We start from the raw sequence: 72,089 nt of genomic DNA on the forward strand, positions 1-72,089 counted from the left end.
GTATAATATATAAATTACATGTATAATATGTAACGTATGCAATTTCTTTGTAGCATCAAACATAAAAAGCACATTTCATGGTGCCATTTTAATTGGCACTTTTCGCTTCATGAACGAACATGCTATTTATTTTTAAGCATACACTTAATCCCACTTGTGAAAAGGTTTTTTTGAATTTTTTTTTTTTATCATTTCTGAGCAGACTGCTGACTATATTTAGACCAGATCATTTACTAGCTGTACTTCTAGAACTTCTAAGAACTGTTTGCTCTGACTTTATGTGAAGGACGTTCTTCAGCTTGACTTTGTCTTGATGAGGTCTGTGCTTTAGTATGATGAAGTCGTCGGTGCTGACTTTGTTAAGATGTTACAAAAAAAAAAAAAAAAGAGTCTGTGTACTGAAGCAGCAAACCATATGAGATTATTATTATTATTTTTTTCTTTGCATCCCTCATCGTTTTTTATTTTATTTTTTTTCCTGTCTTTTTTGACGATGATTTTGACGCTGGAGTGGACGTAGAACAAGGGCAAGAGGAGATTAGCGGGCATGCTAACCTATGTATGTGTGAATGGAAAACAAGCTAAGCTATTTTTGGTTGTTGAGCGTACATGGTCTAGATGAACACCAGCAAGCTTTTTACATACTGTGAAAAAGGTTTACTTGATCCATCTATGACTGAGAACAGCAGTTTCAGTAGCAAGCTATGATTGTGAGCAAGAGTGGCAGGTGTCTGGGGGTTGGAACACACACACACACACACACACACATAAACACAAGTTCCCTACTGGCTGTTGTTAGGCTGGTAAGAGCTCAGGTAATGGTGTGGTATTGCTGATGTAATTTGCTGTAACAGATGCCAAACAGAGTTGCTGGTGTGAGCCGTCGCATTGACGCTGTTATTGTTATGACTGTAGCCATTTTGACTCTCAGGTGTGTTTTAAAGCTGGCAACAGCTGATGAGAGGAGGCAAGATGAATCAAAGCACACAAATATTTGTGTGTGTGTGTTTGTGTGAACTCAACCCAGACCTGTCCAAACATATAGACTCTTGTGCAAACAAGCTTCCGCACACAAGACATGATGAGGACATCCCGACACAATACATTAAACTCACTCTGCACTTTCAACCCTAAATAAAACCACATCTCCACCTTCTCAAATGTCCATCCTGTCTTTTAATGGACAAAAAAAAAAAAAAGAACTACAACCTACACCCTCTGCTCTATAAAACCTGATTAGTCAAGTTTACGTAAATAACTCATGAAAATGGCTTGCAGTGACCCATTTAGAATGACATTTTATTTGCGTAGGTTGGGCTTATTTACTGAAGTAAATTACGTCAGGCGTGGCAGGTGATGGCACTGTCCGCAAAACAAGTTCTTGGATGAACTTCAGTGATGGACACGAGGTAGTAGGAAGATGCTTTCTCATTTGCTGTTTCCCACTCACTACAGCTTGCTTTCATCAAACTGTGAGATGTTCTCACCCAGCCTGCATGTAACTAGACTAAAACTTCTGTTCATTTTGCACAGAATGACTCCATAGTCTTGGGAGGTTGAAGACTTGTGTTGTAAGTGTAATGACAAACATGGTGGGAAAAGCGTAGGCCAATTATCATCCAGTCCTGAGTCAGATGTTCCAACTTAATGTCACACTTACAGAATCACAGAGTGGTGATCTATCACGTCTTAGCATACGCACATAAGCTCCCTCTGTCAAGAAGTATGGCAGTAATGCTAATTTTGATTGTCTTAATCACTGTATCACCAATGAATTATTAGAAAATAAATAGAATGTATTTTTTAAATTATTATTAGTTTAAATAAAACAAAGATTATTGTAATACATTTTACAGGAAAATAGTATTTCAGTCTTTCTACTTCAAAATGTAATGTTTCATTCATTGTTACAAAATAAATCCTATGGTAATTTTTATTTTACTTTTCAATCATCAATATTTGGGCTTTAAATTGACTAACTGACTAGTGAACATGATACACAATTACATGATGCTGATTAATTAACCAAATGTTAATTGTGTGTGTTTGTGTTTGTGTGTGTGTGTGTGTGTGTGTGTGTGTGTGTGTGTGTTTCATGGTTGCTGAAGGTAATGATCGAAAAGTAGTTTGACCAATAACATGCAGGCATTGTACATAATAAACCAATCACGGTGTGTGTGAGAAGGTGGGATCTACGCTCAAAGCGAGGCAATTAAGCGTACATATTAGGTGTGTTTGACTTAAAAGCAGAGTGACTCAGCATTTTGAAAGCATAAGGAACCGTCTGTATGGTACTTTGATGTCATACACCGATCTGTCTGCACATGCAAACAAAGCCAAAGCCTTGATATTTTAGGCGATATAGAAATCCTGGCCAGGACACGTCCGGGAAAAATAGCACATATGGTCACCCTAATATAGTATATATGTGTGTGTGTGTGTGTGCACTGGGCACTCACACACACAAAGTGTATATAACAATAGATTCTATTTACTGTATGTAAAAATAACAATTGGCCTATTTATTAATTTTTATTTTTTGCAATAAATGTAAATAGTAGTTAGATGCTGTTTATACATGGTGCAAAAAGTGGCAGATACTTGCACTGCAGTATTGTAGCACATTATAAAACCATATGCAATAATAACATATTGAGTGTTAATTATCATTTTGTTCAAATTAATAAATGGATGCCACCTTATTGGGACAATAAAACCCTCCTACCCCAACCCCACCCGATAAACACTATAATATTAACATTACCTGTGTTTCCACTTTTTGCACATTTCCAGTATTTTTATTGAAAATGCCTTTCCGATCTAATAAGTGATGGGAAAAGGGAAAACAAGCTCGGAAGAAGCGGACTTGAACTCTGAACGATCGCATCAGAAGTTAACACTGTGCGCCTTACTATATATTGTATCACGACTCATGTAAGTCATTTGGAAGACTATGTAATTTTTGTTATATTCCCATATTGTTGAACATAAGCTAATCACTTTCCTACAGTTCATTTGAGCATAATTAATAATTTATCCAAAAAATAAATAAATAAAAAAAACCCTGCTCCAACAGATTTTTATGAGTCATCGGAGAATGTGGATGCAAAATATGAAAGTTGTCCAGCACAATGTCCAGCAGATGTGCTGATTTCCTAGAGGAACATCCCAGAGGTACTGTGGAGTTCTTTTGGCCTGGCATATCCTTGCTGCTCTAGAGAGGGTTTCCTGGAAGTTACTAGGAGATTTGCTCAGGCTGCTGGTTTAGGCGGTGTTGTCTTAATGATGTCCTTAGGGAAAGCTTCTACCTGATACCCACCCAATGCCATGTGACCTCCTGTTTATAATGCAAGATACTGCCAGCTGATCCCTCTCTACACACACACACACACTCACACGCTGACGCAACAAATCGCAAGCGTTTACTTCAGTCGCACAAACATGATTATGCACCAATCTGGTCACTCGGTAATGTATGCACACATAAACATACGTGCATTAATACATCTATAATGATGCTGAATGCTGATCAAGTGTAAAAAGATTTTGAATTGCCGTTTTAAATTTTATCTCGTTATGCTAGGCTTCATTAAATATTTGAAGGATTAATATTAATATCATTTAGATTTAATTTATGTTAAATCTAAATGTTCCATCTATAGGTCTTTCTCAATTAACAAATTAGCTAATCTGCAAAATTGATGACGCCCCCGAGTGGTGTCAACCAGTGACGCATGACTTTGAGCCAATGAGCTGAACCTGCAGCACACACAGCAGAATCATCCAATCGATTTGCTCATCACAAATGAGGAACAAATCCACTAGGATAATCTACAATGACCAGATTTCTGAAATTGAAACTGGGGGCATTACTTGCTCTTTAGGGAACAGATGTTTTAGGTGTTGTGTTGGGATGTCCTTATCCCTATGTAAAAGTATCTTCATAATGGTAAATGAAATCAATAATTACATGCATAATGTAAAATATATATATATATTGCATATATTATTGCATATTTTTTCAAGGCCATAATGATGTCTTCTCAATCATTTTGACATTGAGCACTGTTAGACCTCTGAGGCAGACCAGTCTAAAAATTTTACTTTTATATTTTTTTTCATCCTAAGAACAAACAGAGAAGTGAATCAAGAATATATACAGTAAGTGATGAGATGATGTGATGTTTGTTTAAAGAAGCCTATGCTATAGAGAGCATGTTTCATATAATTGCAAGAGCAGCCCCAGTTGGGCAAAGGCCAACAAAAATGTGGACTATCACCAGAAAACAGGTCTGGTCACTCTAATGTCCTTGTATGTGGTTAATGGCTGCCAGGCATATCATCAGTTTGCATAGCTGATATACATGTGGCACTAAATTTTATTTTATTTTATAATTTCCATGAATCCCCCCCCCCCACCCAGAACTAGAAATGTGGCATTTTAAAACTTGGATGAGTTATATGTGGTCAATCTAAATTTGGCCAGATTTACCCACACACACCAACACACATCACGTTTAGCCCGTAGTTCGCTTTCTAAGTTGATGTCTGTTACATCATGGTGTTAAAAGAGTGGGCAGAGACAGGCTTTAAGGGTGATTACAGCAAGTATGAGATTGAACCTGTTGACTAATTAGAGCTATGAAAGGTTACAGACAGAGAAAAAAAAAGGCAGGCAATTAAAACTCCCCATCAGGCGACCGCAACTCTTTCTGCTCAACTTCACTCTCAGCTACTCCTTAATCCTCCATTTGGCACAGCCACCCGTTTGCAGAGATGCAGAGATCTTTCTCAAATCAGAATAAACTGTAAGTATAATCTGCAGCAAACATCCAAGTACCGCAATTTGCTCAAAGACGCAAAGGGCCTTGCGTTCAGGAAACTTCTAAACCCTCTGACTGCAATGACCTGCAGAAATGTCAGCTTTGCAGTTATGAAGATCAGAGACTGTTGCCAAAGTTTCCTGCTTCTCAAATGTTTCTCCTAAGAGAGAGAGAGAGAGAGAGAGAGAGAGAAAAGATCTCTGAAATATCTCAAGCTGTGCTCATATTTAGAATATGCATTCAATATGAACTCATCACTCATACTATATGTCAATAATAGTGTCTATTTTTTCTAAGCAATTTAAGGAGAAACATCTGTGATAAAGTAGATATATCGAGGAAAAATACCACCTACATCTTCAAAGCTTTTAAAGTGCAATCTTTGCACAAAAGTGTTCGTTCTTCTAGGTGTATCTGTGTGGGGACGAGGTAAACTGGAAGCCACACCTGCGAGGAGCTCTGTGTGTTGTGTCGTTAGCTCTGTAATTAGCAGCTTGTCTGTGTGTGAACGCTGCGTGAGATTGTGGTCCTGTGTCTATTTTCTGAGTGATTGAGTTACTGGCATTTGAAAGTAAATGCATTTCACCTTGAATGACAAATGCATGTAAGTTAGTGGCTCTAAATTACAGATTTGTCCTGTTACACCTCGATACTGAAAAATACAGTTTGGAAATGTTGCAATTTTTGATTCTATATTGTTTAAAAAGAAAATAGTTCTTAAAATGAAAGTAAAGTGGCAAATTATACAAACATTTTTAAAAGCATTTCCAAATAATGACACTTAAAATAGAGCCCAATGCTGCATTGCACAATGTTCTTTTTGACCAAGATTATTTAAAATGAGCCAAAACAAACATTAAAATAAGTTAAACAACTAAAAATAATTTACAAAAATGTTATATTTTAATCCACCACCTCAACAACTCTATTTATCTTTGAAGAACCAGGGTTCGCACTGCATATATACACTTTTCTGGTTATGTTAAGCTCTAAGATATTTCATTATATATCCTTATTATTATTCCTTTTCCAGTACATCATGAACAAAAATAAATAAATAAATAAAAAATCAGAGGACTTTGAATATTGTGAACAATGGAGGGCCTTGAAGTGAAAAAGTTTGAGAATCACTAGCCTATATTATAAAAAATATTTTTAGATTTTTATTTTATTTTTTTATGTGATTAATGTCGTAACATCCAAATGAACTGGTTTTATTGGTCAAAATATATATTTTTAATTAATATTTAACAATATTATTATATTATTATTCATTTTATATATTATTATTTCAAATTAGGTAACAACATGAAAATAAATAAATTCTTGAGGTATTTTTTTCATTTCTTTTTTAAATCTTTGTATTCTGTATTAATTTATACATGTATATAGAAATAACAATGTAAAGCCTAACACACAAGCCTAAACTACTTAAAGAGATACTCCACCCCAAAATGAAAATTTTGTCATTAATCACTTACCCCCATGCCGTTCCAAACCTGTAAAAGCTTTGTTCGTCCTCGGAACACAATTTAAGATATTTTGGATGAAAACCGGGAGGTTTGTGACTGTCCCATTGACTGCCAAGTAAATTACACTGTCAAGGCCCAGAAAAGTATAAAAAACATCGCCAAAATAGTCCATCTGCCATCAGCGGTTCAATCTGAATTTTATGAAGCGACGAGAATATATTTTGTACGCAAAGAAAATAAAAATAACGACTTTTATTCAACAATTCATCTCCTCTCTGTCTCTCTGCGTCAGCTTTGCGCCATTTTGGAGATCATCCGATGGACGCAAAGTAAAATTCAGATTGAACCGCTGATGGCAGATGGACTATTTTGGTGATGTTTTTTTTTATACTTTTCTGTGCCTTGACAGTGTAATTTATTTGGCAGTCAATGGGACAGTCACAAGCCTCCTGGTCTTCATCCAAAATATCTTAAATTGTGTTCCGAAGAAGAATGAAGCTTTTACGGGTTTGGAACGACATGGGGGTAAGTGATTAATGACAAAATTTTCATTTTGGGGTGGAGTATCCCTTTAAGGACTACTTTCTGGTGTGTGTGTGTGTGTGTGTACCTGGTATTCATCACGTTATGGGGACCAAATTACCCCACAAGTATAGTAATATCAGTCAGTTTTGACCTTGTGGGGACATTTGTTTTGGACCCCATGAGGAAACAAGCTTATAAATCACACAGAATGGAGTGTATTGAAAATCTGAAATAGCAGAAAGTTTCCTGTAAGGGGTAGGGTTAGGTGTAGGGTTGGTGTAGGGCAATAGCACATACAGTTTGTACAGTATAAAAATCATTACGCCTATGGAGAGTCGCCACAAAAAATGGAAACCAGTGTGTGTGTGTGTGTGTGTGTTTTGCGTTTTTGGAGTTCATGAGCACCGTGTACTCTCATTGAATGTGGGGTGTAGCAGATTGACTTGAGTGCCAAATGTAGTTTAACTTAGATAACTTGGGTTTAAAGCTAACAGTTCTTATTTTATTTTTTTTTTTGTTTAATTCAAATCAACAATTCTTGAAATAGCTCACTGTTCAAAATATCAGTTTATAAATCAGCCCATATGCAATTATTCAAAGTCCATTCATACAAACATTACACAAATCAGTTAATTCTGCAGTTCAGAAAATAAAAATAAATGAATAAAATAATACTGACTCATGAAAATCCAGCTGACAAACCCATCAAAATAGACACAAAAACAGCAATAACTATTTTTCTTGTTCAGTCAGTCAGTCAGTCAAATCATCTGCTCTCCCTTCTTGTTTGGACCATCAGCCATTTTTTTTTTTTTTTTCCTGTAACCATCCAGCAGAGATGGAAACTCAAGTCTGCGACTTGGACTCGAGTCACACTTAAGTCACATAAATAAAGACTCCAGACTTGACTTGGACTCGTGACTCGTGATACTCGTAAAAAAACGCAAGTCATTTGGTACGGGAGTTTATATGAATGTATCTCTGAGGGGAATTGGCTGTCTTTAGAAAAAGTTTAGATGGTATTTTCTTCTCATCTTGCCTCTGTATAATGCATATTAAAGTAGTGTTCAGCGCTGCAGCACTGCTTTGTTTACAGCGGTAACCAAGGAAACGATGTTTAATTGCTGTTCAAGCGCCACCTGCTGGCAGAGAGTGAATTTGGATGATTGAATATTCAGTCTTTCAGATGAGACGTTAAACCGAGGTCCTGACTCTCTGTGGTCATTAAAAATCCCATGACACTCATCGTAAAGAGTAGGGGTGTAACCCCGGTGTCCTGGCCAAATTCCCGCCACTGGCCCTTGTCAGTCATGGCCTCCTAATAATCCCCATCCACTTGATTGGCTCTATGACTCTCTCTCCTCTCCACCTGTAGCTGGTGTGTGGTGAGCGCACTGGCGCCGTTGTCCTGTGGCTGCCGTCGCATCATCCAAGAGGATTCTGCACACTGGTGGTGGTTGAGGAGAGACCCCCCACATGATTGTAAAGCGCTTTGGGTGTATAGCAATAAACAATAAAAGCGCTATATAAATGCTTCATTCATTCCTTCATTCATTCATTTGCTTTCTATTTCAGCCCGTCTACTGTTTTGTTTCGTGTAGATGTTTTATGTAGAATAGTTTCACAAAACTAAAGTCAGACCATTTTGTTTTTGCTTAAAATTTCGAAATTATACAATCCAATTTAGATTAAAAACTGCTCATGCTGCATGTATGCAGCCTCTTTGTTTGGATTGTGTTTGTTTAAAATACAGTGGTTGCTTATTGAAAAAGAGCACAGACAAAGCCTTAGTTTGTTTATATGAGATTTCTTTTATTTGTGTTATATATTTGATTGATTGGGGTTTGTTTTAAAATTTCAATTTAGTTTTGTTGTTCGACACGTTTCAATTTTACCAAGAAATGTGCAGCATTTTGTCTGACAATAAACTGACACCTTTTCATTTCTATTTTTTCTTAAATTGTGTTAAAGTTTTTTGTGAGAAAATCATATTGTGAAATCAGTATTTCAATACGGATTTAGCCTCAATTACTAGCTGAAAGAACTGTTGCTAATAAATAGAACACAGACTTGGACTCCACATTAAAGACTTGAGACTTGACTTAGACTCAGCCTCAAAGACTTGAGACTTGACTTGGACTCCACATTAAAGACTTGAGACTTGACTTGGACCTCAGAGACTTGTAAACATGTCTGCCATCCAGGCAGCACATTTCCAAAGAATGTCTGTATATCCCAAGGTAGAACATCTTTTGGTAGCAGATCTTAATATCCCAGCATACTTTATGCTAAATGACAATCTAACTCAAAGAATTGTTATAATTGTTAAAAGCTTATTTGTACTGCATTAAAAGCACCGTATTACATGGAGTAGAGTATTATGAGGGAGAGATTGACTGAGCGAGTGTGATTACCTGCATCTGATACAGTATTCATGCTTCAGCTCAATCACATATTCTCAATAAATCATTACTTTAAATGTCCGCTGAGGAAAGCGTTATCTTTGTCGTAAGTTACTATCCTTTCATCTGTTAAGGGCGATTTCCGATAACAGCGCTGCTCAGTGCATTTGTTGACTGTGTCTTACAAGCTGTCGTTGAAAGTAAAAATAACTTCCTTGTTTACAACAGCATTTCAGTCTCTTTCAATATAAAAGTCTTTACTGCTGACTCATAAAAACAGTCTCTTGTCACCATCTAATGATGGAACAGTGTAACTAAAATCACCGTCATGAACACACACACACACACACACACACACACACACATACACACACACACACCGTTTCTCAATACTAAACACTATTATAAAATACTAGGCTACTATTATTTATATATATTTATATAAACAAAAACAACAGCCATCATAAAAGTTGCAAGGAAATTCAGTCAAAAGTACAAAGACATCGCTCTGATATAAGCATTGAAGTTACAAATACAACGTGATGAGATTTTGCCCTCAGCCGAAACTATTTGCTCTGGAACAAATAATAGATTAATGAGACCAAAAACTGACTATTAGATTTACCCAAAACAAATTAGATCTCATGTTTAACCATTATGGAGACATTAGAGCCAGCGGAAAATTCCAGAAGATCTGGCCGAAGTGAGGCGTTCTCTCCACAGGTTTAGAGTGCTGAAGGACTGCTGATGCCCTGATGCTCACATCTCCAAAAACGCTGAAGTAAATTTTCAAATAGACGTTATCTTTATTAACAAACCACATATTTTAAGTCCAAACAAGTACATTCTCGTCTAATAAACTCTTAAAACTACATTCTGTGAAAAAAAAAAAAAAAAAACTATTATTTTTTAAATTATAGTGGATTTGGGCGTCTGCCATGGCACTTGCTGTGAGAAATATTGAAACTTCGGCAAGCGAAGTGATACAAACAGTGAAACGGCTATTGGAGTTCTGTTGGTTTCTGATATCACACTCTTATCAGCCAATCAGATTCGAGGACCAGAAAGAACTGTTGTATATTCTTTTTTTCATTCATATAGAGGCATCCTTGATATTAATGCATAGGTGAGCTACTGGGGGTCTCAAGACTGCTATCTAGACATACCCTGAGGCTGTACGTTTTTGGAGTCATGAGGGCAAATAAATACCCAGTTATCTGAGCGATCTGCTATGGGTGAACCCCTAAATTACATCAGGGCTGGTCCAGAGCCGGGTGGAAGGTTCTAGAAAGCTTTAGTTATTCTACACCGGCTGAAGGTGCCAGGGCCCGACCACTTTGCTCACACAGGTAATGATGCGTGTTGTTTGCCCATGACTCCTGCCTGCCTCCTGCGATAAGAAAGAAGAAATGCCAAAGAACCCAGCACACCTGAAAGAAGGAAAAAAAACAGAGAGGAGAGAGGGAAGAGAGACACAAGATGAAGGAGAGAGCAAGAAAGTCGAGGATGGATGGACACGCTCGTTTCCGTTCAGCCCAGGACATGTCAGCGCACCCTCACACGGAGAAACAGCAAAGGCAGAGAAGGAAAGATTTATTAGGTAAGAATGACTTCGAAACAAAATGATGCGTGACTTAATAGAAAAAGCCTTAAAAATGGGATATGAAAGGGATAATTCACCCATAAATGAAATAGTGTTGTCATTTACTTGCCCTCATGTAATTCCAAAAGCATTCATCTTTTTTTTTTTTTGTTAATGCAATTTTAGATCTTTGTGCCATTGAGGTGAATTTGTGAACCGGATCAGACTGCTTTGTGAATGAATCATTCAAACCTGTTTAGTGAAGCAGAACAACAAAAAATAACCAATTCAGAAGAACAATTTGTTCGCAAATCGGGTAATTCTGCTACTCTCATGAACTCCTATGAAGAGGTCAAACAGAGCTAGAGTGGTTGAAAATGTTATTTTCTGTTCCTCACACAAAGCTGTTTTATGGCTAGTAATATAGCATTCAAACTCATATGGACTCATTTAGGAAGCTTATAAAGCTACAGTCACCGTTCATGTGTTTAAAGCGATTTTCATTTTTGGGTGAACTATCCCTTTAAGAAACACATTTAGAGTAAAGAAAGAGAGGAAAAGGGGGAAATGGATGAGGGAGAAACAGACAGGTACATAGAGTGTAGTAAGGTAGATTAATGAATGAGCCTTTTCCCTCTGCAGTTCCGGCTCTAGACTGCCAGCAACCTTCCATCCGGGGGGCCATGTCTCTCTCGGCATGCCCACAAGAGAGGCGTCTGTGTGGGATGCAGCGCTGCCAGACCCCCTGATCAGCCTCTTCATCATCCACTTCAACCCCTGCACAGCTCTGGCAGGAAAGCTCTGAAAGAAGAGATGGGGAGGGGCAGAGAAAACAGAAAAAGAAAAAGAATTACTTGAAGTCAAAATAGTGCTCACTCATGAACTTTCTGCTTGATGATCACTTTTCCATTACAGGGCGGCACAAGGTTATACATCAAAAGTGTGAATGTTTATTCATCTGATAAATGACTCTGAAAACAGCCTCTGCTTAGTCTCCGCTTTATCCGCTGAGAACTAATGTCAACATCTTTATTCTTTGCGACTGTGGTGCAGTTAGTGTTTGATAGATTGTTATAATCTGTGATCTATGGATGGTCCTTCAAATGAAGCATCGCTCCATGAACAACAGGTTTCTCACGTCTGAGGTGTGCTGCTAGAAATAACAGTGCAGCTGGTGTAATAAAAGAGTGCTAGGTGGGCAGTGTATAAATATGCTAAATACACATCCCTATTTTATAATAAATTGCTATTGTATATCTTTTTGACTTGCCATTATATACATATATATATATATACACTGCATGTGTGTGTGTGTGTGTGTGTGTGTATCAAAATTGTTCCATGTATATAAAATCATTCTCTAATGTTCCAATGTCTTTTTCATGCAAATATTCATTCTAGGTGTGCACAAGACTTTAATCAAAAACGCAGATACACATGTACACTGATAAAATAAGATAATTCACACTGGCAGAGACCGTGTGCTTGGATATCCACCATCAACTTGTCAGGACTGATACAACGTTCGGCTTATTAAAGATTAACAGGGAGCAGCACTGGAATGCCAAGCTTTGTTGATTCACCTTGAACATAATGAGTTCATGTGAAATTGCAGCCGCAAAAACCACTTTCCTTTCATAACCACAACTTAATTTTTGAACGAACTCATATTCATGAAGGAGATGAATGCTGATTATGAGCATGAAGCCTGTTGCGTTGACCTTAGTAGAAAAATAAAAACATGGACTCGAAAACACTGTGTGTGACAATACCAAGCAGTAGGAGTGTCAAGGCTTGTGGGTTTTCAGAGAGCCCATATTTCAAACAACAATGCATGCCAATCACTAACAAAAATGAGTACTACTTTATTATAACACCTCTTCATGTAGTCACAGCCACTCAAATCTGTGAATGCCATTGAAAAGACTAAAAATAATGTCGCTGATTGAGTTCACCATGTCAAGCTGGTGAAACCCATAGCGAGTATATATATTTTATATAGAATTATACAATACAAATTTTTTCCATTTTGCGATTTCTCAAACATCAGCTGCTGAAATATGTCATATGCTTGACAGATGTAATTATAAATATGTTTCACCCAAATTGTCCTGTTTAGGTAACAGCTTACATGAGCAACTCAGTGTTGTCTGAATGGGACAATATCATGAATAACACATGTAACCATAGTGACAGCGACAATTAAGCAATATCACAATAGTGTTGTTTTTCAGAATTATAAGAAAATCACAGCTTTGCTGATTTTCAGACCAACAGCACGATTGTGAGAGTGGTACAGATTTTATGTAACAATTTAGTAAACAAGAATTTCAATTAAATTTCAGTTTCATTCACAGATGTTTTGTGTATTTTTGCTTAGCCAACACAAATAGCTTCTGCCAAAGCAGAATCAACTGTTGCTCATATCTGAGCAACACAACAGTGGTGTTACATTTCTGAATGACTCACTCATAGGCAGTCACTTTACTTTTGTTTCTGACTTAATCGGTGTAGTTGAACAAATTAGGTCAGTGGATGATTCACCTTTTTTTTTTTTTTTTAATTATTTTTTTTTTACTGTACAAATCATTGAATAATAATATAAATATGAGTAGTAAGAATTAAATTTGTAATCTCGGAGGAAGTAGTAGGTCATCCAAGTACTTTTCGCATAATGTTTACTCTGAATTCGGAAAACTCTATTCATGTATTGTTTTTCACATAGGCTACTATAGTATCAAGGTAAGCATATTCAGTTGCAAATTATATAATTAAGCACTCATTAATCACTTGTCGCTATTAACTGGTCTAATGATGTGACTTGCACAAAGTCACACTAAAGAGTCATTTGCTTATAGAATACAGTCAAGTCACAGTCATTTAAAAACCAAGAATGAATGTATCCTTATTTAGCATTGTAAACCTGACTGACAGCTGCTGCTGTGTGAGCATACAGTATATGTATTGTGTTTGACTAGTTTCTATGTTTATCTAATGAGTGAGGGAATATGAGACTAAGCTCAAGCTTAACTGAAAATGGTTAAAATTAAAAATGAAGGTGGAGGGATGACAAATGAATCATCACAGGAGTGAGGTAAGCACTTGTATGTGTTTGTGTTGACACTGATAGGGCTAGATGTATAAGTACTTCAGAACTCCATTTTGTTTACTGTTAGCAAAGAGTTTCAAAGTTTTTAGCTTTTTTGACATCTTCCTTGAATTTGTGAGGAACTCTGAGTTCTCCGCACTGTCAGTATTCGGTGTGAATGATGACTCATTTGTGCAGACGGTCACTTCACATGTAGGCAGCAATCACTGCCTGATGACCGCAGAATTATGAAACACTGCGAAACCACCAAAAACTCACTTGATTAAAATACAGGCATCGGCATCCATCTGTGGGGGTTTTAAAATCACACTCTGACGTACACCACCAAAACACTCTACTTTGATCTGCAAATAACAACTTGTAGAAAATTGTTTTGGTTTATTATAATAAGTCCCTGGGGAAAAAAACAAAACAATGAATGCATGCCAGAATTACAGGGCAAACCTGAATTATGACTGTAAGAGATTCCATAGTGGCTAAATGTGGACCTCCTGAGGCAATGGCGAATAATAAGTAGCGGTGACATTGATGGATGGCCACTCCACAAGGATAGACACACCAATTGTTCTTGTGATAATGGTTTCTCCTGAAGTGGATTAATCAGACCATCAGACTCTTTTTATGTGAGTGCATACATGTCTCCATAAAAGATGTGGAATGAATATTAGACTCCAATCTAACACTCAAGACTTGGCAGACTCTTAATAGAAAGAGTGGTTAAGGAGGTGTTACAAATGTTGTTGCCACTAAAACAATCACACAAATGTTTTTAAATATGTTTGCAGCCCGGTCTACTGAATATAAGAGTGCAGTCAATGCACTTAATTTATCCTTAATTTGTACCACAAAGTAAAGCCACTACTATTTCATGTTAAACTAATGGGAATTTAATTATGGATTCAGGATGAGCCTTTTCAGAAAGCATTTCAATAGTTCAGCCAATCAAGGCCTCTTTAACAGTTTAAATTAACTTTTTGTTCAGGATGACCTGCTTTGACAAAACTCAGCTCACTATAGATTATGATGTCTGTCAAGTTGTGTTTGTGGTCATTCAGACCAAAGCAAGTGCTCAAGGACAAACGGCCGTTCTTCATTCTATCAATCTGACCTACACTGAAACGCAAATACCAAACTGTCCTAATTTCCCTAGTGGCATATCGTCAGAATTTTTGATAGAGATATCAAATAAGATTACTGGATCAGTTCTTGCTCCTTGGTGTGTGATCACAAAATATGAGAGCTTTAGTGGGAGCATCAACCAGATTAACTGCGAAAGCTGTGGGAGTGATGTCCAATGGGGTTTTCGGCCCCAAACCAGAATCTCTGTTTCATCTGACTTCAGAGCAGAAGTATTACCTCTGTGTCTGGGAGACATGCTTTCAGCCACAACAGACTAAGTTCTTCATCTGTTCTCACTGATATGTGGATTGATGTCCCCCGAGCGACATAAAAAGCACACACGCAAATCTCCTAGTCAAGATTCCACATTGATACCTCATAAAAAATTAAGGGCCCCAAAATTAAACCCCGCACTACGCCACTGAGAATCCTCATCTAGCGCGAGTGGAGGCGTCACTCTAATTGTTCAAGCTGATATCTATCTGATGGGTGGTCGCTACCACGGGGCAGGCGTGGAGGCTTTACACACGGGCTCGTGCGCAAACACAAACACACGCAGGGACTCCAGAGCGTGCCAGTGTGTTTCCAATCTCCCTCTTATCTCTGTTTGTTTTCATTTAGATCAGTATCTCAGCCACTGTGGCAGCCACTGTTATCTCCCGGGGGCTACACTGTTCTCTCCTCCTGTTCCACCATTTGGTTCTGTTCAGCTCCATCATATCCTGCTCTACAAAAGAGTCGGTTCATGTATTCGTCATGATGGGGATGTGCCTTCTGTCAGCTTGATAAGTGGAATGGTGGTCTGTTAAAATCCGATGCCAGAGTTAGACTTTGAAGAGTCAATACAAATGTTGCGGATGAAGAAGTCAGTGCTAAAATTAGAGCTCCAAAGACACAAAGCAATCAGAGTGTTTACACTCAGATGTGTTGGTTTGCCTTCCAGTCGCTTTACTGAATAGTCTCTGTTGCTGTACTAAAAAGCTTTGGCTTGCCTTTACACTTATGCTACATTGAGATTGAGGCTGCAATTAATAATAAAAAGAACTCAAGAAGCTGTTTCTTTCACAGGAGACACAGAAAGATCTTTTTGTATTGTAAGGAGATAATCATACACTGAATCACTCATTATTTATCACAGCCAAAATTCAGAAAATATTGAGATCTACATGTCAGGCAGAATATTGTCAAGGAGTCCAGTTACAAAAGCTTATATTCTCTTGCAGTGGTTTTGTATATGGGTTTAAAGCACCTACTGTAGTTCAAGAACCTCTTGAAATAGTCTGAAAGGCTGAAATATGCTTTTAGTGTTTTTCATAAGTTCATAAACGTGTTTTAAAAGTTGTACATGTGTCATTATATTGTATGATATTATATTATATAGTTTTTTATTACAATATTTGTTAGCAAAAACAATAGATCTGTAAATTACCTTTTACATTGTTGCTGTTTCATTATTTGTTTTATATTTTATACTTTTTTATTTTTATTTATTTATTTTTGTAACGGCAATTGGCTGTTTTACTGGCAGGCCCTGTTGTGACAACTTACCCCATATAGTGTGACAATCTGTTTTTTTTTTTTTTACTTTTTCTTGGGCAGTTATTTTTATTTATTTATTTTTGTTTGTTTGTTTGTCAAGATTTAAAGATATGTGCATGTACAGACATTGACTTTCATAAATAAACCCTGAGAAATATTGACAACTAGCCCCAGTAACAGTAACCCCTATATCAGAATAATAAAATAGTCTTTATGCAATATCGACAGTTACTTGCATGGTTATGACTTCATTCATTCATCACATAAGCTAAATTTAACAAAGAATTTACTTAGATATCAGAAATTAGGGCTAGTATGATGAGAAATAGCCAGTAAAGGTTCTTCAAATAGCCCCCCACCTTTTTTTTTTTTTTTTTTTTTGCTATCTCTTCCTCTGTAATTAATAAAGTTCACAGAAACATCATTTTTAGTTTCTGCGTAATTAAATTATGAGTCACTGTCCTACAGGTCATAGATCATTATTAAACATAATAAGGTTCCCTGACATTATGAATGACAGAAAAGTTGTACTAATTCTGTGATTTCTACAGCCCTATACTTGTACTCACCTTATCAGATACAGCCAAATAAAAAACATGACACAGTTTCACCCTCCTGGACTCTGGCAGAAATATTGCTACCCCTTTTAGCCAGAGGACAGGGACCAGGCTGAAGATGAATGGATGCTCCCTTTGAGATTATGCGGTGAAAGGGATGTGCAGGGATGTCAATAGAGACTGTCTTTAACAACTTTTAACGTGTTACACAAATCAGTATAGCTAATGACCAGGACACAGACGGCAGAGCTTGGGACCTTCCGTGGCCGATAAAATTGATTTACCTGCTAACACAGAGATCAGTGCTGCCTGAGAAAAAAAAATAGCCCAGAAGCCCTGAACAAATAATAGCACTTTCATCTGAGAAGGGAAGCTATGTCTATAAGTATAATAAGAATAATGGCCTCAAATCATTATGTCAATACTGCCTGACCCAAGAGCTTGTGGTCGCCGGGGTTCACATGCTTGCATCTGTTTGCTCCATTTATGTTGTATATTTTTTCTTTTCTTTTTACTTCACTAAATTCCAAAGCACAGTGTCTAATGTTTTACTTGTTATAACGTTATTATAAAATAATCGACTATTATTTCAGGCTAAGGAGATTGAGACCCACTATGAAACGTGAATCGATAACGAATCATTATTTTGAGCCAATTCCTTTTGATTAACCTGTTGAATCGGTTCTCAAACTGTGCTGAACTGTTTTTGTTGTTGTTGTTGTTTAATAGCGAATCGGAGTGATCCAATTGCAGCTGTTTTCGAACCAGCAACTCACTGATTCAATGATCCAATCAGAGTGAGTCTCCACTTTCTGAAATTAGTGAATTGTTTGGAATCAAAAATGAGCCACGAACAAGAAGACATTGCAGGCAGCGTTTTGGCATGAAGTTACCTCACGAAACTGATTTCGGTTTAATGATCTACAACAAAATAGAATGAGTTTTGGTGATAACTAAACAAATATTGAATTACTATAATACTGATTAACATCAAAAATAATAAAAATAACATCAAAAGTGAACAGCAAAAAGTTAGTCAGAAATATAAATTTACACACAAACACACTGCACCATCTTTCTTTTTTTGGCTCAACCATCGCATAATAGAATGCACAGGATTGTGGGATATCAAAGGCAGTGAAGGATGCATCTATGCTGCCTTCAAAATTCGATTAGAAGAAGGTATCTCCTGGAAACAGGAAGTGAAGCAGAATTTGGATTCGGACATGCTTGACGTCTTCCCACTTTGGAGTGCTACCTTCGAAGGCAGCATTTTAGAGCTTTCGGACGCAGCCTCATTCTCAACCAAAATGCAACGTCTGTCCGACGGCATGTCCAGTGTCAACCTGATGTTATATTGACATACTGTGCCTGCTGGTAATGCTGAAAACTAGCTAATGGTTTATAATAATTTAGAATGTCAGCATGAGCTCAAATTTATAGCAATATCCCAAATCTGTGTCTAGGACTTTAGTCCCCTCTCTCCTAAAATATATATTTTGTGCAATAGGTGCATATGAAATTGCAAGCCATAATTTAATAAATAAATGCATAAACTATGGTCTATTGATCTGTAGTTTTAATTATGTGAGTACATTAAATAGTTTTTTTTTTTTTTTTTTACTTTTAGTCAAGTAAAATTATTATAATTTTTTTTTAAATTAAGGTAAACACCACTAGTAACATCACCACAGCATGAACAAATGGCTGTAGACTCCCTTGCTGTACTTCCTGGAAAGTTTGCTTGAGGTAATGTTACACCACGACATGCACCAGGAGCAGATGGTTAAACACATTTGTGTATGTGTGTGTTCTCTCTGTCCCACAAATGGCCCGAATGTGACCCAGAAATGACTTGCGCTTGTCAAGAGCAGAGGGTATGTGAATGGTATCTTCTGTATGAGACTTTGTGACCACATTTCACAGTGGGGAGGGACAACATTTCAAAAGCTGACAAACAAATAGACCCACCAACATTTGGATGGCATCTGCTGATTTTACATGCTCTTGACAGCAGTTGAAAGAACATTTTCTCTCCAAGATTTCTCTAAAGTTCTAAACTCAAACATTTCCTCAATGTTAGTGCTGTGCTGGGGTCAGTTGTCACCACCTGTAAAAAGAAATCTAACCACTTTAATCCTTGACTACCGACCCCAGCCCAGCTTTCCTTTTTTAAATGACACACCCCTTCTTTTGTTAGCATTCTGAATGTGTTTGAGATCAGGCTACACTGGCATGAATAGAGCTGGCACTTAGTAAATTACCGGGTTTACCTTCATCATTCTCCTGCGGTATTTACTCTGTTTATCTGTGATTTTTAAATGCTTCTAGCTGAGAAGGTCATGCAATTTTATGGCATAGGCCAGAATGTTTAGAAAGAGTGCTGCTGTAAAGAAGGAAGGAGCTGAGGTTTTCTTTTCACTTACTTTTCTCTTTCTTCTAGAGTTCTTGGCAAGTTGAGCTCCCAACTGGTGCAGCATATGGTGGCTGGGGTCCTAAGGAGCGAGGTGTGGCTGTCTGTGCATGTGCCAGAGCCTAATTACTCACTCATTAGTACCCAGGTGGCACCTACAGTCCACTCACACACACACACACACACACACACACACACACACACACATACAGGTTATAGCCACTACTCCTTCATTTCAGCAGTTACCTACTCAGGACAAGCAAATAAAACAGTTTACAGAAGTTTAATTGTAATAACCATATATCTGCCACTTATAACTAGATAAGACTCTTGTTTGTATGTTTGAACAGATATTAAATGCTTGATGATTTTTTTTTTTTTTGAGCACTCATAGACATTTACAGTTCACGTTTGTCACTGTGGGATACAATAACCATCTGAATAGGTAGGACGTGATTGTTTTCTTTAATCTGCAGACAACACATTTGTACTATTATAAAGGTTACAAGATGAAAGGCTGCCTGGAATGATTGTGAGAGAGAAGAAAAGAGAGGTGTTTGCATCATAAACACTCCTTTCACGAATGCTCTCTACAGTTGTGAAAGGGTGTCATCACCCCATATGGGAAAAAAGATACACAATACACAATCTGAGCTCTCAGTGAGAGGAAAGGAGTGAGAAAAGAAAAATGGCTCTTTCCACCAACTTCAAAAACATTTAGGAAGGTTACACTGACCTCTCAGTGTATGAGAGAAAAAAAAAAGAAAAAAAACCTTGTTTGGGTCCTTCTCTGTGTGAGCATATGTGTTTTTGAAAGATAGGATGCCAGATTTCTTACTTTCTTTCTTTCGTGGTAAGTGTGATTCTAACAACAACAATAATAAATTATTTATTAAATTACATTTTCGTAATAATGATGATTATGATGATAATTATTATTATTATCAACTGTTAATATATTATAGTGATCCTAAGTCAACGTACATAGGAGAATGAAAGAAAGAAGAAAGAAAGAAAGAAAGACAAAGAAACAAAAATATAGATATGTATTAAGCATAAGTGAAAGAAAGAAATTATGAATATACTTTTTCTTTCTTTCACAAAAACTGTTGCTTTTTTATTGCCACAGCATCAAAAAAGCAATTTATATTTTATTTTCCATTTTCCTTTTCTTTCTTTCACATAAACCATAGCTTATTATTTTATTTTTATTTTAAATTTTTTGCCAAAGCATCAAAAACGCAACTAAGATTTTAATTTCCTTTTTTTTCTTCTTTCTTTTACAAACACTATTGCTTTTTTTTTTTTTTTTCTGCCACAGCATCAAAAAAGGAACTTATATTTTAATTTCCATTTTCTATTTCTTTCTTTCACAAAGACATTGCGATGTCCGATGGCCTACATTAAGAACAACATACACAAACACATACTTCCACCTGGGCCCAAATGACCGGCCTAAGATCTACACGCTTTGATTTGTGTGTAAGTAAAGTGTGCAGACAGTACAGTAAGGAAATAGGTCAAAGGCACTAAAGACAGATTAACGTTCATTCATGAACTAAATAGGCTTACTGTCAAGTGGACTGACAGCTCTTCACTCAGATGCTCAGTGAGAGTAAAAAAAATAAATAAATCACTCAGGTTCACTCAAAGGTTAGAACCTGCTGTTTAATCGAGTCACAATTTCACTGATATTCTAAACTATAAGCCATTGTCCGTAGTTAGACAAAAGGTGTTAAAATTCACACCGTACGATGGCACAATTGTCATTTCAAAGCTTTTCTGGAGCCTTTTTGTCATGAAGTCTCAGCTGGGCTGTGTCACTAACAGGTCTGATAGTGAGACTACAGCAGTTGAGAGGTCTAAATGTCAGAAAAGCTGTGTACACAGAGCTCAGCTCACGGGGGCTCTCTGCCCCTCTTTTTCTTCCCCTTTCTTGCTCGGTCCCCCCCTCCCGTCACACTCCCGGCTCCGTCGTTCTTTTGTCATCTTATCTGCTGTCCGACTCTCTTCCCGCTCCCGCGTAACAGACAGCACACCTGGGATTTGTGGCCTCCCTGCTCTCACATTCCTGTCCTGCTCCGCTTATCGCTTTTTCGGCGCCTTGTCGCTTCAGACGCTTAGGCAGGGGCCCCCGAGGCCCCTCAGAGAACTGCCAGGGGTCCGATGAGCCTCCACCACGTCTCACTGTCACCTCAGACATCAGACATCTGGCATTGCCATACACACACACACACACACACACATGCACGCACAGCAGAGATCTTCAAAACATTCCCTACAGAGAAGCATTTTGAAGTGAGAACAGACACGGAACACCTTGACAAACCAGCACCGAAGACGCTCTTATTTTTCTTTCTCTCTCTCTTTGGAGAAGAACAAAAGTTGCCCTCATAGATGTCATCAGTCAGAAAGAACAAATGGAGCGCTGACCTGTCAGCGGAGATGAGGTGTGTGCAGGAGGAAGGAAAAGAGGGGTGAGATGAAGGGAGGAAAGGCGTGAGGGAGGTGAGAGAAAAAGAGTCTGACAGGGGCTGGGGCTGTTAGCATATTTATGAGGACAGATTTTCTGTTCAACTTCAATCTATCTGTCAGCGGTGGCCTCTGCTTAAAGCGTCACCCGACACCCACCTTCACATCATCATTTGAGGCCCACCTTCTTACATTTTACATGCGAAACAAATAGGATCCTGTTAGAAGAAGCTATTTGTATTCAGTAAAGCTGAAAAAAGTTAAACGAAGATCTTTGAGTGACTTTAAAAGTTACTCCAAAGCACGTCTCCGGGAAATGTATGACTTGTTTGGGGAATTGTAAGTCATTTATTTTATTTCTTTAATTATTCTTATTATAGCCCAGTGATTTCTGTATTTAGGTCCCTCCATCAGCTTTCCCGTTCAGATATTAAAGCCTGCGGTTTGTGAAAGAGATTAATGTGAGTGGAGGTCAAACATAATGGAGTCAATTTTAAGGAAAATGAGATATGATCACATTGCTTTTGTCCTTTGTTTCGTGCTGCATTAAGTTTAGTTCTGTGCGACTGCCTTTAAATTGAACTTCGCTGGAATATATTTATATATATATATATATATTTATATATATGTATATATTACATTTTGTTCTCTTTGCAGATGAGAAGCGATGTCTTTGTCCACGTTTCCCTTTATTTTGTGCAAAAATGTATTTGAACTGTCATTGTTAATAAAATCTAAATAGCATTTGTTTTAAACAAATAAATTGCACTAAATGCTCAATTGAGTGGTTGCATCCATGTGTGCAAAAATAGACTTTCAGATGTCCTTAGCTACAAAACAAAACCAGACAGCTGTGCCTGGTTTTCCATTACATATTTCATTAGAAAAGAATGTTTTGTGTAGTATCTGATTTTTAAGGAATGTTACTTAATTGGTAAACTGTCTATTCGTATTAGTTCAGCTAAAGCTGGCTTAAAATAAAACACAGGAGTCTAAGACGTAAGTATACATTTTTCAGTTTATTTGTCACCTCCTGGTATTAAGGTGTTTGTGTTCATATGCTTAAGTGTGTAAATATCAGTATCAGTTTGTGTGTGTGTGTGTGTGTGTGTGTGTGTGTGCGGGTATTTGATTTGCACTGTGTGCCCCTTTCGTATTTGGCCTCGAATTTCCAAACGGATCTATTTGGCTACAGTAATACACAACTGCCATGTATTCAAATCTAGAATATTATTACCCTTTTTATTTATAGACATGAATCTCAATATCCAAAAGTGAAAAAATGGATGAAAAGTTTGGAGATAAGGCTTTCTGTCATGTTAAGAACCCCTGTAAAGTGGATTAGCGATGCTAACGGCTCCCTTGAGGAGCCTTACACACTACACTGGAAAAAAACGGCGCAAATGAAGACCGCACTTTCAGAAAAAGTATATATAGATAGATTTATAGATATAGATTTATATTTATTTTGAAGTTTAAAAGAGTACAGTTAAGACTTCTCACACGTGATATAACCTACGTATTGTCTGAGAGAGTAAGATTTAGGCCACAGCTGTCCTGCTCACAACGTTAAACACTTAACCCTGACGGAAAAAAAATAAAAATAAATCCCTCCGTGGAATCCGTTGCTTTTTTTTTTTTTTCTTTTGACAAAGAGTTGGAATAGATTTAGGGAAAACACCTTATCACACACACACACAGCCGCACACAGAATATAAAAACAGTCATGTCTAAAAGAACAATATTGCATTTGTAATGCACAAATTAATTTCCTGTACAATTGGCTTTTCAGTGGTGTGTGTGTACATAAACAACTAAAGGGCTCAGTGAATATATCTCCATTTTTGTAGTTTTCATTGGTGGTTCTCGTCATAGTTCTCATTGTCTTTTTTGTCTTGTTTGTTTTTTTTTTGTTTTTTTTTTAACGATGTACAGTAGTGCTGTAAACAGGCACACACAGAAGCCAAGAGGAATAGCTGTCCTCTTGTTTCTCTCCTTGTCTTCCTATCCTCCGTGTATTTTAACGGTTTAGTTTTGTCCTCTGTCTCAGTCCTGCTGAGAAGCGCATTATGTCCAGCCACTCGGCGTTACATCTAGCTCTGCAAGTCCGACTCTTTCATCAAGTTTGTTGAGGTCCTAGAGGCTCCGGAAGCCTTCGGGAGCGCACGATCATCTGACGCCTCTGGAAATAGAGTCTGAAAACTTGATGCTCTTTGCTTTTCCTTCAGTTTTACTGATTGTGCAAAATCACGCCGTCTCTGGTATGTCCACTCGGAAAGAGCTAGCATATCCTTTTCCGCGCTAAAAAGGGAAAAAAGAAAGGAACTTATTAAATGTGTATTTTTTTAGGTGGCAAACTATATAAAGCGTTGTGCTAAGCTATTAAAGGACCCTTGGTTGGTCCGTACAGAAGCGGAGCTTTGATGTGGAACTATAGGCCTACAATCATAAACTATTACCTCAAAGTTAAATGCACCACCCACACAGCCTCGGAGCGCTCTTTCTGAGACAGATGTCTGAAGGTTTCAACAGAGCAGTCGATAATATCTCAATCAATCCCACTACCACCTTCATCCCCTCTAACACAACAAACAGTAGTAGGCAGTCTAAACCTTATAAACTCTGGCCTTTTGAGAGCGTCTGTTTCAAGCTTCTGAGCTGATGTTTGGCATGACTAGTCAAACGCTGCCTCAATAAGTCTACTGCCTGTGTACAAAACAATAGGGAGTTTCAGCCTTTCTTTTATCTTTGTGTGTTTTACAAGTTCATTTTAGGCTTCAGTCTCTGTCAATCTCTGGTGGGTTTTTGCCTGTGGTCAGATATCTGAGAATGTTTTAATGTTTGATCTAACATGGTATCGCATTAAAATCCCACAACTAGACACAAGGGCTTTCGTAATTGCCTGCATTTATAAACTACTGAACTAATTCATAGAGCAATTTCATGTTTCAAAGCATGTGCAATGTTTGAAGTAATGAAATTATTAGGGTTGTGGAACATTCTGAATTCAACTGAGAATGCTTTTTTCAATTCCTGATTTTGAATTTGAATGTATGGAGGTAGAATTAAAGTTAAACCAATTTCAAACAATTTAATACAATTGCAATTAAAAAAAAAAAAAAAGTTGTTCTAGACAAATTTTAAATGTTGGCTTGAAGATTTATTTATTTATAGATATATTGATAATTCCAATTTCAATCAATCCGATCCACACTCATCTATTAAAAGCGGGTCAATTCTTAAATTCAGATTTTTTCACAACCCTGATAACGTTTGAATGTGAGTAAATATATGAAGAAAAAGCTAATCGTACACTCTTAAAAATAAAGGTTCTTCAATGCTTCAATAAAAAAACAATTTTGTTCTATTTGGTTAATTGAAGATGAAAATAGTTCTTGATGCTACATTAGAAGTTCTTAAGATCAGCATATTGTTTCCTCCATTTAAAACACCAGTAGATGAAGAACTAGAGGATAAAAAAATCCTTGAGGAAGTTAAAAGGATACTCTTGTGTTCTCTCCTATACGTTTTGCTTCTGTCAGAGCATTTATTTTTAAGAGTGTATAACCAGGAACCAGCAGATGAAGGATGGACAGATGTTGATGGGTGAAGGAAAGCAGAAGTGTGAGGTCTTAGAATTTTTAGAGGAGAATTCAGCAGCACTTCACGCTAGAGGCCTTGAATTTGGAAAGTTTTTTGGGTCAGATCAAGAGAGAGGAAAGAGCTCTCTCTTTTGAGATACTCACACAGACAGGCGGCTTTGTAAGGCATGCGAGAGTTACACAGAAGTGCATCGAACTCTTTCCTCTCTAGCGTGGAAGCATTGAGGTGGTGTTGATGGTGTTGATGTTGGTGTTGGTGCATCTGGTTGGGGTGGTGTGGCGTCTCTTTGCCAAAGGTTGAGAATGACTGATCGCCCGCCAACGTCTCGCCCTCAAATACCTCAGAGTCGGGCACAGAGTCCATGCCCGGCACGTGCAGGTTGCTGCGGTAATCGGCGCCCTGTCGTGCCTCGGTGGGCACGAAACTTGGCATCCAACAACGATCTGAGTGGCCGAGGGCTTTGCACTCCTCTGTGCAGTTGGAGAAGAGGTCTGCTCCTATGAGAGAGAACAGAGAGATGGGTTAGCTTGTGTTTAATTGTCCATGTGGGAGGATGAGAGCGAGAATCTGCTCCCAATTGCACTGGAAGCATGTAAGTGCATTAAAACAAGACAAACAAACATAAATAAATACAATAAACCATGTATATGCAGTTTATGTACGATCTCAACGTCTCCTCTCGTAGATAAAAAACCGCCACATTCTGCATTAATTCAGCCAATCGGTATGAGTTATCCAGCATCTTTTTTTTAGACTTAATCAAGCATTATAAATATGTAAATCCAAATGAAATGTAATACATGTCATTCACTTTGAAAACATTAGAAGCTCTATGCATGAAATGTCTTTGGCACTTGACGTGCTAATCATGAAAATATTGCGTCGTGATCTTTTTTTCCTTTTTAGTGACTTTTAAATTACAAATTACCCTGATCAAAGCATGTGCGGAGAACATACACACAGTGAGTGGATGGAGTCAATGCTGTAATCTCTTCTTGAGGTCTTTCTTTCCCCTCTCTCTTTCTTTTTGACATCAAAGGTAAACTCTCTCAGACACCAAGCTTGCAGATAAACCCGATCCTCTGTTCTCTTTCCACCTCTTCTGCCCAGCTACAAGATGAAGGGATATATTATAAAGGTCATAACCCCTTTTACATTTTTGTTTCTTTCTCGCTGTCTCAATTAAAGGAACAAAAAGAATAAGAGACACAATAAGATATTAAAAAAACATGCTTCAATGAGCTTCAAACGAATAAAAAGAAAAATATTTTTTGGGGAAAAAAAAAATATATATATATATGAAATATTTCAATATCTAAACAGTTTAAATTACTATAAATAAATATGTCATTCCCCAGGCATTATTTGAAACAGGCTTTAAGAACCTAGCTCCACCCTTAATGTTGTATCCCTACAGTATCTTTCTCATAGTTTTAGCTCAAGCCTCAAAAAAAAAAAAAAAAAAAAAAAAACACTCTTTTGTCTCTTTCTCATTGTCTCAATTAAAGAACCTACAAAATAAGGAAAACACAAGACACTACATAACACACTTCACTCAAAGCACACACCACAAGATTCATGAACAGTTTTTATTCTAAAGCTAACACTATACTAAACTCTGAACTGAAAACACAACCTCCAACTTCAATGCATCCTTGACCAGCATTAACAACATTATGAGCACTTTATTTTATTTGTGTGCAAAATGGCATTTGTTTGTAATATGCATTTTTAACTATTCTTTTTACTTTATACATTGGCAAGTAGTGTATAGTAATAATGCAGAGGATATTTGAAGTGTAGAATGTGAGTGCGGGTGAATGGATGGAAGCATTTATTTATGTATTTTTCATATATTGAGTCTTGTTGCATGTTAGTACAGTGATAATAAAGAATCTAATCTAATCTAACAATTTTTCAATTTTCCAGGTCTTAGGAGCCAAGCTTCAGCGCCAATATTGGGCCTACCACATCAGGTTTAGCACGAGCCTCTTTGAAAATGTATTTTGATTAGCGGAACGTAATTCAAGCAGCCTGCTGCTAATATCCAATGACTAACAACCTCACAAATCACAAAGCCGAGAAGCTAGCGCTACAAGAGCGTTACAGCTAAAGCCAGCGTGAGGGAAAAGATCCTGTTAGTTTGCGCGTGACAGTTGCACGACGCCTTTTACCCCCGCCGGCACCCCAGCACCCCAGCAGGTGTAAGCCGTGCCGTTTTGACTACGTGCATCTGAGAAGAGAGAGGTGAGCATTTTTAAATCCCCTTTCGGCTCCTGTGTCTAAAAACCCCATGTCTAAAACAGTCAGTAATTACAGCTGGAGGATTAATGAAGTGCCATTTTCAAAGCAGCGCTAAGCAGAGATGTTGAAGGTATGGAGCGGAGTCAGTGGTGTGGGGGGGATGTTCTTTGCTAATCCTCAGACTAGCCCTTCAGACAGAAGACAGGTCAGCATACACAGACTTTGGGTTTCTGCTTTAAAAGAGGATTAGAATCCTTCTGAGCTACATGCAAACAACCTACTTAGGCCTGGGCTTAGTAAGACTCTCCTAATTACAGACCCAAGTATAACATCGACAAGTAGTTCAGACATTAAACAAATCAGAAAGATATCTATGGCAATATTCAAAGGTCTCGTTTTTATAAGAGACTCTGAACAAAGGTTCTTTGTGTATGTTTCTGACATACAAAGAAGGTGAGAGAGAGAGCAAGAAAAAGAGAGTTTGATATTTAGAGAGTGTGAGATAAGACACTTCCTCATTGTGAGACATCTTGATATTTCCTGACATTTTCTGAAATTAATTGCTCTCTGTACTCATCCAGTGTCCTTTTTTTTTTCAGTGGAAAAACTGGAAAAGTAATTATATTGTTGACTTGTGGTTCGATATTGCAAGAAAGAGTCAAACCTGATGAAAATGTGATTCTCTGGTCGAAAAAAATACATGCTATTTTTATACCTTGTATTAATTTCAGTTTCAGGTAATCCGATGCTGAATACAAATTTAAATGGGGTCCAAAATGTTTTGATATTGGTCCACTTTAACCACATTGGATTGTAAGAAAAACGGTTACAAGGGTTTTAATCTTTGCCAGTTAAATAATCTCTACTCTACTGGAAACTGTTGTATTTCTATTCGTCAGGATTCTTTGATATTGTGCTTTATCAAACTGCAATAACACCTTGGCAGTTACATGCTGACATAATGAGTGATGTTATGTTGTCAAAAACAGAGACCCTCATCTCAAAATCTGACCATAAGTGCTCAAAGAATCCACATTTGAGATGCAAGTAATAGATGAAAAAGGCAAAGACCAGATCACCCAGAGGCGGATCGCAATACGATGACTAAACAGGGTTTCTATGCAACAAAAGGCCAGAGGAACACCACAAGCAATTTCACCACAAACTAAAACATTCAGAAAATGTAATTTTGCGCAAGTTGTTTGAAACTCTACATCACCTTTTCATGATGCTCTACACTGTGCATGACAAAGCGAGAGAAAGTGAGAGAGAGAGAAGAAGAATTATAGATTAAAGAAGATATAGCAATGGACTGTAAATGAAATGATCCATTGAAACATCTCCTTCTCTCTATATCTGCTCTGCTGCTTTCTGAGCAGAAGCCCTGCAAAGCATTAGATCTGATAATAACCTTCATTTGCTAATTGGTATGCATCAGGCTGAAAATAAATTACTGATCAGTGAGCTGTTTCTGAATTCTGAACATGACCTGCAACCCAAATGAGGGATTCTGTTGCAACGTGGCAGATCCTCGGGATAAAATAAATGAAACTGGAATGAAATGATTCAGGTGTGTCATTTCATCAGAGAAGCTCTGAAGTTCTCCGCTATGTATTACAGATGCATTTTTATGCATTAGAGATGAATTAAGCGATGCTTATCTTGGCCTGTTTTTGATCTAGCAGAGATGACTAGATTGGGATGCGTCTATATTGTGACACTGCAAGTGTTTGGGTGACTAAAAAGCCCATAAAACAGCAGCTGGTTAAGAACCAAAATGTCTGAAAAAAATACAAAATAAATCATTTAAAAAATAAAGGATGAAGCCAGTTTCTAGTGAATTCTCATTAAAATGAACAATGCACGATTCAGAACGCTCTCCTAGCCTGCATACCAAGCGACGCTTTCAATTATCTTAATTAAAGAAGATAGCATGCAGCAAAACAATTAATTTTAGTGGGGACAACATGCTCACAAATGGGGGAAAAAAAAAACATTTTTTGTATATTATAGAGCTGTATCTGAAAGGCAAGTGTTCTTTGATGGCCTGTGACAACAAAGGCAGATGGGCTAGCTGACCTTGTATGAAAAAAAAATCTTGATTTTAATCTAATGTTTAACTGAGCAAAAATAGGCTAAATGAGAACTGAAGCAGTTCAGCCACAGCATATGGTGCTCTGGAATAACAGCAGAGGACATATGCTCAAGCAAAGATAAATTAATGATAATAAGATGCAACTTTTTGGTTGTATTCATTTGTGTCCAACTATGTCATAATTACATTATACAGTCAACTTCACAATGCACTTCAAGCGAAGTGTCATTTAGCAACAAAGTACCGTTTCCATCGCTGCATAGAGCCGAATCTCATTTCCAAAGCGCCACATGTGGTCTTATGAAGGTGTGGACAAGCAGTGTCCTCCGTCAGTGGAATGCAGGCTGAGGGATTAGGGTAGAGGGGGAATTTGGGGAGGGGGTTGCACGCAGTCAATGAATCACTTGTTTGTTTGCCGCTCAACCTATTTGGTCCCATTCCCACAGAGTCGATGACAGACCGCCTGGACTGATCTAAATTCCATCATGTCTTTGGAGACGTGGGTGAAAGGGAGATAGTACCACTGAAGTAAATCCCTATTATGAGGAAGTATTCATAAACAATTGGATTATATTCTCCACTAAGGCTGTAGTTCCCAAAACGTGCTCACGCATCCATACCCAGAGGCTCACTGGCCTAAAATATGTATGACAGATCCGAAAAGCCATGACATGCCTTGATCAAGGGTTTTGTTCTGATTGTGTAAGGATGAAATATTTCAAATCTGCCATCTTTCATTCAGAATGTCTATCTCGACGGTTTACAAAACTATTCAAACCCACTCTCTCTCTACAAGCTCAGACTGACTAGCAGCTCTTCTGTTAATAAATAACAATACAAGAGAAAAATAGAAATTGACTTGTATAAACTTACCAGAGGAATGTCCGCGATGCATGGCATCATGGTCACTATCTCCCTGCTCACTGTCTCCATGGCCGCTGTCTTTTGAGCTCACAATGTCTGCCTCCTGGAACGCAGAGCTGAGGGAGAGGAGAGGGTTTGAGTCAACCGCTATGCCACATGACTCTTATATAACCACCAATTTACTGCCTTGAAATGGTCTCATATGCTCAGGTTGGTTTAATTTAGACTTAAGTTCATAGACTTAAAAAATAAAGGCCTCTCAAAGTTTTATGGAGGAAATAAGTTTAAGGTCAGTTAGGTTAAGTGCTTACCTGTTAACACGCCTTGGTCGGTCTACCAAATAACTGAGCTCTGCTCTCTGGTGTTTTGTCTGCAAGAGAGGTATCGATTTGTAACAGGCCCAACAACAATGTATAATAGTAATTAAATAATAGTAATTAAAAAAATAATAATAATAAATAACAGGTCAGAATTCAGGTTTTGCTCACTGGGGGCATTGCAGGAACTTTATGGGCAGGCAAAATCATTAGGCTCTGCTGCTATTCAGCAGAATTCAACTATAGACGGATCTTTGTTCTTGTGAGGCTCTGCAACACCGTGACTGGCATATCTAATGACCTATAACCCAGGGAGCTTTTCACAAACATGCAAATCTATCACTTCGGTGACTCACTATGTTTATGCCCTAATGTGGGTAATTCCACAGTATAGGCCATATAGACGATAATAATAATAATAATAATAATAATAAGTAGAATAGATTATTGTTGCTTATGTAGGTCTGTGAGCTACCAGTTATCAATCTGTTTGTTTTCAGAGCTCACTATTCTTGAGATTAAGATGATAAAGAGATAATTAAAATGTAAAATAGCAAACTATTTCAAAATCATGACTAATCCACATAATGACGAATTCTTGAAGTCTATAGAGATTCAGTAGCTATAGCTTAATAAAAGAGGTAGATTTGCTTTCTGAGTGCCACTAATCAAAATCAAACAACAAAATAAAACGGAATCTTTAAAATTATTTTAAACAATTTTTTTGGCAAGTAATTATATTCTTTGAGTAAGTGATCCTACCTCACTGGAGAGCAGGCTGCCGTTAGATATAATGTCCGGCTGCTGTTGGTCCGTATAGCCGGTCACTATGGCTCCGCACGGGTTGTGCTCGGTGTCGTTGTTGCGCGACGGGCTGCAGGCCTTCAGGAACAGGAGGTCCGTTTTGGCCGATTCCGGAGTCAGACAGACCTGGTAGCAGTAGTTCTGACTTTGATGAAGCGAGCCAAAACTCCCTGACTCCTCCACGGGCACCTGCGCGGCACTCGCCACGCTCACGTTGGCTGTGTTGGTGCTCTGGACCAGCATGATGTCTGACTTGCTCAGCTTCTTCTTTTTCCGGGCGGCCCGGGCCTGACGTCCGCAGCAGCCGCCTGACCCGCACGAACCGCAGCCCACTAGGCAGCAGCAGTCGCTCGCCAGGCAGGTGCTGTAGATGTTCAGCTTTTTGTCCTTCTGACAGCGCACGGCCAGCACAATCATAGCCAGGAGGAAGATGAAAGAAACGGAACCGAGAGCAATGATGAGAATGAGCGTCAAGTCCAGAGACGCGTCTTTGGCCTTGGCCGTGCCGCGCTCTCCACTGTGGCCCTCCACGAGACTGTCCACGAGAGTTACCTGCACCGCCGCGCTGCACGACATAGGAGGCTGCCCGTGATCCCTTACCTCAATCAGCAGCTCATACAGCTGTTGCGGGTCTCGTTTGACTGACACCCGGCGGGCCGTGCGCAATTCCCCGGTGCGCCAGTCCATTCGGAACATCCCATTCTCGTTGCCTCTCTGTATACTATAGGACAAGCGCGCGTTCTCCCCATCATCTGCATCCATGGCGACAATGCGAGTAACTAGGTAGCCTGGCTCGGCAGAGCGCGGCAAAGGCTCCCGCGCAGTGCCATTTTTTCCAAGAGGCGCAATCACAGACGGCGCGTTATCGTTTTGGTCCACTATAATGACGTTTACCGTGGCGTTGGACCACAGCTCGGGGCTGCCTGAGTCTCTGGCTTGAACCATGAAGCTGAAGTCTTTTAGTTGCTCATAATCAAAGGATCTGAGGGCGTACAGATACCCATTCTCCGAGTTGATGGACACATAGGTGACCACAGACATACCCTGGATTTCACACTCCACTATGGAGAAAGTTATATAAGCATTCTGTCCGACATCAGGATCGACTGCACTGACAGCGTAGATGTAAGCACCGGGGACGTTGTTTTCAGTCACATACACATCATAAATGGGCTGCGTAAACGTTGGCGCGTTGTCGTTCTCGTCAGACACGTGCACTTTGATTGATTTGCTGGTAGCCAGAGATGGAATCCCTTTATCTCTCGCAACAACGGTGACTGTGTATGCCTCTACGGTCTCTCGGTTGAGAGGACCGTCAGTCACAATAGTGTAATAATTTCTGAAAGAGGTTTTGAGTTTAAAAGGAACATCTCCGAGAATCTCCACATGCGTCTGGCCGTTGTCTTCGGAGTCTTTATCGGTGACGCTGAGCAGCGCGATGACGGTGCCAGTGGCTGCGTTCTCGCTCACTGACTCCGTGACGGTGCTGAAGATGATCTCCGGTGCGTTGTCGTTTACGTCCGTTACTTTGACCAAAACTTTGCAGTGCGCGGGCACGGCATTAGGTCCCATGTCTTTCGCTTGCACGTAAATCTGGTATAGGCTGCTCTCCTCAAAGTCCACCTCACCTCTGACCTCTATACGGCCCGTTCGGGCGTCGATATCGAACAGTTCCTTGACCCTGCTTGAGATGTGGTTGCTGAACGAGTAAATTACCTCTCCGTTCGGGCCCTCGTCTGAGTCGGTCGCGTTCAGCTGGATGACGAGCGTGCCCACGGGCGCGTTCTCGGCCAGGTTGACCGAGTACACCGGCTGATCAAACACGGGGACGTTGTCGTTGGAATCGAGCACTCTGACCACAAGCAGAGCTGTACCTGTCCGAGGAGGCTGGCCGCCGTCCACGGCCGTGAGAACGTAACGGTGCATCGCTTGCTGTTCCCGATCAAGTGGCTTTTCCAAAACCAGCTCTGCGAATTTGTTGCCGTCGGTCTGTGTTTGCACGTCTAGGTAGAAATAGTTGTTGTTGGTAATGTCGTAAGTGCGCAATGCGTTACTACCGACATCCGGATCAAAGGCGCTCTCCAACGGGAAGCGCGTACCCGGGGTCGCGCTCTCGGATATTTCCACGGTGATGTCTGTCTCCGGAAAGCTCGGCGGGTTGTCGTTGATGTCCACCACCTCGATCTCCACGCGAAAGAGCTCGAGTGGGTTCTCCAGGAACACCTCCAGGTGAAGCAAACAGCTGGCGCTCTGCTTACAGATGCGCTCCCGGTCGATTTTCTCGTTCACGAAAAGCACCCCGTTCTCCAAGTTTACTTCCAGGTATGGCGTCCGCGAGCTGGGCACCACCTGAAAGCGGCGGGATGAAAGTTTCGTTAGGTCCAGTCCCAAATCCTCTGCGATATTCCCCACAAATGTGCCATGCTCCGATTCCTCGGGCACAGAGTAACGTATCTGCGAAACTACCCCATCCGCGAGACACAGCAGGAGCAAAAACACAAACATCTCCACTCCGGAAAGGACACTTGGAATATTTTATCTCCGCGGAGTACGCAGCAAAACCATCACCCTCTTCTCCAAGGCAAGGCGCACAGGCGTGCGTAAGGCTTTGGTCGTAGGGCAATATTTTTCCTTAAACGGGGCTGTCAGCCAAAAACCATGCTGTCTGCGTGCTGGTTTACACAGGACCGATTTCCCAAGGCGATTCCCTCCACGAGCAAGCTTTAGAGTCGCAGCGGATTTCTGGCACAAGTGAACATTACAACATTAGACTGATACTAAGAGATATCAGTTGGCGTGTGACAAAACACAGTATCATAATCCACAGAGTTAATTCAACAAATGAATTTTATATTAGAGCTACAGTCTCTGATATCTGAATGGTCCCGGTATATCTGGTGCGCTCCTGCGGGGTCCGCTGGCACAGTACTGAAGCATCAACGCTTAGCTGTTCGGTTTTCCCGCAGCACCCTCCCCTCGCCAACCAATGGGAGCACCCGGCACCAGCAGAGCTCACACTTTATTGGCTTTGTGCTAGGTCAATCAAGCTCCTGGTAGCAGATAGACACGCCCCTGGTCAGAGCTGCGGGATTTCTGGTCATAATGATTGAATGGCTGATGAGCTCGTATGAGAATGAGTCAGAGAGAAGAACGATCAAGTTGTGGAAAAAAAAAAAAAAAACTTTTTATATCAACATGGGATCATGCATAACGTTTAAAGGCATACTTCTAAATTGTGTATTTTATATATTGGATATGTTTATAGGTAGGCTACATAATTCCATTAATTATTATTTGTATAATGTACAACAAGTGTATATTTAGTGAATTTTGTATAATTTACCTGAACATCACTTTGTTGTTGAATTGTGTATATAGAGATGTGCCAATAAAAGGCATTTAATTTAATATGAAATGTAGTTTAAAAAAAACAAAAAAAAGTGAAAAAGTGGGAAACCAGTAGATTTTCATTTCACAACAAGTGCTTTACTACAGCATATTTTATTTATTTCATTTTAGACAAGGTATTATTTCTTCACTGTAAATATTTTAAAATTATTTTTGTATAATTTATATTGGTATATAATGAATTTAATATATCGACTGCACACATAAACTAGACAGACCCTTTACTACCGTCTTTATCTTGCAACGTATTGTCTTTGGAGCTTTCTCCGGTTTGGTTCCCAAGCGCGAGCCACATGCGCCTCCTAGCTGCCAAAACGAATCTGTTGCGCTGCTGTCAGTCACGCGCCTGGGATTCCTCATGGCAACTGCACAGAAATCTGTGGAAATGTCCAGCACTTGCATACCATCCCTCTAATTAAATAAGATACAGTTGATCACAACTAATATGTTGGATTAAATAATTAACCTGTTTAGACCCAGTGTCCATTCTAATAGACATCACTTGTTTTCATTTGGTGCCAATATGACTGTTCAATCAGGATGGGAGTTATATTATTGTTTCCTGACGAAAATACGAAATTAAACAAATGTAATGTCCTTTGTAAGGGACAGTGGGTCACATAAAGCTAGACTAGTATGACTTACAAGCTGTTAAATGTTGTCCAAGTAATTGCTCCTAAAACAAATCCTGAAATATCAGCAAGAATGAATCAGAATATCTTTATTTTCAGATGTCTGACAGAACTTATTAAATGGCTGTCACCACAACAGAATTGTGGTTATTGCACGGAATTCAACTGATTGTTTAAAAACATGTAAAAATTGTGGTTGGTGAAACATCAAAACCATATGTAGTCTATATAATTATATGGCTAGATTTTGTTCATAGGCTAACAAACAAAATGTTGTCATGGCAGATTTTGACTGATTATCATCTATGGCTTAATTTCGAGTAGAAATAAAGCACGATCATATTTTTGTTTTAATGGAATATAATCCGTTTCTAAATAGTTTAGAGCCCAGTTCCTTGTCTAAAATCATTTCTGCCTGCTTTAGCGCGTTAAATCCGAGCGGTTACCTCTATACTGATGAAAACGACAGTCTATCAAACCGTTGGTGTAAACCGGCTCCCCGGCTCCCAGCAACCAAATGTCACGGTTTTCATCTGAGCGGAATAACACCGGATCCACGGTGGCAAACACAGGAAACAGTCGGAGCGCCCCCTTGCGCATCGCAGCGGCACTACATCCGTACAGTACAAAAGCCACGAGGAACTGAAGGCTGAGTTTTGTGTCCCCTCAAGAAAGCACATTTGAAGGAGTGTCTGAAACAGTGCTGTGCCAGAAAGAATCTTAACACCACTGGAGTGTAAACATGAATCGCTTCCAAAAAGAGATTTTCTAAATCAAGTTCTGGCGAGCCACTGGCGCACTCACTCGACTTTATGCTTTAATTCCCAAGAGGGTGCCGTAGGGATTGAATAGATTTGAGTTTCCATGAATATTTCAAGATTTATGGACAAACAGTGATTTGAATATGAGAATCAGATTATCTCCCCTCCTGTATTATAATGTGAGCATACCTCAACAGCATGAGGAGAGCTGCCATTATGATTGGCACCCAAGCGCTCTCTTTCTCGCTTTCTCTTTTTGTCACTCCTGCAAAGCTGATTTAGGCAAAGGTGATGTTTTGAGATTCAGAGTAAGTAATTTATTCCATTACCTGTGTGAAAATGCTCAATTAAAGATTTGTAGAGAAAATATAAACATGCGGTGGTTCTTTCACTGCAGGATAAACCAAGCACAAACTCGTTTTTTGGCAAAGTAATTCATGCAACTGTGTTAATACTGCTTGTTTACTCACAATCATCATCTGTTCAAAAAAAGTTGTGAAGTATACTGTAGATTTTTTATTTATTTATTTTTTTGCACGTCAAGTTACTATCGATTTGACGGCGCTGAAGCCATTGAATGAGAACTTGAACTGAATTTAGCTAAATGATGAAACATTGTTTTTTATAAAGCTGCTTTATAACTGAATCACATATGTATTTTAACTAACACATTTTGCAACATAGACTCTGTTATCCAGGTAAACAGAATCAACACCAAACTGACTTGAGTGGAATAATATGCTTATGTCTTTTTAGAGCAACTTAACAGTAGATTTAAAAATTTGTCTCATATCTGAAGTGTCCATAATTGATTCTGTTATTTTCCTGTGTATTACTGTGAAGCTGCTTAGAAATAATCTGGACTGTAAAAATAAAGAAGACTTAAGGTTTGTTAGCTTAGCTTATTTTAAATAACTCCCTTCTGCTCACCAAGCCTGCATTTATTTTGTCCAAAGTACAGCAAAAACAGCAGAATTTGGAAATATGTTTACTGTTTAAAATAACTGTTCTACTTGAATATATTTTAAAATTGAATTTATTCCTGTGAATGTTTAGCATCATCACTCCAGTCACATGATCATTTTAATATTCTGATTTGCTGCTCAAAAAAAATTTATTATTATTATGTTGAAAACAGCTGAGTAGATTTTTTTTTTAGATATTTTGTAACATTATGAATCATCCCTTTATCATTGTATTTATATTCTTTCTATTGAATCCTGAAAAAAGTACTCAATTGTTTTAAATATTGATAACAACAATAATAATAAACGTTTCTTGAACGTGGAAGGAACGTGACACTAAAGACTAGTGGAGTAATGATGCTGAAAATTTGATCAGGAATAAATTACATTTTAAAATATATTCACATGGAAAGCAGTTATTTTAAATAGTAAAAATATTTCACAATATTACTGCTTTTTCTGTATTTTGGATCAAATACATCTTGGTGAGCAGAAGAGAATTCTTTAAAAAACAAAACCAAAAAAAAAACATTACAAATCTTACTGCTCAAAAACTTTTTAATGGTAGTGTGTAACAACATTCCAGTTAACAAATCAGATTTAGAAGTCAGGAATTAGGAACTTTTTTTGTAACATTAAACTCAATTCTTTCTATTTCTAGTGGAAGAAAATTGTTTTCATAAGAGTGTTGATCCAGGAGCCAGTTCGATTTTGTGCTTGTGTGATTTTATACAATTGTATTGCTTATTTTGATCAGCTAACATGTTTTTTGGGTTGAGTTTTTACAGTTCAGGATGCCATATTTAGATCTGCCATGGTAAGTCTGGAAAACAACGGGTATCAGATTCTCTCATTAGGTGCGTGATGGACAAGGAACAGTGACAGAGCCTTTAAACCAAATCATCTTCTGAGTTCTAACTAAGTTTCACCATGTCAGAATCTCAAATCTGGAGCATCAGAGGAAAATAGCCTCAGTTCTCCAATCCTGCTTCCTTTCCCCCCCACAGAAAACAGACAGAAAACAAACGAAAATTGAGTTTTGGGAGATAACAAAAGATGTCTGTTCTCACATCTTAATATCTGATGGCCATATGTGGCGTCAGTCTGTCGATCAGCCCCGCGTGTGGTTATGTGTGCGTCTGGACGTCTGGCTGCTTTCAGAGCAACTCTCTGGTGTGTGTCTGTGGCCCGGAAGACCTTTTCATCTGCAGCCTACACATGGATATGTGTGCAGGACTGACACTGCAGTGACAGGATGAGATGGGACAGAGAGTGCTGGTTGACAGGAGGATTGTTTTCACTCCAAAAGCCTTATTAAAAATGTAGCTGTCCCTCAGAGACTGGGTGAGGGCGAGTGTTTGTCTGAATCTGTGCTCGTGGTCAGTCATGAGTAAAATGTAATGTGGTATTTGAGTTGTGTTAGAGGGTTTTGTGAAGTCTTCCCCTTTGCGACTTGAGTTTCACGTGAAACCTCCAACCCAGCTATCTGCATGTCAGCGTATATGACCCAAATAAGTCAGAGTTTGACATGCTTTCACAAAGGATTCTGTAATAATTCAATAGCAACGAAGGTCAACAAAAAAGCTCAATTTAGTTTTATCTATAAGTGTCATTTCCCAAGTTCAGAGAGTTTAGTTGAGGCTGTTTTTTGAAGAGATATCTGACTTATGCTCAACAATGCTGCATATATTTGATCAAAATGCAGTAAAACAGTAATATTGTGAAATATTATTACAATTTAAAACTATTTTAATATATTTTAAAACATAATTTATTATTGTGATGGTAAAACTTAACTTTTAGCAGCCATTACTTTAGTCTTCAGCATCACATGCTCTTTCAGAAAGTATTGTAATATGATGATTTGGTGTTCAATTTTTTTTTTTTTTTATATATATATACTGTAATTATTAATGTTGAAAACAGTTGTGCTGCTTAATATTTTTGTGAACATCCCCCTGATTTTTGGGTAAATGAAATAAACAACATTTCATCTAAATATAAATATTTTGTAGTATTAAAAAATAATAATTTTGCTGTATAATAATAATAATAGTTAATTGTCAGATAAAGTTTAAAATATTAAAGCCACAATTATGAGAAATATAGTTACAACTGTGAGATATAGAAGCATACGTAAATTACATATTTTTAGCTTCCATACCAAAATAAATGCAGATAATCATCCAGTTTTATCTTGAGGTCACTGTATTCACTGTGCTTTATGGGAAAGTTTATGAGAAATATACTTCCAGTTCAATAAATTCCCTAGGACACAAATGGTATTTGGAAATAGCTTTAGACTTTAAATATTCAATGAAAGAATCTTCTCATAAAGTCTATAAATGTGTGAAGAGATCTTTGAAGGTGGCTCATTTAACCCAACCTCTCCTTATTGCTTTGATCACACACTCACAACCACACACTATTTTCCAACTATCGATTCTAGTACGCCATAGTAATCAATATGAAACATATCAGAACCGTAAGGATGATAACAGACCTACATTCACCCCATCTAGGTCTCCTCTTTGACATGCAAATTACATTCAGTGCCAAAATGCAACACCCACACATGTGTGCAAACACACACACACAAGCAGGTTGTGATGAGAAACATGATCCGCGCAGGATCAAAAGGGATGCGTACAGCAGGATGAATAAATGGAAATGTGCACTGATTTCATGTAGGTCAAGAAGTCTTTACACAAACACACACACAAGCACACTCACAATCCATTAAGATGCTCGGAGCAAAACACTTCAGCAATACACAGCTGATACTGGTATGATTACCTGTAATACAGTTTTGCCCTTTCCGTCACACACAGGTAGCATCAACATAAATACATCAACATGCTTCCAGTTAGCATTCAATGTGTGTTTCTTCGCAAGATTACTTGAATTAAAGTTGCCAAACTTTAAGTATTTTGTGAGGAATCAGTTTTTATGAAATCTTGATGCAGCAGCTGTCAGATTGCTGTAACTGACTGATCAGTCTTTCTTTTCATGTATTCATAGTTAATAGAGTGTTTAGACACGGTAAGAGAGAGAGGAAATGAGAAGCGGATATGGATTGCCAATGTCAGCAGAGGAAAATAAGGGAGATATTCTTAAAACCCTAATATTTCCATGTGCCATTTAAGCCTTAAAGGAATATTTCACCCAAAATGAAAAATATCTTCTGAATATTTAAACATGTATGACTTTCTTTCTTCTGTGGAAGACAAAAAGAAGATATTTTGAGTAAAATTTGCAAAAACATTTCTTAAAATATGTACAAGTAAGTTCCAGGATTGGAAAGATATGGTTAATAAATGATGACGGAATTTTTCATTTTTGAATGATCTCTATTGCTTTAAGAAGTGGTGGGCCGTTATGGGAAGCAGGGACTTCTCTGTTGGCCCTGTAACAAATAAAATTGTGTGAAAAATGTTTTTATTGATTATTTGGGTATCATTTTCATTTGTGTAATGTCCACAAAATTGCCTATGATTAGTTTAGTTGCGGTTGAACTGGAATATCCTACATAAAAAAACTCTGAAGCCAGCACTACAGATAGTGCTTCCCTTTTGTTGAAAGTCACATCTGATTTGTTACGAGCATTAGTGACAGAATCATCAGCCAATCAAATTTTGACGTTCAATGACAGCCCGCCCTCTGGGTCTAGCTACTTGCCCAGTGCTACCCCAGACCACCCCTTCAGGGATTTCCAAGGAACGAAAGTGAAATTCAATGAAAAGAAAACGACAGCCGCAGTCATGGGCGCCTACAGCAGATTTTGTTGCCGATCTACTGTTTGCAGACAAAAGAGAATAACTGAGAAAGGAAGACCAACACCCAAACGTTAACCGAATTCGCTAACAAAGGCCAGCAAAGTTTTTATGTGCCAATTTCAAAGATTGCAACTATGAGTGGCTAACAGCTAGCATCGAGCACAAGTTATTTTGTTGACCTTTTTAATTTTAATACGAGTAAAGGGACATGGAATGACATACCCATGGACTTTATTTACAAGTGACAGGTGAGTGCTTTATTATTTGATGAGTATGTATCATGCACATTGTTATGGAGGTGTACGTGGTGCGTTGATAATACTGTGGTGTGTGTGTGTGTGTGTGTGTGTGTGTGTGTGTGGATGTCCAGCATTTGTACAGTTTTTCTGCTTTGGGCGCGTCATCATTAGAGTGACGTGAATGTGCATGGCGGATTACTTTTACTGATCCATGTAGGGAAATTTACTCTGCATCTAACCCACCCTAATCTAGCCTACTGTTGAAATTGTTGATCAGCCGTCATTGTTATTGAGCCTGTGTGCGGCATAATATGCGCATTATGCATATGGCTGCGTTAGCTGTAACAGAGATGTGTAAGATGTGTACATGTAGTTTACAGTTGCTTACTAAAGGCCCTGACTGAAACCGCGCGGTAAACCACTGGTTGTATCACTGGCCATATAGTAAACAAAAACAAAATGCATATATGTAAAAATATAAGACTATAAGAAATAAGTACTGAAAATCATTTGAAATGCAATCATTTTGACTCTAACTTGTTGGCGCACATCTGTTGTAGAAATAAATAATTTTTAATGTCATGCCAAAATGTCACATACCATTATATATCACAGATAACAATTTAGCTTCCACCTAGGCACATTATTTCACTAGATAATCATGACTATATGAGCAGTATCACATGAGTAGAAGTGCGATATGGCTGTATAGTTTAACAGCTTAGCCCCTCTGTTACTAATTCCAAAACGTCACTTTAGAAATAGTAACGAAGGAGTTGCCTCATTGAAAACGTATTGTATTACTGTAGTAAAAGCTTGTATTGTGTAGAGTATTATGAGAGAGATATGGACTGAGCGACTGTGATTTCCTGCATCTGATACAGCATCTCCTATAGTCCAGGTGATATGTTCACTTTTTCATAAAAACATGAAACTTGGTACAATTGTACAGGTTAGGGCCCTGAACATTTTCAGAAATGGAGCCATGGCAAAAACACCTCATGACGACCATTTTACTTTCCGCAATAACCAAATTATATATTTTGTGTCATATCTCCTGAACCAAACATGATAACACAGAAAAGGTGATGTCTACCCCTGTGTTTTGATGGTCAAGGATTACAATGATACCATATACAAAAACATAAACTGTTCAGGTGAAGAGTTAATGGTGAAATCAACAATGTGAAAAGGAAATCTGAGTATCACAGCATTTACAAAAGTCTACATTATGGCTATCAGTTTTTTTTCTTTCTTTGATAATTAACTAATATTTTATTCAATAGTACAATAAAAGACTGTTTTAATTAATTAATTATTAATTTGTTACATTTATATAGCGCTTTACATGGAAGTGGGAATCTCCTCAACCACCACCAATGTGCAGCATCCACCTGGATAATGTGACAGCAGCCATATTGCGCCAGAACGCCCACCACACACCAGCTTAACTAATATTTTATTTAATAGTGCAATAAAAGATTGTTTTCAAGAATACAATAATTTATTTCAGATATATATATATATATATATATATATATATATATCTGAAATAAATTATTGATATACAGGTGCATCTCAATAAATTATAATGTCGTGAAAAAGTTAATTTATTTCAGTAATTCAACTCAAATTGTGAAACTTGTGTATTAAATAAATTCAGTGCATACAGACTGAAGTAGTCTTTGGTTCTTTTAATTGTGATGATTTTGGCTCACATTTAACAAAAACCCTATCAAGTGATTGGGGAATCAAGTGATTACTCCAGCGCCGCATGCGCACACACAGTAAAGCATTCTACTTTAACAATGCAGCCTGTTCATTATCATTATAACAAACAATCAGTCAAACATATGGAAAAAAAACACACTGCTCAGTTTAAATATGTAATAAAATCTATGTTGTTAAGCGTTATCACCGTACTGCTGTGAAGTTATGCAAAATGTTTTGTTTTACGTGGATATTGGAACGCGAGTGAAGTAGGCCTAGGCTACATAAAAGGTAAATAATATTTTGGTATTCAAATACATCATGAATACGGAAACATTTGATTTTGTATGAATGAGAGACCCAACATTGGTTTCAGTTTCGATTAGCCTAAATTAATTAGTTTTGGTTTGTGTTTATATAGCTAGGCCTAGCTTCTTACATTTTTAATTCTTGTTCTTTTCTAAATAGCCTGCTGTTAATTGAAAGGATTTGTTGAGGAGTGAGGGGAACTAAAATAGCCTATATGTTTACAGTGTTTATTATAATGTTTGTAATTCACGTCTGCCTATTTCTGAATGAAATAATAAAATGCTACTTATAGGCGACTTATGTTTTTTTTCTCTCTCTCTCTCTCTAAAAAACATATTTTTTTTATACGCGTAGCTTATTTTAACCATGCAGCAAACCTTTTAAAATATTTTGATAAATTACTGAAAATAAATAAATAAATAAGTGACTTTAAACCATTTAACTGATTGTATTAATCGGTCAAAATTCTTATCGGTCGGTTAACGGTTAAAATGAACATCCCTACAATCAGCAGATATGGGGATAGTTAGGAGGCCATGATGGTCAGAGGCCAATGGGCAATTTGGCCAGGATGCCGAGGTCACACCTCTACTCTTTTCGAAAGACATCCTGGGATTTTTAATTACCACACAGAGTCAGGACCTCGGTTTAATGTCTCATCCAAAGGACGGTGCTTTTTACAGTATTGTGTCCCCATCACTATACTGAGGCGCTAGGACCCACACAGACCACAGGGTGAGCACCCCCTGCTGGTCTCACTAGGACCTCTTCCAGCAGCAACCTAGTTTTCCCAGGAGGTCTCCCATCCAGGTACTGACCAGGCTCAGCCCTGCTTAGCTTCAGTGAGTAACCAGTCTTGGGCTACAGGGTGACATGGCTCTAGGACCTTGGTTTCCAAATTAAATACAAAACTTGCTTTGGACCACTGGGCAACAGTCCAGTTCTTCTTTTCCTTAGCCCCAGTAAGACGCTTCTGACGTTGTCTGTGGTTCAGGAGTGGCTTAACAAGAGGAATACAACAACTGTAGCCAAATCCTTGACACGTCTGTGTGTGGTGGCTCTTGATGCCTTGACCCCAGCCTCAGTCCATTCCTTGTGAAGTTCACCCAAATTCTTGAAGCGATTTTGCTTGACAATCCTCATAAGGCTGCTGTTCTCTCGGTTGGTTGTGCATCTTTTTCTTCCACTCAACATTCTGTTAACATGCTTGGATACAGCACTCTGTGAACAGCTAGCTTCTTTGGCTAATGTTTGTGGCTTACCCTTCTTGTGAAGGGTGTCAATGATTGTCTTCTGGACAACTGTCAAGTCAGCAGTCTTCCCCATGATTGTGTAGCCTTGTGAACCAAACTGAGAGTCCATTTTGAAGGCTCAGGAAACCTTTGCAGGTGCTTTGAGTTGATTAGCTGATTGGCATGTCACCATATTCTAATTTGTTGAGATGGAGAATTGGTGGATTTTTGTTAAATGTGAGCCAAAATCATCACAATTAAAAGAACCAAAGACTTAAACTACTTCAGTCTGTGTGCATTGAATTTATTTAATACACGAGTTTCACAATTTGAGTTGAATTACTGAAATACATTTTCCACGACATTCTAATTTGAGATGCACCTGTGTGTGTGTATATGTGTATATATATATATATATATATATATATATATATAATATACAAAACTCATATAAGTGTATTTTTACTTACCTCTCAGGCAGAGTAGGGTAGGCGGTAGTATGTTTCCAATACTTTCTTGTTCTCTCTCAACAATGCTCTAACATCACACACAGACGGCAATGCAATCTTGCTAAACTGCATCCTATTCTGCACCTCTTCTGCTGCACCTCTGTCATTTTCTGTGGGTCTCTGGAATTGTCAGTCAGCTTTCAACAAACTTCATTCTGGCCATTGCTTCTCAGTCTACTCTTAGTATCTTGGGCTTGATCTCACTCAGAAGACTCATCAACCACTGATGTTCTCACTAACAACTTCCCATTTTCTCACACGCCCCATCAGGTTGCAAGGGTACTGGTCTTCTCGTTTCTAATAATTGGAAATACTCAACCCACTCTTCCCTATGCAAAAAAAAAAAAAAAAAACATTTTGAGCTTCATGCTATTATGGTAACAGCTCCTGTTAAACTCCATATTGTAATGATTTATCGCCTTCCTGGTCAACTGGGCACCTTTATATAGGAGCTGGATGGGCTGCTGTCCTCATTCTCTGTGAATGGCAGTCCACTTGTAGTCTTTGGTGACTTTGAAACCCATCTGGAGAAACCTTACACTGCAGACTTCCACTTCCACTCCTAGCTTCATTCGATCTCAAAAGGCTTACCACCTACAAGCACTAACAAATCAGGCAACCAGCTTGACTTAATTTACACATGCAATTTTATCACAGACAACATTTGGTAAAACCTCTAGACATCTCTGCTCATTTCTTTATTATATTTAACCTACGTATTACTACCTGTGTGCCACCAATTCCTCTACCAGTTACCTTTAGGCAAAAACCTACGCTCCCTTTCACACCTCCATTTTTCCTCTGTAGTGTCATCCCCTCACCCAGCCATTTCTCATCTCTGGATGTAAATACAGCAACTGACACATTATGATCCACTTTTACTTCTTGTCAAGACGATATCTGTCTAGACTGGCTAGTGCATACTACTCCTTTTAACCTAAAAAGTTGCCCCATGCCCCATCTTTACTGTATTTTTGCTGAGCAGTCTATTGGGTGGCTCACCAATGTACTAGATTTCTCTAATACTAAAAGTTAAGTAGGCTTGACCAAAATGCTTGTGGGGAGAAGAATTTATTGAAGATAAATAGCAGTTTTATAGAAGTTCTTCAATAGCTATGTTAGCATGTCTTTCTTCAAACAGTCTTAACCCTTGTATGAATCCTAGCTTTTCCCATAGTTCTGTCTGTGGGATATAATTTTATACCTGAGGACAAAAGGGCTAGAAACAATACTGTTAGGACCTTCCCACTGAAGATTCTGCAGTGTTCTTGAGGAATGCTGCTCCTTTGTTATTCTAATGGGATGGACCATTTGGTTCACACCTTTATAGACACAATTACATTATTTATTTCACAGAATGACCAACTGAACTTTAACCAATCAGGTTTCAGCAGCGGCCATTCAACTAAGACTGCTTTGCTGTCGGTCACTGTAGCCCTGCAGATAGCAAAAGCTGATTCCAAATCATCAGTTCTTATTCTGCTGGATCTATCTGCCGCTTTTGACATTCTGAATCATCAGATTATCCTGTCTACCATCACCGGATCTGCACTCCACTGGTTTGAAGCTTATCTCACAGGTAGGTCTTTCAGGTTTCCTGGGGAGGAGAGGTATCCAAAGGACATCAACTGGCCACAGGGTTTCCTCAGGGATCAGTTCTTGGACCCCTCATCTTCTCCATATACTCTACATCACTGGTACCCATCACACTATGCTGATGACACACCAGACAACCCAATAGTAGCTGCACAGATCTCAGGCTGCCTGACAAACATCTCGGCATGGATGAAAGAACATCACCTGCAGCTCAACCTGGCAAAGACTGAGCTTCTTGTCTTCCCTGCCACTCCGACTCTACAGCATGATTTCATCATCCTGCTAGGTTCATCAAAAATTATTCTTTGGTGGCCAGCTGACCTTCAAGAACCATATTGTAAAGACAACTCAATCATGCAAGTTTGCATTGCACTACATCAGGAGGATCAGGCCCTTCCAAACAGAGCATGCTGCACAACTTCTTGCCCAGGCCCTTGTCATTTCTAGGCTGGACTATTGCAGTGCTCTTCTAGCTGGACTTCCATCATGCGCAATCAAACCTTGACAAATGTTTCAGAACACAGAGGCACGACTGGTCTTCTATGAGCCCAAAAGGGCCCACTTCACACCTCTCACTATCTCCCTGCACTGGCTCCCGATTGCGGCTTGCATCAAGTTCAAGACATTGATGTTTGCGTACAGAACAGTCACAGGCTCAGCACCCTCCTACTTCCTCCTCACTCTTACAAATCTACATCCCCTCCAGAGATCTGAGATCTGTAAGTAAGCGATGCCTTGTGGTAACATCATAGAGAGGCATTTTCGTTCACATTTCCTGGCTGGTGAAATGATCTTCCCAAAATCGCAGTAATTAACAGAACACCTGATACGTTATCTGACAGCAACACTAATTTAATCCCATACCCGACCCATTTGACATAAAAACTGGGACCCGAACCTGCACCTGCATTAAATCTCCTACATGAGGAAGACAAAACTCATTTATTAAAACTTTTATTCAAATTGTGAATAGATTAAATGCAGAAAGCAAGCAAAGAGTGCTCCCTTAAATATAATTACTACAGCTGTCAATCAGTGGCAGCGCGATTGGCTACTGGTCCAGCTCTTGGTTACTGGACCCGCAACCCACCTGTGCTTGTCACCATCTGGCCCGGACTCGCACCGCACCCTACACATAAATTGTATTCCACCTGTTACATCATATATTAGCGGTTCACCCGCGTGTGCCTGCCAGCATTCAGGACTCTGGCTTCCCCCTTGTAGACAACATAATAGACAACTCTGGCCCCAGAGAGTGATTTCAAATTAAGTTTACATGAAATGTGGGCCTGGAAAGTACTTGAAAACAAACATAGGTCCTTGAAAGTGCTTGAATTAAATTTGAAATAAATTTAGTTCATGGCGCTATTTCCAAAATTGTCCTATATGTGCTGTCAAAGACAGAACGAAACGGCACAAATGATTGGGGTGGAGATGGGGTAGCGCAAAAAAAAACTTGGCGTGTGTTGATGTGCAGCCTAGAGTTTTCTTAAGCCGCTCCCGCTGAGTTTCTGACTATTACCGCCCACTCCCGCAACGTCTGTGTCCCGCTTCCGCAAACATTCTATATTGTATATCATTTTCGCGCTATTAATATGCGGGGTATTGCAATCACATTTGAATGAGCGCTCGCAGTTCACTTTCACGTTCGATTTCATGATCACACACACTCTGTGTAAAGTGAGCACATCTTTACAGTGCATGAATAATTATTAGGCATGTTGATATTCTGATCACATTTTTTTCCAAGGACATTTTACCAATTCCAAAGCACATCGATCTTAATAACTACTATTAATTTTGTATTTAATCATACATATATATATATATATATATATATATATATATATAAAAGTGATGTATAATTGTCCATGAAGGCTGGAAGTGAAAATCTCCTCATATTCATGTGTGCAGAATTGTTAGGCACATTTTCTTTTACAGATAAAATGAGCCAAAAAAGAGATTTACCTGAAAAGTAAAAAAAAAATAAAAATAAATCACCATTGAGAAATATTCAAAACTAATGCAATACAGAAATTGTAAAGTTAAGACATGACCATTGGTCAGCGAAATGCTCACTGGGTCAGCAGGGTCAGACAAAAACAGGTGGAGAAGAAAAGACAAAATAATTAAGAATTAATGTGAAGAATTAGGTGTAAAGCATCAAACCTTTATTCTCCAGCGCCACCATTTTCCAGAACTGCAACCTTCCTGGATTCTCTAGAATTACAATGTGTCAAGTTCTCAGAGACTTTGCTTGGGTAAAACATCCTAAAAAATGACCCTCGCTTAATAAGAATAACATGCTGAAGTGTTGTGAAATACATGAAGACAAATTTTTGTAGGCTTTATAGACCGATAAATTGAGAGTGACTCTTGAAGGACCAGCACCACATCCTCTTGTACCACTGTTTGAAGAATTTCTTCCAGAATAGCAGTAAGTTTTAGGAGCTCATTTTTAGTCAATCTCTGCAAGACAGACTTTTCAGGATAGGAGACGGACTAAAAATGAACTCCCAGAACTTACTGCGACATGGAGCTAAGGAGAAAATGTAGAACTTGAAAAACAGCTTAATGAAAAGCGTGTACAGTTTTAAAGCAAAAGTTGAAAGTCCTATTTTTTTTTTCTTTCTTTTTTTTTTTTTTTTTGCAAATTTGCACATGTACAAGGTTTAAAATGTTCATGACACATTTTTTTAAAATATAGAAATTTTGAGCAGCTGCATGTTTGAGCACCTGCATTCCTCTAGGTCAAAGATGAAAAAATGGGATTTAGAATTTAGAAATAATTTTGACTTGAGTTATTTATTAATGAGTAACGTCTCTATTGAGACAATGTGCAAATTTTTAATGTTAACACTAACAGGTTTTACACTGTTATTACAACATTTAACCACTTTCATTTAAAAATTGTGAAATTCTTTCAAATTTAAATCTTGTACAAGAACTAAAGCAAAAACCAGTTTGATGCATATTTTATCAATATTTTAGAAATTGTATTTGAATATTACCAGTATTAACACGACTGCTCAAAACGGTCTAAATTCATGAAACCTCCACATTTAAAACATTATTACTCTGACATTTTTAATGTAAATGTTAAGTGTAAGTAAAATGTTTAGTACTGTAAGGTCTTTCATGACACTACATATGCTGCCGTGTGAATTTGATAGGTGCTTGATATATAATAAATGGTGCTTAAAAATGTCCTTGAAAGTCCTTGAATCTGGTGTTCATGAAAGAGTGGGAACCCTGTAGGTAACATTAAAGGTCTACTGAAGTGCCTTGAAATGCACAACATTATGTGGTGTGTGCTAAACGTATAGCCTAATCATTTTTACAATTAACCATGGTATTCGTAGTAAAACTGTGGTTACAGGCTACAACTGCAGTGTAAAAAATGTACTGTAGAATTTACAGGATGTTACTGGCAAAAAAGTTGCCAATAAAATCTTGTAAAAATGATGTTAATTGCTGTAAAATGGATTACAGTATAATACTGCAAAGCAAATCACAGTTAATTGCTGTATGTGAAATACAGTAATTTGTAGTATTTTTACAGTAACATTGAATTAAACTTGTAGTTTATATTACATAAATATTTTGTAATCTCACGAAAGTACAGTATTTACCTGGCAACAAAAGTTTCCAATAAAATCCTGTAAATATATTTTACAGCAATATTTTGTAATCTCACTAAAGTACAGTATTTACCTGGCAACAAAAGTTGCCAATAAAATCCTGTAAATACCCCTAAATCCAAGATGATGTTGTAATAATTTAACAATGAAAATGCTGCAAATAATAATTTTAACAGTAAACAGTAAAATACTGATTTAAATTAATTATCATGAGAACTCTCTTAATACATTTACAAATGAATAAAAACCAAGTCAAAGATGTTGCAAATAAATATGTATTAAAACTGGCAGAAAGACATTGCAAGGCTTTTACTGGTAAAAATAAAAATGTCAGTCTTTCAACAGTTAAAATCTTATCATAAAAATAACATAGCATCACAAAATAACTACAAATAACTGTTATATCACAAAAAAATAAGCCATATTCTGAGTAGAACATTCACTTTCTATAAAAAAATTAAGGTCAATCAACAGAATTTGTATAATTTTCGTTAAAGGATTAAAATAAAATGCTGGAATCAACATTATACCACAAATTCTGTTGTTTGAGCTTATGTTATATTAAATTTAGAATATTCCTGCAAAAGACAATTTAATAAATACATACTGAAAGTCCATCAACTTTCTGAGATGAGGACACACATGAGGGTTGTCCCTCTTCTCTGAGACCTTTCCACTTGTTTTGCCTCTGTGTATCCGTCTTGTATCCAGTGAGTGTTGTGATTCCAACAAAACATCTGCACATAAAAACAAGCAGAAGCTTTAGAATAAAGTTCAGTATTGAATGAAACTAGCTCAATAAAATAAATGTAAAAATGCCACTTATACAATACAATCAGCATTTACCAGTACTTAAACTAAATAAGTAACCTTTTTCACAAATGAAATTGCTCAAGTAAAACATGTTACCTTTTGAAATTAATTCAAGTGTGCAAAAGACGCCTGCTCCCGGGACGCCGGGCTGAAGTTGTAATAAGACTGAAAATCCAGCCGCAAAGTTGAGGTATGAATTCACAACCATGTGACCCTCGAATAGGCCTAGTCAAAAGCCACTGGGTGCACCTGAAATTAATAAATAGAAGCAATAATGTAACTTACAATACAGTATTTCAATATAAAATGTAATATAAAATACAAGTTTATCAAATGATTTACAACAGAATTAATAAGAATTAATACATTACCTAATATAATCAGCTTCAGAGAGTCTTGAAGCATCAAACATTTCTCGACATCAGCTGCTATTCTTTGCACCTACAAGAAATAATGAAAATTATCTTGTGATTTAAAAAAAAAAAAAAATGCATTTACATAAATGAGACCAAAATGAACACCCAAAAAGGCATATATTTTAAAATAAACTTTTACATTTGATTAATAAATTAAATTATAACAATACATTGTAGAACTGTACCACCAATCAAATTAAATAATTTATAATGCAAAATTACAACTGTGTTATGACATTAATGTTTTACATTAATTTTTGAAATTACAAATAAGAAACGTTGTAAAAATGCAATGATACTTTTTAAACGTGAAACTAAACCGCCATTAGGTGGCAGCAAATAATTTAATGAGTCAGTCAATTGAGTCATTCATTGAACCGATTCGTTCAGGATGCTGAATCATTTAGTAAACACCGCTGAGTTTTGCTTTTGATCTTCGTTTGGAACGATTTTCGTTGGTGAAATAAAACAACAGTCAATATTGTGTCTAAAAAGTAAGTAACTTAATGTTAACTAATTGTTTATTGAACTACGTAACATTTGCAATCGTGATAATCAGCAACAGATCACTTGTTATTATACTTAACAATATCAGATGTTATAAATAAACTCAACAGTTTGAACATTTACCTCATGTTTCTTCCGTGAGTTTATGTGTGCTGTTAAGGTTATTTGTTTGTTGAATGTAACATTAGCAAAATCAGAATCAGTCTCGCGTTTCGATGCTTCCCTAGTTATTTTTTTTCACTCAAGTTTTAATCAGGCTAACTTGTCCAATCGGGCATGTAAAGATGTATTTCACAAAACAATTGCCCCGGACAAGCTTTAATGTCGAGTACAACTACAGTGGCAATAGACACAATTTCTCATTTACATGTTGTTTATAATTATAGTAAGATGTCACGTCAATATGGTACAGTTGAACACATACAGGTGCTGGTCATATAATTAGAATATCATAATTAGGGATTTATTTCACTAATTCCATTCAAAAAGTGAAACTTGTATATTATATTCATTCATTACACACAGACTGATATATTTCAAATGTTTATTTCTTTTAATTTTGATGATTAGAGCTTACAGCTCATGAAAGTCAAAAATCAGTATCTCAAAATATTAGAATATTACTTAAGACCAATACAAAGAAAGGATTTTTAGAAATCTTGGCCAACTGAAAAGTATGAAAATGAAAGCCCAGGTTGCTCTGATAGTGGCCTTCAACTCATCTGCATTTTTAGGTCTGGTGTCTCTCATCTTCCTCTTGACAATACCCCATAGAGAATCAGGTTCAGGTAAGGCGAGTTTGCTGGCCAATCAAGCACAGTAACACCATGGTCATTGAACCAGCTTTTGGTACCTTTGGCAGTGTGGGCAGGTGCCAAGTCCTGCTGGAAAATGAAATCAGCATCTCCATAAAGCTTGTCAACAGAAGAAAGCATGAAGTGCTCTAATTGTTCCTGGTAGATGGCTGCGTTGACTGTGGACATCAGAAAACACAGTGGACCAACACCAGCAGATGACATGGCAGCCCAAATCATCACTGACTGTGGAAACTTCACACTGGACTTCAAGCAACATGGATTCTGTGCCTCTCCACTCTTCCTTCAGACTCTGGGACCTTGTAAAATTTACTTTCATCTGAAAAGAGGACTTTGGACCACTGAGCAACAGTCCAGTTCTTTTTCTCCACAGCCCAGGTAAGATGCTTCTGACGTTGTCTCTGGTTCAGAAGTGGCTTGGTAGCCCTTTTCCTGAAGACGTCTGAGTGTGGTGACTCTTGATGCACTGACTCCAGCTTCAGTTCTCTCCTTGTGAAGCTCTCCCAAGTGTTTGAATCGGCTTTGCTTGACTGTATTCTCAAGCTTGCAGTCATACCTGTTGCTTGTGCACCTTTTCCTACCCAAATTCTTCCTTCCAGTCAACTTTGCATTTAGTATGCTTTGATACAGCACTCTGTAAACAGCCACACCTTTCAGTAATGACCCTCTGTGACTTACCCTCTTTGTGGAGGGCGTCAATGTTCGTCTTCTGGATCATTGCCAAGTCAGCAGTCTTCTCCATTATTGTGGTTTCAAAGAACAAGAGATACCCAGAATTTATACTGTAGGGATGGTCATTTATTTAAACTCAAATGTAAATATTCTAATATTTTGAGATACTGATTTTTGACTTTCATGAGCTGTAAGCTCTAATCATCAAAATTAAAAGAAATAAACATTTGAAATATATCAGTCTGTGTGTAATGAATGAATATAATATACAAGTTTCACTTTTTGAATGGAATTAGTGAAATAAATCAACTTTTTGATGATATTCTAATTATATGACCAGCACCTGTATAAACAAATGAAATTTCACATATTTTGCTGTTCGTCAGTTATTTCGACAGATAGAAGTTAAGGTTACTATGACAATCGTTCACACTGGGCATTACGTTAAAAGTTGGGTAAACACTACTTTAAATGCTCTCAATAAGAAAATTAAACTGCCAAAATTAGAAAAATGCAGCATTTAGCCTAACTATGCTACACTGTAAAAAAAAAAAAAAAAAGTTGAGCCAACTTAAAATTTTAAGGCAACAAACTTCAGCAGATTTTTCAGTTTTCTCAACTTGTTGTTTTAAGTTTATACAACAAAAATTTGAGAATCTCCCACAAAAACAAGTTTAGCAAACTCAAAATTCTGCTGAAGCTGGTAAAAAATGTTTTTTTAAGTTCGCTCAACTTTTTTTTTTTTTTACAGTGTATGATAGCAATTTCCATCTTACTGCACATACCAAGGCCGCTTGTCTAAATGTGTGATAGCAGGCTATTGTGACATGATATCACTTATACATTAACTTAAATAAATACAAAAGGATATATTTCTTAAGTAAAATTAAGTGAACTTACCAGGAATTATGAATAAAGCCTCTAATCTTCAATCGTTCTGGCACTGCTCCAGTCGGCTGAATTTCAGATTTGAACGATGCGCGCGATCCCATAATGCCACACTACAGTAAAGTAGTGTAAAAAGCAGAAGCTACAGTGATAACACCTGCTTATTGTAAATTAATTGCGGTTGACATGGAAATATACAGTTAACAACTGTAAAACCTTATTTGACCTATAATGCATTGCGAATTACAGCTACATCTTGTAAAATTTTTAAACAGTAACATTCTGTAAAATTTTGCTGTAGAAACTACAGCAATTTTTTACAGTATGGTAATAAAAATGCCCAAAAAACACGGTTAGCCTATACTTACTATAGTAATACCATTGTTAATTTTCATAAGGGACTGTGTATAATAATATGAAATAAATGTTTTAATAGATTATGGCATTTACATCACAAATTGTCGGGGAGTGACATTTATTTGATGTCAAGGAGAGTTGCTGTAAGCCCATCAGAACTGGGTTGCGGTGCAGGGGTACGGGACTAATGACAGGTCATTGAAGGGTAAGTAGTCTAGCCTATCTGGAGTGCATATCAAGCTTAATATTCATATTTATATGTTTCATACGTTGTATATCTGTATTTGCTGTCGGAGTTCGGATGTTGTATGCAACCCGCTCAGATTTCTACCTCCATCTGTTTTCAATTCCAGAAGATCTGGATGCGGTCAGGTACTCTCTGCGGGTGTAATGAGCTCTGAACGGCCGCTGAACCAATGGATCTCTCGTCTCCGAAAACGTCAAAGCAAATTTTTAAATAGACCTTATCTTTGTTAACAAACCACATATTTGAAGTCCAAGCAAGCACATTCTCGCCTAAAAAAACTCTTAAAACTGCATTCCGTTACACAAAACAGTATTATTTTTAAAATTATACTGGTTTTGGCCATCCGCCATGACACGTGCTGTGAGAAATACAGCAACTTCGGCAAGCAGAGTGATACAAACGGTGAAGAGGACGAGGAGCTATGTTGGACTCCAATATCGCATACCTATCAGCCAATCAGATTCGAGAACCAGAAAGAACTGTTGTATAAACATAAATATTTCAAGATGAACAGATTCACAGTTCAGCTTTTAAGTGCTTTGTATTTTACTTTTGAATTAAAAACAAATTTTTGTGAACAATTTGCATTAAAGACACTGATTGAAATGCTATTGAAAGTTTAGTCTTTATATTTCACTATTTACACAAACAATACATTCTGATCTGAACAGTGCAACTAAAAGTGCAAAAAGCCAACAGATAAAAGTTAGCTAGTAGCTGCTCTTCCTTTATCTTCCTTGATCCTTCCCACGCTGTCAAAAGTAGCGTTCAAGCTTTTCCTTCCCTTTTTTCTTTCAGATTGTGAAACTGTTGATAGTGCGTCTGTTGCTCCCCCCTCCCTGTTGTTTGTTTGAATGGATGTTGTTTTGTTGATTTAAAGAAAATAAAAAAGTTGATCACAAATAAAAGAGTAGCGTTCATGCTCTGACACCACATCCATGGTGTTTCACATCCATTTTTCATGATTTGTTTCCCATTTTCATGTGCAATATTTAACCTTTTTTTTTTTTTCAACTGTATGCAAAACAGATGCAAATGCAATAAATACTGTGGCTGTTCAGCTGTAAGATGCTAAAATACACAACAAACTTAGTCCCAAATGGACTTTCAATACATTAAGCAATTCTGTTCTCCTAAAAATAGCATGATTCTGTATTATATAGGACTATTAGAAACCCTAGAAGCATTGTAAATGTGATGGATTTTATTTGGAGAAGGTCTGAGACACAATGAGAGCACTGAGGATTAAAGTTTGACTGTTAGTTCATTTGTGAGAAGTGACTATGAAAGCCAATCTTGACTGTCCTGTAACATGATCTATGGCAGTATAACAAACTCCCAACATCTAGTGATTGGTGAAAACTCTGCCACCTACTCAGAATTTGCATACAGCTCCCTGCTTTCTTTCTGTCGGTGTCCTTGTGCACACTTGTGAAATGGCAGAGACAGAAAAATATATGGATCCTGCGGGATGTCCAATCTAACCACAAACGGAGCACATTTCAAACTCAATTAGCCATATAACACCCCCTTTAGAGGAGTCGAAGCAGAGCGATCTTGCTCTGATCATCAGTTTAAAGGCTAAAGCACTCAAATCTTATAGACCAGAAAAGGGCTAACATATCCACCCTATGAGAGCATCAGGTAGGATCTATTTCTCCAGCCCCTGGATATAAACACTCGAATCAGCAAAGAAAGCCACAATGAATCACCTTAATGTGTGTTCAATTACATAACTGAAGAGCGAAATTCTAAAGCCTGCAATAGGACGGATATCCACCCCCCTTTCTATACCCCGTGAGGCCCATTTTAGACTTATACGTTTTAATTTGTACAGAGTGCTCCAGCGTAATTCACATATCATTGTACCCCAGTGGGTTACGACAGTCTCATCTTTTAAGTAAAACTGCATTTTTAATTTAAATTCTTTTGTTCGTAAAGTTTGTAGCCTCATGCATTATTAGAATGGTTATGTAACTTGGCCTTATTACAAGGCTTTCTAGAATACTTGATTCTGATTGGTCAATCACAGCACTGGGTGGGCAAATATTTTTGTATAATGACTATGGCAGAAGATGTGATTTGGAAGAGAAGAATTGAATAAAGTTGTTATTTTTGTTTTCTTTGCGCACAAAAAGTATTCTCACTGCTTCGTAAAAATTATGATTGAACCACTGATTTCACATGGACTGTTTTACGGATGTCCTTACAAAGTTTCTGGGTCTGGGAACATTTCAGTTGCGTTTCTGTAGGATCAGAAAGCTATCGGATTTCATCAAAAATATATTAATTTGTGTTCTGAAGATGAACAAAGGTCTTACGGGTTTGGAACGACATGAGGGTATTTTTTTTTTTGGCAGAAACTTTAATTTACAAGTCTTCCTTCAAATCAATATTTAATTCCTATTATGGCATATGTCCAATGTCCATTCATATATTTATTTTATTGGTCACTTGCACAGCCTTCAGCTTTTGTCATTTTTCTCTGTTATACAGAAACAAATGTAGTGCATTACGGGTTTAAGCTTGTGTGTATTACACTGTGTAGAGCTTTGTACTATAAAAGCATATTTTTATTATTTTTTCAGTACTGTTTATTGACTGTGAGACATCTATGGTAGCAGTCTATAAGCAAACCTAGCTAACAGAAACCACTATCTGTCAATCTTTATTCCTGAGCCTTTTATAAATAAAACCTCTCAAAGTTTCTAAGAGTTCCGCCTTCATCTTGGAGTCATTTTGTATGGCAGGTGGACTACTAAAAGCAAATGTCTCCAGCAGCTATGAAAAAGTAAGGAACCATGGGCAGGCTTGACACTGGCTGGCACTGTGTCGTTTATGATGTCTCCTCTGCATTCACTTTTTCACTTCGACATATGCAGTTACTTCAGCGGGTAGGCACTTTTAAGGTCTGAAATGCTAAGGACAGCGTGTGAGTAAGACCAAAATTATAGTGGTGGTTTTCACAGCCAAATTGTGACAGGGATGAATGAAGACAAAAAAGCCTGGGTAGGTAGAAGGGAAGATTGTGTAGCAGCTGTTACAGGGCACAGAATGCTGCTGGATGAATCCTCTTATCCGTCAGTCGCTCTTTCCCATGTAGATTCAAAATACTCTCAGTGTGTCATTTGTCATCCAAAGCAGCCATTAGATGAGTTTGCGTTTGGTGTGTTTTGAGGGCAGGAGAGAGGTGCAGGTTGTTTTGGCTAATTGAGTTAACTCTCTTTCTCTCTGTGAGTGTGTGTGTGTGTGTGTGTGTGTTTTGCTCTTTTGTTAGCTCTCTCCATTTTGTCCCCCCACCCACCCACCCATCCATCGTTCATTCTGCTCACAATGTTGTTTGTCATCACAACCGAGGATATTCTGCGTCATACTGTCAGTATGCATCTCTGCCCACACATACACACAGAGTTCCTCTGTATCGAGTCTCTCTTTCTCACACTGCATATAGCTTAATTATCACCCTTCTTAATTAATTCAATCGATAATTAATTCAAATATACTTTAAGAATTAATTATTGTTGTATTCATGATAATTAACTCTTTTAATTAACCTAAAATTCTAATTCCTCTGCGCTGATGGGGAGCACAGAGAGAGCTGTGGACTTTTGTTTACCACAAACCATCATTAGACCCCCAATGTCACAAAGGAACAGCATTTATGTGTGTGCGTATGCGGCTCAGTGAATAATTTCATGGTATACATAACATTTGAATTAATTAATCTGCATAATATGGATATTTGCATGTATACTTCTGCAGTTTCCACTAATGAATTTTATATATAAACCTATATTGAGGTTTTATTTTCCAAACACCAATATTAATAGTTAAAGTGTAATTTCAGCATCAAATAGTGACTGTTTTTGAACAGGTTTCCCAAACCAACCCCTCATTGGTCAGAGAAATGTATGAAAACTCCGCCCCAAACTTGCCTTATTGGCTGAGCAATTGTTGCTGTTGTCGGGCAGCTTAAACAAACTGCTGAATGTTTTGAAAGCACCATGATTTAACAGTTACACTTTTGGAGAATGCAGTCCACATATGTCTTATTTATGTTCGTCTCTGTACATTAAATTGGAATATTGAAGCATTTTAATGTTGAAAAAAAAAAAAGTAATAATAATAATAATTACACAGTTTACCTTTTTAAAAAAGCTCCTTTAGCCTAATACAAATGTAAACATGCATGAGCAAACATGTATGCCTGTTTATGAGTTGTTGTGTTAGCCACTTTTTATAAATTTTAAATATAAACATCAAATACAGTGTTTCTATCAAAACACCAAAAATGCTTTCATCTTTGACCTTGTTTCCTTTTTCTTGACCAGAGAGTTGTGCATGTAATGAGGGTTAAACACGGAGGTTTGACAGATAAACATGGTAACAAATGCAGAGCAAAGAGCCACATTAATGAGGAAAATCATTTCTATTAAATTGCCAATTGTCTAAATACACAGGCTGTCCTTCGATATGTACAGGGTTTGTGTGTGCGCATGAGCGCAAGTATCCGTGAAGCGTAGCAAAACCAGGCTGAATTTAATGACATGTATGACAATTAATGTGCCATCCAAGGAAAGAGACACAAATTTAATAAGCCAGTGAGTTCAGCATGTGCGTGTTCGTTACACTCGTCTCATCACTGCGCCTGTCTCGAGGGCTGCCTTTGTAATCTCCATTTTTTTTAGCCTTACGCCATAATAGGAAACATGCGTTTAATTAATTTAATAAGGTCAGAAATTATTACCTCCATACAAGGGATTTCGTCTTGCCAAGCTGCTCCCATCATATATTTTATTTTTTAATTGTGAAAGTATTTTTAAAGGTATTTCTCTGTAGATGGCTCCGGAGCTCCAGTGGGATGGTTTTTAAATGAAGGTTGGGTCCAGGTGGGGCCCAAGTTAAACTGCTTGGTGGTTCTGCTCCAATTACACATCCACACTTGTTCACACACACATCTGTCAACACACCTGGGATGGTGGCCCTGTGAGACTCTAAGCTACTTTGCTCTGAGTGGAGAACATTATTTTCGTATGCAGAAGTCCGCGGTCTAAATGAAGGCCTTCACCCAAAGCCTCTACAGAGTGCAGAGACCCTCTCGACTGTAACTTCTGGAAGTGTTTTTAAAACTCTGCTCAGTGGCAAGGTGGAAAAATGCAACCAGGAAGTCAATATTTGCCCCTCACTCTGCACCAGGCCACATCCTCCAAAACGTCTTTCAGCCATGGTGACAGGGAGTACATTTTAATTAAAAGGTGATGCAGTCTGTCTGTCTTTGTGTTTTCTCTGTAAAAGAGGAAGTAATGTCTGATTAGTGCATGTGACATTTGATGAATCTTCCACACAGCGGGGCCACGGAAGGTTAGGAACGCACTCGTGTGTGTGTGTGTGTGTGTGTGTGTGTGTGTGTGTGTGCGTTTTTGTGTGGGTAGGTGTTCAATTGTTCATAAAGTGAATATACTAGTGGTAAGTATTTTGGGAGATCTACAGAACTCACCAGGGCCACCAAGTCCACTGTTCTCTACCTTTGCTTACACACACACACACACACACACACACCCCTTTGATATCTGTTGCGTTTGCTCAGTCATTTGTGTAAATTTTGCAACCCACAACCCATTTTGCTTTTGTAAATGGACACATTTCTGAGTTAAACATGATATTCAATGAAAAAAAAATAAAATAAAAAAAAATGTAGCAAGGGGCTTAATTTCTAAATAAAAACATGCATACATACACAAAATGATGTGACCCTCAGGCCATCCAAGATAAGTGACTTTTTTTTCTCTTCAAGCCTGTGCGTTTAGTCTGTATGAAAAATGTCATATGAATTGTGATGTGTGCTTTTAGTGATTGAAAGACTGTTAATCATTTTTAATAATTTTGTTAAACTATATAAATAGCCTATGAAATGCAATAACTGGTTCTGCAGTAATTTCTTGCTATATCTTATTATTTTGATGTCCAAATAATAAATCTTAGTTGAGGTAACATATAAACATGGTAAATGGTTAAATTTTAATTGACATAACTCGCTGTAGTTTTCTAAATGTTTGACCAGTTAAAACATTTTAGCTGAATGGACTATAAAACTAATTCAGTAAAGGTTGAGCCAACTAAATAATAGCAATTCATATAGAACTTTGAAGAGAGAAATTGACTGAACGTAAAATTTCTGTGGAACTAGTTACTAAATAATAATTAGTTGAAGCAGCTTGAATTTTTTATTTATTTATTTATTTATTTTTTATATACAGTGTTTTCTTGTTACTATATTACAATAAGTTAGCTTTTAATATTTATTTAGCACCAAAATGTGTATTAAAAATTAAATATATATATTAAATATAAATAATTTCATTTTGATAAAAGATTATGAAGACGAGCATTAAAGGGGAAAAAAAAACCTGGATTAATCATCCAAATTAAGGCTATGAATGCACATTTAAAAAAGTAAAAAAAAATAAATAAAAAAATAATAATAAAAAAAACAAAAAAAACAACAGAAGATGACCAAAATAAACACATAAATGCATTCACTTTGTGAAATTCCAATTCCCAGAAACATTCCATGGATGTGCTCATGGCAGTTTCGTGACAGGTGAGAGCCGGACAGTGGGGAGGCGTGTGACAGCCATTAGAGTGATGGACAGGTGTTGAGGAGAAGAGACAGGCGAAGCGGCAGGGTCGCCTCCGTCACTCACTGACTCACCTCTGTCTACATGAAGAGCGTGTGAACTGACTCACGGCACAGGTGTTGTATATGGACGAAGTGTGTGTCAGTGAAGCTTCTTCTTTCCTCACCCTTGTTTATCACCATCTCAGTACTAACAAAACAACAGAAACAAACAAAAAGACAATAGGTGACAATATGGTGCTGGGTTTGACTGACTAACAATCCCCTTGTCATGTTCCTCTTTTTCTTCATCGTCATGTTTCTTCTCACCTAATATATAAAAGTGCAAACCACTGGTACCTGGCTCTGAATACTACTTAGGCTGTGAAACCCATGACCATACACCATTAGGATGTGGTTCAGCCATGTGTTTGAATGTCAAATACACATGCAAAGTCACTGGACACCTCTGGCCGACTGCAGCCTACCTCTAATTTCAATAACATTTGTGTTTGACCTTGGTCTCTATTTAGAGGAGGCGACCGCTGAGCACGGTTGGCAAGTCATGAGTGGGAGTGGATATTCATACCCCCTGTTAGTCTCAAATATGGACAGGATACACTAATATGCTCTCCAAAAAATATACAATCAATTATCATAGTGAACTGATTTAATAAATGGTGCAAGTTTATAGTTATTTACTTATATAAATTCAAGCTGTTTCAACTAATTATTATATAGTAATTAGTTTCACAGAAATTTTACATTGTCAATTTCTGTCTGCAAAGTTTTGCCTGAATTGTTATTTTTTAGTTGGCTCAACCTTATTCTACTAAAATGTTTTATATGGTCAGACATTTAGAAAACTACAGCAAATTATGTCAATTAAAATTTAACCATTTACTTCATGTGTTACCTCAACTAAGATTTATTATTTGGGCATCATAAGAAATTGCTGCAGAACTAGTTTACATTTTATACTGAGTTTAAGAAAATTATTAACTGATGTCTATCAATCACTAAAAACACATAGTTCACCCAAAAAGAAAATTTGCTGTTAATTGACTCACCCTCAGGCCATTTTTTTGTTCAATTGATCAGTAAAGGAGATTTTTAGGTGAAACCATTGTCTTTGGCAATTCATAAACTGCACATCTCTGGCTGCCAGCTTTTAAGATGAAAAAAATATGTACAGACAAGACCAAGAAAAAAGAAAACGGTCAATAAGCATGTTTACATGCACACCAGTAAGCTGACAACGCACTTAAGCTGTGTTTACATGACTTTATTAATAAATCAGGTTATTTCCCCTTAGTTAAGGGATTATTGCGTTTACATGCCGTGTGAAATTGGTTTAAGAGGCAAAAATCGGTGTTCTGTTGGCTCCAGAAGGAAACACGATGCAAGGAAAAAAGAACCAGGGGGTGAAAACTTTTTGAATTTGAAGATCAAGGTAAATTGTATTTAATTTGTCTCCCGGGAAACATGCAAGTATCTCCTGTTGCTTTCGAAGGGCAGTATTAAATGGAAAAAAATATGGACATCTTCATCCTGTTCAAAAGTTTTCACCCCCCCCCCCCCCAAAAAAAAATCTGTAGAACATGACAAACATTTGAAGGGGGTTATTTTCAGCAATTTTTTTTTTTCGTCTTGTGGACTATGTAAACATATTTTATGTAAAATATCTTACTCAGGACAGTACTAAATAAAAAAATAAATAAATAACATGCATTTTGTATGATTTCTCTTATTTTGTTAAAATTATTCACAGATTCTGCAAGGGGTTACCAAACTTTCGTATGCCAATGTATATATATTTAGTACCCCCCAACATTTTATTGTGGTTTTTACTCAGAAAAAAAAAAAAAACTTTTGCCAATAAATTTCACAAATAATTTAAAATAAATGAGAAAAACTGAAATAGTGTTTTATAGTACTCTAATATTTTTTGTTGTTTTTATAACTTGAAATCACAAATATAAACAGTATTCCAGCATAAAAAGTTGATATTCAGCTAGTTTCGTTGGACCAGCTGACAAGTCAAAAGCCCTCATAAAAGCATCTTCACCCTAGTGAAAAATAAATATATTAAAATATATTTGAAAAACATTTATTTCATGCTAAGTTTGCTACAAATATATTTATGTATTTAATACAAATACCCTGCAGTTGTATTTGTAGTTTACTAAACTGATATACGTAAAGTCTTCTAAATGTTGTACGTAATGCACTTTAATTGTGCGGAAGTAGTGCTGAAGTCCAACTAAAGATATACTGAAGTATATTTGATTGCACTAGAGTGGAACTATTGCAAGTATATTTTAGATACACTTTAAATATTTTGCATATAAAAGACCGGTATGATTCAAAGATCATACAATCCTCAACAATATAGTGACATTAAAACACATTTTAGGCTTAATATTAGGAAATGTGCATTGTGCACAAGTAGTACTCCAAATAAAATGTAATCCAGTGATATGTCAGTGAATATGTTAATAGATTTGAAATAAATGTATTTTAATTATATTACTTTTTTTTTTTACTAGGGCAGGCAAGGTAGTAAATGTGCTAGCTTTGACACAATATGCATGTTAGTGTCTGCCTAAACGTTGACAAAATTACATTTAAAGAACAAATTTAATTAAAAAATGTAGTGTTTTTCCCCTAAAATGGACCAAAAATAGTAATAATAAAAATAAAATAAAAAACATTAAAATTAAAACTGACAATAAACTGCTGTTTAGAGTCCACCAACTAATACCACCTGCCTCTAATAGCATTAACCAGCAGCAAATCACGGTTCACGGTAAACTATATTTGTCTGCTGTTTGAGCGTCCTGTTTCAAAAAGAAATTCACCACCAGAAGAAAGTAAAGTGTGCTTGTCAAGCAGGTGTTTAAAAAATAAACTGATATAAGCCTATAGTCCTGTGAGCTAAGTCAGAGAGCTGTGCCTATGATACGGTCATATTTATTACAAAAAACGGTCACACTTTGTATTAGGTGGCCTTAACTACTATGTACTTACATCAAAAAATAAGTACAATGTACTTATTGTGTTCATATTGTATTGCAAAACACTATTGCTGCTATTGAGGTGGGATACGGGTAAGGTTAGAGACAGGTTTGGTGGTTTGGGTAGGTTTAAGGGTGGGTTAAGGTGTAAGGGATGGGTCAGCGGTGTAATTATAAATCTAATTACAGAAATTAATTACAGATGTAATTACATGTAGGTATTTTAAACAAATATAAGTACAATGTAAAAACATGTACGTACACAATAAGTGAATAGTACTAAATGATTAATTTAAATGTAAGTACATAGTTGTTAAGGCCACCTAATATAAAGTGGGACCCAAAAAACTTCATCACTCTGTCGCTTTACATTTCTTCAGTTTTAATTCAGCTTCCTGTTGCCTGCAGTGGACATCTGATCAACTAACCTGACAGCTTCAACCTCAGTTACTCCACAGCTTCTCACACTTCTCATCAGCCTCTGGACACGATAATGTCAGAGTGTCCAAGCAGCACACATCTTAGTCGCCTCAGATGAGGACTGATCGGACAAGCAGAATTTATGTATGCTTTTGAGATATTTTATGAAGTAACGTCTGTGAAATTTAAAACGAAATATTTACTTTTATGTAAGAAGTGGCGCTCCAACACATTGCAGTTTATGACAGGTGACACAATACTTTTGGGTGTTTGACAGCAGCTTAGTGAAATGTCAGGTGACAGTGTCTATGCTGAGGCAGTCAATAAGCTATCACAGGTTTGAATGGGAATGTCTGTTAAGCTTAAGAGTGTGGGCTGTAGATTTCCATCAAAACTCAGTCAGTGGGTTGCCATGCTCACAATTTACACGTGAGGTGTGTGCAAGGCCGTCTCTAGCCATTTTTGACACCCTAGGCGAAATCCCTATTAGCCCCCATCCAACTCCCACGCCCAATAGATAATTAATATTACATACAAAATAACATAAAACTGATTATGTAAACACTCAAATCTTAAATAACAACATTGATACATTTACAAATTATATTTGTAGGCCTATAGGCTATAGGTTTTATATAAATTGGTTGTCATAGTAACAACACTAATTTGTGGAAATTCTACGGTGGCCGAGAGAGCTCAACGCGCTGCAACTTCAGAAAACACATGCAAATAGAAAAAGCACCAGCAAATCAAGAAAACATCTTCAGTTTGACAGCAGGTGGTGCAAATGCTCACAACACAACCAAATAAAGAATTTTATTTGCAGCGCGTTTCTTTGTTTGGTTGTGTTGTGAGTATTTGCAGCGCGCGTGTTGTCAAATTGATGAAGTTGTTTTCTTAATTTGCAGGCGTTTTTTTCTATTTGCAGTGCGTTTCTTTATTTGGTTGTGTTGTGAGAATTTGCAGCGCGCGTGTTGTCAAATTGATGAAGTTGTTTTCTTAATTTGCAGGCGTTTTTTTCTATTTGCGGTGCGTTTCTTTATTTGGTTGTGTTGTGAGCATTTGCAGCGCGCATATTGTCAAATTGATGAAGTTGTTTTCTTAATTTGCAGGTGTTTTTTCTATTTGCAGCGCGTTGAGCTCTCTCGGCCACCGTAAAATTCAGTGCATTGTGAGTTCCTCAAATCTGAACGCATTAGACCTATTTGTAAACTGGCTGTTACAATCCCTAGTTGCTACGAAATTGTCATCACACATAAATTAATTTTATTACATTTGGATGCATGTTTAGATATTATCAGTGGCTACTTTTTGATTTGATCAGTTTTTTTGTTCAATTGTTTTGTTTTTGTTGTGTCAGTTATTGCATTATTATTTCAGTCAAACCTATAAAAACCCTTTGTTACCCCAAACTACATAGGCCAATAAAAGCCAGATCAGTGACAAAAGTAATCAGAATGCAGCTACTTGTTCTTTTATTACTCATTGGCGTGTGAACTTTCCCTTTAAATAACGTGACGCTCTGCCCTCTATATGTATGACGCTATTGGAAGCGAATTAATTAATTTTTTTTTTTTTTTTGGGGGGGGAAGCAAATTAATTGATTCAGCATTTCAACACTTCCATCAGGATGTGCTAAATTTGACAAAGTGGTTTAATAAAGTATGTATTGATTTTAATTGGCTGTAAAAGTTTTATATGTAAATATTGCATGACACACTGAACCTTTAACAATGCTTTGGCGCAAAAACGCATACCTTTTAGACTTGCACGGCAAAAAAAGCCTTACCTTGCCAAAATACAGACAGAACCCATTAATGGCATTGTTGAACGCTCCAAATCCAAATGCAAACTTTGCATGCAACAATCAGAGGCAACAATTGACAGCACTCTGATCCAATGGCATACAAGGCATCGTCAGAATGACAGTCCTCTACCCCAATGATGTTGGGGGATCCAGTGGGGGCGGCAATTATATTTCAGTGTCCGTGCAACTCTTGATCACAACCCTGTTAAAATGTAGCGGCAGTTAGTACGTGCGCTCATTGGCGCCCCCTCCAGCTGGTGGCACTCTAGGCGACCGCCTAGCTTGTCTATGCCTAGAAACGGTCGTGAGTGTGTGTGTGTGTGTGTGTGTGAGAGACGGTGCTCAAATTGGATGTGCAGGATGAAAATTTCATTTAGAAATGTGTTTTACTATCTGATGTGCGGCCAGTGACTGATTTTTATTGGCCTCAGAACCTCACTGGGAATCTTTGGTCTGTGTTTGTTTGCCTGTGCGAGTGTGTCTCTCTCTGTGTGTCGGGAAATGGGTCTCTTATTGCTGCTTGGATGAAGAAAAGCAGTGTTTTAATCGGAGGCTCATTCCCATTACAGAGTTGACGGGATTCATAACAGTTAAGCGGAGAGAGCCTGGGGGCCGGCCGGGGCCTGATGGCTCCTAAATTGGCTCTTTTGTTGGACATGCATTAAGGAGGACGGCTGACCTTGCCAGTGCCTGCTGGAAATAGCGGTGAGAGACACGGCCTTTGTGTTCTGAGTGAGCCCTAAGGTGCAGCACAAATCGCACTGTCAACTTCAGCGCATGTCAAGAGAAAAGTGACATGTACAGAAAAGAAACACAGGCATGTACTTTACATGCACTCACAGAGTTTTCTAGAAGCATATACACCTTTGCAGAGGAGTCACTGAAATGTCATGGAGCCTATATGAATTTAGAGATCAACAGAGGAGGACTGGACTCGGCCTCTCTTCCTTGTTTCATCAAACTAGAAGTGTGCTTCTGGGAAACCATAGTTGATGACATTATGCATGAATTATAATATATGAAATGAATAATGAACAGTAATAATAAATGCTTTCTTTTGAAATGTAATTTATCCCTGTGATGGCAAAGCTGCATTTTCAGTAGCCATTAGTCCAGTCTTCAGTGTCACATGATCCTTCAGAAATCATTCTAATGCTCAAACATTTCTCATTGTCATGCTGGAAACAGTTCTCTTCTGTGCTGCTTATTATTTTTGTGCAAATATGATTTATTTATTTTTTTGCTCAATTTGATTTGTCCTTTCAAAAAAAAATAAAAATAAATAAACAGTAGTGTAAATATCATGCGTTTCATCATATACTTTTATAGAAAAAAGGGCTGCAAACAAGCAACCCAACATGAAAAAACTAAACCACTCTCATTGTAATCAACAAAGCTGTCTACATTTCAAGTGTACAACAATAGTTTTGTCAAAACACTTGCTGGCAATGTCAGTATGGTGCAAAACATAACAAAGGTCTTGTTAGGCTTTAATATTATAGCCTTGAATATTGATAACAGAAAATTGCAAACATACAACAAGACTGTATTGAATAAAAAAATAATAAAATTGCTTTTTATAGAACCTAGTAGATAAAGAGGCTGATGAGGTCAGAGTGGAAACAGCAGTATGAGAAAGGCAGTACAAGAAGAAACTATGAGAGAAGAAAAAGATAAAGGGAAACAATCTTGTTATTGGAGAGGATGGACATTAGAGCGGAAGAGGATGTGGAGCAATTTGTCATTAAGATGTTCAAAAATACAAACAGTTGTGTACTGCTCTTAATATAGTTGATTTATGGCAATGGAACTCAACTGGTTTTTATTTCGCTCTCAACTCAAGACTCAACTAAAGTACTGTGCATAAAAGAAAGATCTGGGAATTGGTTTCTTCTTGTCACGAGTTGACTCCAGGGAAACGCGGAGACGTAGGAGCTTCGGGATGAAAGACTTTATTTACAATAACCATCTAGACATACACAATGACAACATATGACAATAGCAACAATAGACAACTAAGACAACTAAGACCGAACACAGAGGAGAGGGAACACAGGACTTAAGAATACTAGGGAACGAGATAATTAATGACACAAGGCTGGGGACTGATTAACTAATGAAGACAAAAACTAGGACACGGACAGGAACTCCAAATATGGTCACAAGAGGAGGGGAAACACAAGACGCTGAGACACAGTCTGACAGTACTCCCCCCTCCTGGAAGGCGCGTCCCGCGCTGTACAACATCCAACGGGGAGGGGGGGTGGGCGCTCTGGAGGCCTCAAGGGGCAGGGTACCAGGATGGACGGCCTCCAGGGCGGATCAGGGGACTCGGGAGGCCATGGCGGGTCTGGGAACTCGGGAGGCCATGGCGGATCTAGTAACTCGGGAGGCCATGGCGGAGCTGGGAACTCGGGGGGCCATGGCAGATCTGGGAACTCGGGAGGCCAAAGTTGGTCTGCCTCTGAGACCTCGGCCTCTACGGCATGGGGCCCCAAAATTTTCTTGGGGAAATTAAGGGTATCCTTAGGCTGACCTTCAGGGGGAGCGGGATCTGGGGGGCGCTCTGGAAGCTCGGAGATAGGGAGGCGCCTTCGTGGCGCAGGCACTGGGAGGCGCTCTTGGACACGCGGCGCTGGACGGGACCAGTGGAGACGCAGGAGGGCTCTTGCGAGGGGCAGGCACTGGCGGGTTTGCCATACACTCTGGCGGCAGGCTTGCCATTCTTTCGGTCAACGGGCTTGGGCAGGCCGCGGACGGCGGCATGTGAGGGAGAGTCGCAGGCGGCGGGCTTGCCATACGACTCTGTCAACGGGCTTGGGCAGGCCGCGGACGGCGGCATGTGAGGGAGAGCCGCGGGCGGCGGGATGGTTCCGACTCAGCATGAATTATAATATATGAAATGAATAATGAACAGTAATAATAAATGCTTTCTTTTGAAATGTAATTTATCCCTGTGATGGCAAAGCTGCATTTTCAGTAGCCATTAGTCCAGTCTTCAGTGTCACATGATCCTTCAGAAATCATTCTAATGCTCAAACATTTCTCATTGTCATGCTGGAAACAGTTCTCTTCTGTGCTGCTTATTATTTTGTGCAAATATGATTTATTTATTTTTTGCTCAATTTGATTTGTCCTTTCAAAAAAAAATAAAAATAAACAAACAGTAGTGTAAATATCATGCGTTTCATCATATACTTTTATAGAAAAAAGGGCTGCAAACAAGCAACCCAACATGAAAAACTAAACCACTCTCATTGTAATCAACAAAGCTGTCTACATTTCAAGTGTACAACAATAGTTTTGTCAAAACACTTGCTGGCAATGTCAGTATGGTGCAAAACATAACAAAGGTCTTGTTAGGCTTTAATATTATAGCCTTGAATATTGATAACAGAAAATTGCAAACATACAACAAGACTGTATTGAATAAAAAAATAATAAAATTGCTTTTTATAGAACCTAGTAGATAAAGAGGCTGATGAGGTCAGAGTGGAAACAGCAGTATGAGAAAGGCAGTACAAGAAGAAACTATGAGAGAAGAAAAAGATAAAGGGAAACAATCTTGTTATTGGAGAGGATGGACATTAGAGCGGAAGAGGATGTGGAGCAATTTGTCATTAAGATGTTCAAAAATACAAACAGTTGTGTACTGCTCTTAATATAGTTGATTTATGGCAATGGAACTCAACTGGTTTTTATTTCGCTCTCAACTCAAGACTCAACTAAAGTACTGTGCATAAAAGAAAGATCTGGGAATTGGTTTCTTCTTGTCACAAGTTGACTCCAGGGAAACGCGGAGACGTAGGAGCTTCGGGATGAAAGACTTTATTTACAATAACCATCTAGACATACACAATGACAACATATGACAATAGCAACAATAGACAACTAAGACAACTAAGACCGAACACAGAGGAGAGGGAACACAGGACTTAAGAATACTAGGGAACGAGATAATTAATGACACAGGGCTGGGGACTGATTAACTAATGAAGACAAAAACTAGGACACGGACAGGAACTCCAAATATGGTCACAAGAGGAGGGGAAACACAAGACGCTGAGACACAGTCTGACAGTACTCCCCCCTCCTGGAAGGCGCGTCCCGCGCTGTACAACATCCAACGGGAAGGGGGGGTGGGCGCTCTGGAGGCCTCAAGGGGCAGGGTACCAGGATGGACGGCCTCCAGGGCGGATCAGGGAACTCGGGAGGCCATGGCGGGTCTGGGAACTCGGGAGGCCATGGCGGATCTAGTAACTCGGGAGGCCATGGCGGAGCTGGGAACTCGGGGCCATGGCAGATCTGGGAACTCGGGAGGCCAAAGTTGGTCTGCCTCTGAGACCTCGGCCTCACGGCATGGGGCCCCAAAATTTTCTTGGGGAAATTAAGGGTATCCTTAGGCTGACCTTCAGGGGGAGCGGGATCTGGGGGGCGCTCTGGAAGCTCGGAGATAGGGAGGCGCCTTCGTGGCGCAGGCACTGGGAGGCGCTCTTGGACACGCGGCGCTGGACGGGACCAGTGGAGACGCAGGAGGGCTCTTGCGAGGGGCAGGCACTGGCGGGTTTGCCATACACTCTGGCGGCAGGCTTGCCATTCTTTCGGTCAACGGGCTTGGGCAGGCCGCGGACGGCGGCATGTGAGGGAGAGTCGCAGGCGGCGGGCTTGCCATACGACTCTGTCAACGGGCTTGGGCAGGCCGCGGACGGCGGCATGTGAGGGAGAGCCGCGGGCGGCGGGATGGTTCCGACTCAGGACCGGACGCTTCTCTCACACCGGTTGACCCCTTCCCTCCA

At 38.1% G+C, this 72,089-nt stretch overlaps 1 protein-coding gene across 3 annotated transcripts; it reads right to left on the reverse strand.

Annotated features, from left to right (window-relative positions):
- Positions 1-23,027: 23,027 nt before the first annotated feature.
- Positions 23,028-45,560, reverse strand: pcdh10b (protocadherin 10b). 3 transcript variants are annotated; one of them, XM_058798759.1, is made up of 6 exons: positions 45,443-45,560; positions 31,899-34,682; positions 31,131-31,189; positions 30,829-30,935; positions 25,760-26,113; positions 23,028-24,314 (listed from the first exon to the last, which is right to left on the reverse strand). In XM_058798759.1, exons 2-6 carry the CDS (start codon positions 34,443-34,445, stop codon positions 24,295-24,297), a joined length of 3,087 nt encoding a protein of 1,028 aa, XP_058654742.1. In that variant the 5' UTR covers positions 34,446-34,682; positions 45,443-45,560; the 3' UTR covers positions 23,028-24,294. The 3 variants fall into 3 exon arrangements, with proteins under 3 accessions (XP_058654742.1, XP_058654740.1, XP_058654741.1); XM_058798757.1 differs by lacking the exon at positions 45,443-45,560 and adding an exon at positions 35,577-36,337 and having other exon boundaries at positions 31,899-34,289; XM_058798758.1 differs by lacking the exon at positions 45,443-45,560 and having other exon boundaries at positions 31,899-35,553.
- Positions 45,561-72,089: the final 26,529 nt, after the last annotated feature.

Source organism: Onychostoma macrolepis, chromosome 14, assembly GCF_012432095.1.
Source record: "Onychostoma macrolepis isolate SWU-2019 chromosome 14, ASM1243209v1, whole genome shotgun sequence".
In the NCBI taxonomy this organism is placed as follows: domain Eukaryota; kingdom Metazoa; phylum Chordata; class Actinopteri; order Cypriniformes; family Cyprinidae; genus Onychostoma; species Onychostoma macrolepis.

Excerpts from the sequence above, each read along its gene's own strand:
- pcdh10b (XM_058798757.1), bottom strand. The coding sequence starts at position 35,750 with ATGCAAGTGCTGGACATTTCCACAGATTTCTGTGCAGTTGCCATGAGG. Across the intron at positions 31,190-31,898 it reads GCAGCCTGCTCTCCAGTGAG|ACAAAACACCAGAGAGCAGA; the intron begins GTAGGATCACTT and ends CCTCTCTTGCAG. Across the intron at positions 26,114-30,828 it reads GCATCGCGGACATTCCTCTG|GAGCAGACCTCTTCTCCAAC; the intron begins GTAAGTTTATAC and ends TCTCTCTCATAG.